Source organism: Capricornis sumatraensis, chromosome 8, assembly GCF_032405125.1.
Source record: "Capricornis sumatraensis isolate serow.1 chromosome 8, serow.2, whole genome shotgun sequence".
Lineage (NCBI taxonomy): Eukaryota > Metazoa > Chordata > Mammalia > Artiodactyla > Bovidae > Capricornis > Capricornis sumatraensis.
The window spans coordinates 13,393,624-13,454,562 of NC_091076.1; the positions used below are offsets into that span (position 1 = coordinate 13,393,624).

A 60,939-nucleotide genomic window follows, 5' to 3' on the forward strand; every position below is an offset into this window, starting at 1 on the left:
GACCCAGGATGGAACTCACATCTCCCGCATTGCAGGCAGGCTTTTTACCATCTGACCCACGAGGGAATCTATGAGGGACTCTTCAAAGAAAGAATAAACTCAGCTCAATAGTCAACAGTGATTATCAGCCAATAAGATCCACTCTCTCAAGAATTTCAAAAAGAAATCTGAGAGTATCCATTGAAAGGAAAGGTGTAACAAGAAAAAAGAATCGAATGAGGCCAAAAGTATTGCTGTTCCTGGCACTGCCAGGTCTTAATTCAACATCAAATAAGATTTTCAATTTGGTCAGAAGATTTCCTTGGTCTAAGAAGCTCTCATCCTGGGGCACCTCTTTTACAAAGCGGCAATTTTGGACGCTGCTAAGAAGCAGACAGGGAACCACTTCACCTCCAGGTCAGCTTGTCGAGTACAAGCTGCCTAGACAAGACAGCACTAGAAGCAGGGCCTTGCTTCATGGGGCAGCAGCCCAGTGATTGTGGGCGAGTTAGGATGTATTGTCTAAGGTTGCCTGTTATTTTTTAAGCACTATCCACACAGAACGGACTAAATGTAACCTAGGACCTTGGCAGAGGTCAGAGAGCAAATTGCCAACCTCTGTTGGATCATCGAAAAAGCAGGAGACTTCCAGAAAAACAATTACTTCTGCTTCATTGACTACGTTAAAGCCTTTGACAGTGTAGGTCACAGCAAACTGTGGATAATTCTTAAAGAGATGGGAATACCAGACCACCTTACCTGCCTCCTGAGAAACCTGTGCACATGTCAAGAAGCAACAGTTAGAACCAGACAAGGAACAACAGACTGGTTCCAAATTGAGAAACGAGTATGTCAAGGCTGTATATTGTCACCCTGCTTATTTAACTCATAAGCAGAGCACATCATGCGAAATGCTGGACTGAATGAAGCACAAGCTGGAATCAAGATTGCCAAGAGAAGCATTGATAACCTCAGATATGCAGATGACACCGCCCTTATGGCAGAAAGTGAAGAGGAACTAAAGAGCCTCTTGATGAAAGCGAAAGAGGAGAATGAAAAAGCTGGCTTAAAACTCAACATTCAAAAAACCAAGATCTAGAGAAAGCGAATGGGGAAACAATAGGGAAACTATGGAAACAGTTAAAGACTTTATTTTCTTGGGCTCCAGAATCACTGCATATGGTGACTGCAGCCATGAAATTAAAAGATGCTTTCTCCTTAGAAGAAAAGCTTTGACAAACCTACACAGCATATTAAATAGAAGAGACATTGCTTTGCTGACAAAGGTCCACCTAGTCAACGCTATGATTTTTTCCAGGAGTCATGTAAGGATGTGAGAATTGGACTATAAAGAAAGCTGAGCACCAAAGAATTGATGCTTTTGGACTGTGGTATTGGAGAAGACTCTTGAGGGTCCCCTGGACAGCAAGGAGATCAAATAACTCAATCCTAAAGGAAATCAACCCTGACTATTCATTGGAAGGACTGATGCTGAAGCTGAAGCTCTAATACTTTGGCCACCTGATGAGAAGAACTGACTCCTTAGAAAAGCCCCTGACGCTGGGCAAGACTGACTGCAGGAGAAGGGGGCGACAGACGATGAGACAGTTGAATGGCATCACCGACTCGATGGACATGAGTCTGAGTGAGCTCCGGGATTTGATGATGGACAGGGAGGTCTGGTGTGCTTCAGTCCATGGGGTCGCAAAGAGTGGGACACGACCGAGCGACTGAAATGAGCAAATGAGGGCCTTGGGAAACAGGTTCCTTTTCAGGAAGCTACTCAGTTGTTTTGAGGAGCCAGCCAGTCAGTTCCAGTTTGACAGCCACTGCTGTTTGCTTGGGGACACTTAGGACACTGATCACTTCAGTCCTGGCGTGGGGGTTCCCAAGTCTGAGCTCAGACCGTCGAGGGAGTCCCCTTGGTGCTGGAATTCCATTCGTTTCCCTTCGGGTCTCCTTTGGGCCACTTTGAGCCTCACTCTGAAGGTCAGGCACTGTTTGCGAAAAAAAGGAAAAAAAAAAGATCATCTCTCTCCTGTCACAGAATCCGCGGACACCTGCGCAGGCGCACTCGCCCAGGGCCCGCCAATGGGCGGTGTCCCTCCTGGGGGCGGGGCAATGGCCTGTGGGGGCGGGGCCAGGCTCCCCTCTCACGGGAGGGTTCTCGTGGGCCCTCCCGTGGGTGTGGTCCCCCGGGTGGCGGCGAGTGTTCCCGGGGGTGCTGGGGGCCGGGGGGCGGGGGGGTACGCTATCATGGTGACTCAGAGGCCTGCGGCGCGCCTGCGGGAACAGTGACGTGGGACTCGGCTCCCAGCGCCCGGACGTTGAAGGGGTCACTTCCGGCGGGAGGAGGCGGGTCTCGTCGATTCCGGAAATGTGGGCTTAGGCTGCGATTTAACCCCCCGACGGCTGTGGCGGCTGCGGAGGCGGCTTGGGGTACGTGAGTCGGACCTGGGGAGGGGCGAGGATGGGAATGGGGGCGGCGCTGGCCGTCGCTCCCGGCGCGTCCCCGGGCGTGCCCACTTCACCTGGCAAAGGCTGGTGATTGGGCGCGAGGGACGCGTGACTCCCGCCGGGACCGGCGCTCCTGCCCGGTGCAGTGGGACCGCGGGACGGAGGCAGTGCCCGAGTTCCCCAACCAGGTCCGGTGTCCAGGCCCGCTTCACCCGTCACTGTCCGCTTTTCACCCTCCACCCCGTCCTTGAGCGTCTTGCCGGTCACACTTCTGGTGACATTAGAACCAGGTTGCCCATCGTACAGGTGGGGACAGAGGTATAAGAGTGCAGTGACTTGCCAGCGGCAGGCTGGCAAGAGTGGAGTCCAAATGACGCTCTCGTCTGTAACCCTTTGGGTTGTGCCCTTTCTCCAGGGCAGTGAGGATCCACCTTTGCAGCTTGGATCTGTTCGTATCCTGTATTCTTGTCCCAGCATCACTGACCAATCCCTAGTTCTGGGCCGGCAGGGTACAAAGCTCATTGGTGCTTGTGTATCTCCAAGGTGTGCCTGTTTCGTTCTGGGTTTCAGAAGGGTGGATGAGTGGGTGTGTGTTTGACTCTGCACCTCAGGGTTTCAGCAAGTCAGTCTTTCTTAGCTGCCCGGTATCTGGGTCACTCACCCTGAGAAGGTCCACCCTTAACTATGGAAACTTCACAGACTTCGGCAGTGTCCTAGTAATACTGTTTGTGACTGAGGCTTTTCCCACCCTCTTCATTGGCTGCCTGCCTCTTAACTCAGGAGTCCCATCTCCTACTGGTGCACCCAAGATGCTTCCACTTGACTGTCAGGTCTCTGACTGTTGTTGGTCCTAGAGCTGCAGATGGTGGTGACAGAGGGACATGGGAAGGAAAGACTGTCTATGGTTGTTGTCCAAAGCTGTGACCCTGCGCAGGCCTGAACTCTGGTTCTGGATGGGAGTGAGGACTTGGAGTGAAGTTCTGGACCCTGGAGTGAGAGAGTTAGCATTCTTGGCAGTCATAGTGCCTAGAAAAGCTTTTCCCCCTAGATCATACCAGAAATCTGGCTTGATGCCTTTGTAGTTTCCATTAGATTGAAATTTTTCTTAGTAGATTTCATTTGGACGGCTTCTATGGCTTTTTTGTTTTATTTCAAGGTCGCAATAGCTCTGATTTCTTACCTTGCTGCCATGTGCTTTTGACAGTGTTCTAGGGGCTTTGTGAACATATAAGGATTTTGGAAACAGTTCAAGGTAGGTGGTGAGCCTATTTTGCCGATGAAGTAAGGGAGACCTAAAGATGTTAGGTAGAGTGCTGCAGCCAGTAAGTGGCCACATTGGGAGTTTTAACCCGTGAGCCTTATTTCCAAGCTAATATATTTGCTGGTGGTCATGTATCGATGTGAGAGTTGGACTGTGAAGAAGGCTGAGCACCGAAGAATTGATGCTTTTGAACTGTGGTGTTGGAGAAGACTCTTGAGAGTCCCTTGGACTGCAAGGAGATCCAACCAGTCCATTCTGAAGGAGATCAACCCTGGGATTTCTTTGGAAGGAATGATGCTAAAGCTGAAACTCCAGTACTTTGGCCACCTCATGCGAAGAGTTGACTCATGGAAAAAGACTTTGATGCTGGGAGGGATTGGGGGCAGGGGACGACAGAGGGTGAGATGCCTGGATAGCATCACTGACTCGATGGACGCAAGTCTGAGTGAACTCCGGGAGTTGGTGATGGACAGGGAGGCCTGGCGTGCTGCAGTTCACGGGGTCACAGAGAGTCGGACACGACTGAGCGACTGAACTGAACTGATGCATCTGTAATGCGTGTCAAAGATATGGAGCCCCACCTCCAGATATTCTTGCTTAGGTTCTCTACGGCATGTGCTGTTCTGTGCTTAATCGCTCAGTCACGTTCGGCTTTTTGCAATCCCATGTACTGTAGCTCACTAGGCTTCTCTGTCTATAGAGATTCTCCAGGCAAGAATAATGGAGTGGATTGCCATGCCCTCCTCCAGGGGATTTTTCCGACCCAGGGATCAAACCCAGGTCTCCTGTATTGCAGGTGGATTCTTTACCAACTGAGCCACCAGGGAAGCCCAGAAGGACATAGGAATTTGTATTTTTAACACTTGAACTCGGTGATTCTTACTGTAAGGCAAGTTTGGAAGCACTGCCCTATAAAAAAGGAGTTTGTAGATTTGTTGAGCTTGGAAGTGAAATTTTTTCTAAGGGTTCTTGTTGTCTTTTTGCTTATTGGTATGTAATTTGCTAATCTGCTGTGAAAAGGGCATCAGAGTAACCAGCTGTATGAATCATCTCTTGGACACTGTTGTCCAGTCCTGGTAGGGTTTTTCCAGACTGACCTAATCAGGTCAGCAAAGACCTTGTTTTAATCTGATTGGATCTCTGTCCGGAAATTGTTTAGTTTCTCCTTAGAGTTTGGGGTTTTCAGAAGGCTCTAGTTTATTTCTGCATATTTGCCCCGTGACAGAGAGATCTCTGTAAAGGCAAGAGTGTCTCTGAGGTTTGGGGACTATAAAGGAGGTTTACTTAGCAGGTGTTTGCTCCACTACATTTCTCTTCCTTTTCACTGGTTTATGTGAAAGGCTTGAGCAAACACCAAACAGCTTGACTGCTGTGATTTAGCTGTGGCTTACAAGTGCAGTCCTTGGAGTTTATGACCCAGGTCAGATATGCCTAGCACTGAAGACATGTAAGTCTTGCTAATTTATCTGCTCCTTCATGGGAGGAATTACAAGTAGTAAAAGAGGAAAGTGCATTATGCTATTACTTTGTTTTTCTTCCGTCTAGTGAACATTGATTTCTAAGTTAATTTTGTTGTAAACAGAGGATGTAGTTTGTATGATTTGAATTGTTATAATTCACTGTTCCATATAAACATTTAGGAGTGTTAGGCTCTTTCGATGAATTGACCTCCTTTATCATGAAATGACCCTTTTAGTCCCTGGTAATATTCTTTGTTCTGAAATCTACTTTGTGTTGTATTAATATAGGCAATCCAACTTAAAAACAATTAGTGCTAATGGATTGATATCAGAATATTTGAAGAACTTCTACAGCTCAACAATGAAAAAACAACCAGGTTAAATTTGACAAAGGTCTTGAATAGACATTTCTCCAAGGATGATATACCAATGGCCAATAAGCACATGAAGATACTCAATATCACTAGTCATTAGGGAAATGCAAATCAAATGACAAAGAGCTACCACTTCGCACTCATTCGAATAACAATTGTTAAAAGAAAACCATCTGAAGTATTGGCAAGTGTTAGTGGCTCAGTCGTGTCCGACTCTTTGCAACTCCATGGACTGTAGCCTGCCAGGCTCCTCCATCCATGTAATTTTCCAGGCAAGAATATTGGAGTGAGTTGCCATTTCCTTCTCCGGGGGATCTTCCGACCCAGGGATTGAACCTGGGTCTCCTGCATTACAGGCAGACTCTTTACCATCTGAGCCACCAGGGAAGCCCAGTGGCTCAGATGGATCCCTTTCTTGTATTGCTGGTGGAAATGTGTAAAGTGTACAGCTGCTGTGGAAAACAGTATGGCAGTTCCTCAAAAAATTAAAAATAGAATTACCATGTGATCTAGCAATTCCAATTCTGAGTATATACCCTAAAGAAATGTAAACAGATGCAGGTATCTGTACACCAGTGTTTCTGGCAGCATTGTTCACAATAACCAAAATGTGGAAGCAACCCAAGTGTCCACAGACAGATGAATGGGTAAACTGAATGTGATACCTGCACACAACAGAATATCATTCAGCTTTAAGAATGAAGGAAAGTTTTGACAGCATGGATGAGAGTTGAAGCAATAATGCTAAGTGAAACAAGTCAGTCGCTAAAGGGTAAATGATCCTCCTAACAATGCAGAAGATTCCGGTTCAACCCTGGGTCAGGAAGATCCCCTGGAAAAGGAAATGTCAACCCACTCCAGTATTCTTGCCTGGGAGATCCCATAGACAGACGAGTCTGGCGAACTACAGTCCATGGGGTTGCAAAGAGATAGTCATGACTTAGTGACTGAGCAACAACCTCTTGTATAAGGTACCTGGAGTAGTAAATTCTTAGAATCAGAAAGAAAAACGATGGTTGTCAAGGGCACAGGAAAGGGAGGAATGGGAGTTAATGTTTAAGAAGTACAGGTTTCAGTCTGAGATAATGGAAAAATTCTGGAGGAAGATGGTGGTGAAATACAACAGTGTGATGTATTTAATGTTACAAAACTGTACACATTAAATGTTTTACATGGAAAATGTTATGTATATTTTACCACAAATAAATGGATAGGTATTTTAAAAATTAGTGTTTGTGTGGCGTATCTCTTTACATCCTTTTGCTTTTGAATTGTTTGTGTCTTTACGTTTAAAGTGAATTTCTTGTAGGCAGCATATAGATGAGTTTTGCATTTTGTAAATTCAGCCTTATAATTTCTGCCTTTTAATTGGGATATTTAGGCCATTTACATTTAATGTGATTATTACTGTAGTTAAGTTTAACTCTCAAAGTCTTTGTACTGCACCATCTTGCTTCAGATCGTGCATTTTAATTTAACCTGAGCATGTCAACTGGGATGTTTTCTATACAGTTCCCTCTGACAGGTGTGCTCTGAGTCCAGGATGAAGTGTGAGTCTACCCATCTGGAGGACATCATGTCAGAGTCTCCTCAGTGGGGTGCAGTCAGTCACCTGAGGGACAGGCCTTAAGTGTGAGCCACATGGAATGCTGGGTGCTGGGGCCTGGCTGATTCTCTTCTAACTGTGTAGTGCTGTCCATGGGGAATCTGCTGGCATCTGGGGCCCAAGGGTACAACTCTGTGCCAGGTTTACCTCTGATGGGTTAACTCTGGTTGGCTTTAACTCTATCATCTTGCTGTTTGTTTTCAATCTGTCCTATGTTTTTTCTTCTTATATCCCCCCCTTTTTTTCTTGAGTAATTTGGGATCGAGCAGTTTTTTTTCAATTCAATTTTATTGCCTTTGTCAGTTTATTAGGTTTTTTTTTTTTAACGTAATTGCTTTAAGATTCACGATAACTTGTCATAGTCTGTAAGCAAGTGATCTTGTATTACGTGTAGTATAAAAACCTTACCATAATATATTCTCATTTCCTCCCTCCTGGCCTTTATACTGTTGTTACACATGTCACTAAGTCAATTATATTTTTCACAGCATTTTATGATGTGGTTCTGGTGTCTTTTGGCTTGCATTGTTTCCTATGTGTAATCTGCTGTCTTTATTTTATGAAGTTCATCTGTTCATATCTCTCTTTTTTCCTTCTGGCCACTTTTATGACTAATTTTAAATGATTGAATTATTATGTGCCTTGGTTAGTTTTGGGCTTTCCTTGTGGCTCAGCTGGTAAAGAGTCCATCTGCAATGTGGGAGACCTGGGTTTGATCTCTGGGTTCAGAAGATCCCCTGGAGAAGGGAAAGGCTACCCACTCCAGTATTCTGGCCTGGAGAATTTCACGGACTGTTTAGTCCATGAGGTCACAAAGAATTGGACATGACTGAGTGACTTTCACTTTTTGGGTAGTTTTCATATTTCTTGTGCTTGAGTTAATGGAGTTTTTGTATCTGTCAGTTTAAAGCTTTCATCACATTTGGAAATTTTTAAACTAGTCATTCTTTAGGGATTTTCTCTGTTCTCTTCTCTCTCCCCTTTTTGGAAAATACAGTCACATGCATTTTAGTATTCTTAAAGTTGTTCCACAGCTGTCTGATGCTCAGTTTACTTTTTCCCCAGTCTGTGTGTGTGTGTGTGTGTGCGCGCATGTGTGTGTGTGTGGTTGGTTTTGCAAAGTGTCTGTTTCTTCAAGTTTATTGATCTCTTCTTCTGTAGTGTCTAATCTGGTATTTTTTCTGTATGGTATGGTTTTTATATCAGACATTCGTAGTTTCCATTTCTAGAAGTTTGATTTGGGTCTTTTATTTTTTTGTCACTGCTTTACATGCTTAATCTTCTTTTGCATTTTGAGTATATGGAAGATGGTTATAGGAACCATTTTAATGTCCTGTGTGCTAGTTACATTATCTATATTTTTGAATCTGTTTCTACTGATTGGTTTTCCCCTCATTATGGATTATATTTTCTTCTTGGTATATGTGACCTTGGTGCAGGCAGGCAGGCAGACATGAATGAGACATATGCTGGGCCCTTGGGAATCTCCCAGTCTTGCTGGAGAGTCATGCTGAGTTCTACATAGTAATTGCTGCATGGTGTGTTGGGCATCCCTGGTAGCTCAGTAAAAAATCCACCTGCAGTGTGGGAGATCTGGGTTCAGTCCCTGGGTTGAGAAGATCCCCTTGCGAAGGGAATGGCTACCCAGTCGAGTATTCTTGCCTGGAGAATTCCATGGATAGAGGAGCCTGGAAGGCTACAGTCCATGAGCTTGCAAAGAGTTGGACACCTGAGTGACTAATACTTTCACTTCACTTCATATAAAGAGCACCATGGGAGGGCAGGATGATGTCTTTGGGAAAAGAGCAAGGAATACTTCCGAGATAGCTGACAATAAAGGATCACCAGGCATTTTCAAGCTGGAGAAGGTATAGGGAGGAAATTCCAGGCTAGGTGGACAGAATGGTAAGAGCAAAGACAGAGCGGCAAACCTTGGGGTTCCTACAGGACAGGGTCCCCATGTTATTGATCTTTTTAGATGCGGAATATTTGCCAGGATATTGAAAGCTTTTAGTTTGTTCTGGGAATAGGTAGAACAGAGAGTCAGGTGGAGTCCACAGCCCATGGAGGCGTGGAGGGAGATGTAGCTGGAAGAGGAGGCTCAGGCTCTGCTGGTGCAGGGCCTTGAATGCCAAGCTGAAGAGCACAAGATTTTGAGCATGATACCAAACACTGGGTGTTTTAAAAACCAGTTTTCAGCAGCCCTGATTGACTGTGTTCTCTGGATTTTCCTGTGGGATGTGGAAGAGTACTGGAGGAGGCTGAGTCTGCTAAAACCAGGCGGGAAGCTGCCAGAGACCCTGGCTCCTGTGGACATTCTGTACTAGGAGGGAGAGAAGTCTAGAGCTCACTGTGGTGCTGATACAGCTCTGCCCCGTCTCACCTATGTGGTGATGGCCTCTGTAGATTGCTGCCTGAGTCATGAGTAGAGTTGAGGAGGCTCAGGCCTCATTTCTCTTTTTCCGTGACTACACTGTTGCCCCCTCCCAAAACACCTACCTGCATCTGCTGGACCCAGAAATTTGTAGGGTCAGACATGGCTGGCAGAGGTAAGGTCTGGAGCTGGCCTCACTCTATACCAGCCTAGGATGGCCCCAGGTCAGCCTGGAGAGCGAGGCTCCTCATCTTGGAGTAAAACAGACACACTAGCATGACCCTGTACAGATTCCTATTATTTGCCGAGTGTGTCTTTGGCTTAACCTTCATCTTGATCCTTGGGATGGTTGAACCTGTTTGCTCAGCCTGCTCTGCAGATGAGAAAGTGTGGGGTGGGGTGGAGGACTGCCAGCCGCAGTGCGAGATCCTCTCTGAGTCATCTCAGCATTTGGGATGGAATAAAAAGAAATGAAAGTTCGATGTGAAGTAGCTTAGGATGTTTTTATTTTCACATCAGAGCCACAGGGCAGATAAGCGGGAGTCTTCTCTTAAGTGGTTGGGCTGTGTTTTACTGTCAGGAAGTTTCCAGAATGGACTACTTGTTAGATGACCTGTTTTTTTTTTGGCTATCGTATTGACTGAAGCTGAATGCTATTGATCTGAGTTCCATCCGGCCATCTGAGTTCTGTCATTCTGTTGACTGATGTGGTCTCTGGAGGAATCTGAGGTTTTCTCTCCTTAGTGTCCATGTGAGAAGGGCTTGAGTTACAAACATCAGAATGGGCTGAGTGTGGGAACTCAGACATGGTAATAAGAATCATGATCCTTTATTGAACCTGGCCTGAGAACAGGGCGTTAGTTTTCCCTGGGACCAGCTCATTTGTCCTTGTAAAACTCCTGTGTTACAGATGAGATGGAGGTCTAGGGGGATGAAGTAAGCTGTCTCTGCCCCTCCTTACTGCTTCTCCCAAAGACCACTCCAGCTTTCCCATGTGCTCTGTGAGAACCATGTACCATTTACTGTGCAGAGCCCACCCTCCCTCACTGCCTCTGCCCTGCAGGTGAGGCATCCCAGCTGGAGGACGGGGGATAAGGCAGGTGGTGGAGGGGACCGTAGGGATCAACAGGAGTGAGGGGTCAGAGCTGGGGTTTTCCAACTGCCTTCCTGGAAGGTGCCTTGGGGACCCCCGTGATGTCAATGGGAAGACTGAGCTGGGAGAGTGGGGCTCTTCCCTTACCCCTTCGCCCAGAGCATGGCCTCTGTGATGTGTCCTGAGTGCTGGGGGGTTGATAAAGTTTTGGAAAACATCAGGAGTGGGCTCAGGAGGCACATGGGGAAAGAGGATGGAGGTGCAGGTCCTGACAGCATGTCAGGCTATGCTTAGACTCCTCCCAGCCAAGGTGTTGTGGAGATAAACAGAAGAGGGAAGGGGAAAGCAAACAGGTGGTGAGCTTCAGGGAAGGCTGGATGGAGTTAGAAGCAGTGTTTAAAAAACATTAATCCTTAGGTGCCTGGCAGTTTGGAGGTAGGAAGTCCCATTTTGGAATTTGTGGAAGGGTAGCGATGGATGCACCTGAAAGACATTTGAACAGTGCCTAGATCAGGCCTGGTGGTGGACCTCAGAGGTGAAGGCACTGGCCTGGAGGGCAGAAGTGAGGATGGAAGGCTGCTGGAAGTGCAGGTCAAGAGGGGAATCGAGTTTGGGGAGGAAAAGGGTGATAAGGGCGCCTTCCTGCACTTGGCACAGTAAATGGCTCATCATCCCTCGGTCTTCTCACTTGGAACCTGTCTCTTGGGAAAGAGGAATCAGATGGAGTTATTCAGGGACCTGAGGAGCATCCAGTCATGTAAATATTAATGTACTGATGATAATGATCTCCAAAAGCCTTATCCTGAGAGACCATACATCCCCCATAGATGTATGAGTCCCCTAATGTGTGTGGACGTTTGTTCAGATTGGTCTGGAGTCTGTTTCAGAAAGCCATATCCTTTGCTGCCTTCTGGAACCTGTTCTTTCAGAGTTCTCCCACATGGGCCTAGCTGGGAGCCTAGCAGGGTTGTCAGGCAGCACTTTACAACAATTCAGTTCAGTTCAGTTCAGTCGCTCAGTCGTGTCCAACTCTTTGCGACCCCATGAATTGCAGCACGCCAGGCCTCCCTGTCCATCACCAACTCCCAGAGTTCATTCAAACTCACGTCCATCGAGTCAGTGATGCCATCCAGCCATCTCACCCTCTGTCATCCCCTTTTCCTCCTGCCCCCAATCCCTCCCAGCATAAAAGTCTTTTCCAATGAGTCAACTCTTCGCATGAGGTGGGCAAAGTACTGGAGTTTCAGCTTTAGCATCATTCCCTCCAAAGAACACCCAGGATGGATCTCCTTTAGAATGGACTGGTTGGATCTCCTTATAGTCCAAGGGACTTTCAAGAGTCTTCTCCAAAACCACAGTTTAAAAGCATCAATTCTTCTGCGCTCAGCTTTCTTCACAGTCCAACTCTCACATCCATACATGACCACTGGAAAAACCATAGCCTTGACTAAACGGACCTTTGTTGGCAAAGTAATGTCTCTGCTTTTCAATATGCTATCTAGGTTGGTCATAACTTTTCTTCCAAGGAGTAAGTGTCTTTTAATTTCATGGCTGCAATCACCATCTGCAGTGATTTTGGAGCCCCAAAAAATAAAGTCTGACACTGTTTCCACTGTTTCCCCTTCTTTTGCAAAAGTGTGAGAGTGCATGAGTTAATGCTACCTAGCACTGGCTTGGTGGTTTTCCTAGCACCTCCAGAAGTTTTCGTGTTTATTTCTTGCTAAACTCTTATAACCACCCCATGAAGTTGGTAGAGTTACTCCCGTGTTCCCAGTAAGAAACAGAATTAGAAGGCTGAATAATTTGCCCAAGGTCACATAACTAGTAAAAGGTCAAGTTGTTGTGTTAGTTGCTCAGCATGTCTGAGTCGTTGCAACCCCACGCCCTGTATCCTGCCAGGCTCTTCTACCAGTCCATGGAATTCTCCACACAAGAATGCTGGAGCAGGTAGCCATTCCAGTCTTCTCCAGAGTATCTTCCCAACCCAGGGATCAAACCTGGGTCTCCTGCCTTGCAGGTAGATTCTTTACTGTCTAAAGCCCAGTAAAAGGTCAACCTGGGATTTAAATCCAGAATATTGGACTCTCAAGCCTTGAACTCTTTCCACTGCCTTTCACACTGTTTTAACTATTTAGCACTGAGAAGTATGGAGGGATCTCCGAACCCAATCCCAACTCCAGAAATTCCTTAGAAAGAAAGGAAACAAAAGAAGTCTTCCTTCTGGAAGACCTCTGGTACATAACCACCTTTTCAGATTGTCACGGCAGGTCAGTTCGACAGTGTTTTGGGGCAAGTGAGAAGTGCATGATGGGTGGTTTGCTTTTGTCAAGTCCTGTGGGAAGTTAGGTGACCGAATGTCTGCCTACTTGATTTAACAGTTGAAATCATCCTGGGAAAAGAAAACTTAATCAGGTCAGACCATATTTCCTCATTAAGCAGCAGGCTTAGAAAGGTTTCTAAGGCAGCCACAGGTGTTTTTGTCACAAGGGGAGAAATGGGGCCATTTTCAAATAACACGCAGAGATTGAACTATGCAGGTTGCCTTGGTAACAGCTTCTTGTGCTGCCCTAGGGAGATGTGAAAAAGTGACAAGAAAAGCCAAGGCTTTTACAACTCTCCTTGCAGTGTGATTTCAGGCTTGAAGTAGTTGTCAAGGAAAGGTTGGCTGGTAAGGGTGAGGAGGGGAGTAATCAGAGCCAGTGCTTTAGCTCCTGGTGGAGCCAGGAAAACAGAAGCTCTGGCTCAGTCAGAGTTATGGGTTATGGTTCAGAAATAGCAATTATTTCCTTAACTCAGTATTGAACCCTGGAGAGTCAGGAGTCACCTCAAATCATCGGATTGTCCCGTAGGAGGCAGAATAATTAATATCTATTCTGGACTCATGGCTGCTTGCTCATGCCAGGCACACATGCAGCCCCCAAGGTGGGATTATCATCATGCTGCCCATTTTACAGATGAGGAAACTGAGGTTAAGGGACGTGTTTGAGGTCACATAGCTAAGGAGCTGAGGAGCCAAAGCCCAAACCTAGGACCTCAGTCCCCAGATTCTGTTTCTGTTCTGCACCCAGCAGGAAGAGACCTAGCACTAATTGTTTATGCAGAAGCAAGCGGTGAGGGGCACCGCCAGCCATCTCTAGGGCTGCACACCTTACTCTGATCTGAGCACCCTCCTGCTTAGAAAATGCTGAGTTGTGCTTTCAGATTTAACTCCCCGTCCCCCACCCTCTCCTCCGCCCAGCGAGTTTATCCTTGCACAGGATCTGATATCAGTTGAAAGTATTTGTTGTTGAGCTGAACAGTCCCAAGATAGGTCCTCGCTGAACGGGAGCCATCAACACCTTGCTGTTTTCCCGCTTGAGGTCAGATCTGGAGGGCTGCCCCGAGCTGAGGCTTGGCAGGAGTCCCACCAGGACATTCTGCAGCCACCGTCTCGGGAAGTAGTGACCAAGGGCAGCACTCTGGCCTCCATCCACCGGGGGTTGTGTAGTCACTTCGGGGCCTCATTATCTTCCACTCGATCGTGTTTCCCGTGTTCAAGGTACGTGAGCTCGATTTCATTAAGATAGAGAGTAGTGGAAAGAAGATGAGGGCAAGACTGCAAGCACCAGAACCAGCGGCCGGAGAGCTCGTGACCCCTCCCCATGCTGTGAGGTTTGGCACGGCCAGGGTCGCACCTGGGGACTGCCTCCTTGTCTCTGGCTGGAGCTGCTCCAGCTTGGTCAGCCCCTACACCAAGGCAGAAGCTGGGCTCCAGGACACCTGAGAAGTGTCTGTCTCCTCACCCCTCTCACACATGCCTTCTTTCTGGGGACTCTGTCCTCCCCGCACGTATTTCTCATGGAGGGTACGGTGTTGATGTCAGGTGGCAAACCACAGCACACCCCGCAATCGTTACTACTTTGAACTGGTTACTGAAATGTAAAAATGGGGAGACGTCACAGAGTGTGGGTTTCTAGCCTCCCTTGGAGACCAAGCAGGTCTGGTCATGCTGGGCCCGCCCTCCAGGAGGTGCCCGAGCTGGGATGGAGCTTTCAGGGGAGACGGTCTTTGACACACCTGCCTGGCTTGTGTAAGCATCTGGGTTTGTGAGCTATGTGGGGGTGAAAGCTCAGAGGAGAAAAAAGAAAGACAGGAAGGAAGGAAAGGAAAGGAAAAGAGGAAGTTTCTCTCTCAGTTAGTGAGCAATCGGTGATACATTGTCTCTTCTCGGTGAAGGGGACACAGATCAGCCCCTGTTCCTTTCCCACCTCGGTCCGTCTGACCTCTACCTCGGTCCCAGTCTGATCTCCTAAGGATGGGAGGTAGCGCCCCCCACAGAGCTGTCGTCTCTGTGCCTCTGGACGCTCTGTGAGTGGCTCCCATGGCGGCCTTGCTGACGCCTGCCCCTGACCCTCTGACTCCTGTTCCAACACCAGTCTCCTCTATAGGGAGGCCTCCTGGGCTGCCAGAGCCCCCATCCCTCAGAGCTGACCCCCTACCAACTCCTCACTCCACTCTCACCTGTGTTCACTCTGCTTCCTGGTGAAATGTTTCTTTTTAAAAAACCGAACTGAGTTGCTAGAGAGCATCAGTTTTAACGTAAGTCTGTGTCTGGTTCATAATCAGAAGTCAGTAAACATTTATTCCCCTCCCTCTGCTCCCACTTACCCTTCCTGCTTTCATCTGGAGCCCTGCTCTGTCCTTGCCTTGTAGTAACTGTTCCTTAAATGTTCATTCAGTGAAGCAGGAATAAATGAATGAAGGCTGAAGATAGAAGAAGCCCCGCCCTCATCGCCCTGTGTCCCGTGTGACTTGCCCACCAGCCAACTCCCTGCCGCTGGCTGTTTTTCTTAGCATTCCCTGCACTGCAGCCTCTGCCGGGCCCTGGGGATACACTGGCTGATGAGAACTCTCCTTGCCATCAAGGGGCTTGCCTCTCCTCACCTTGACTCTTCTCTCTTGGCGCCTCCCATGGGCAGTCCGCAGGCACTGCCCAAGAAGTGCCCCGCCTCCTTCTGGGCACCGTGGTAAGTGGGAGGGGGTCCAGTTTAGGGCCACAGTGCCGAGGGGTGAGGTCACTGGAGTTGTTAGGCCTCCAGAAGCAAAAGCATATGGACTATGTATCCCCAAGAGCTTCTCCGTAACCCTTCCCCGACCCCATTCTCTACCTGATGCCTTCCCTGGGTTGTGGCCACTTTGAGAAGCACTGGTCTGGATTCCTCTGCCACTTTGGATGATCTGGAAGCAGAACACTGACTTTGGGGGTACTTGCTTTGTGGGCCTGGGCAGAATACTGTCTGTTCTCCACCCCCATCCCCAACCTCTTCTACAAATTATGAGAAACGCTTGTTACTCTCAGCCTCTGTGGGTGTCTTGGGATCAGGCAGTGTCTGTGGACTTCTGAAGCAAAAGCATCAGAAATTAACTTGCAGGGGTGGGCGATGCCTCAGTAAATCTTGTAAGATGGAACTTGCCCACTCCTCAGGTCAGCGGACATCTTTGTGAGCCACCTCTACCCAGGAGGCAGGGACCGGGGAGGGCCAAGGTGATCGGCGGCTTGCCTGGGCTTGTAATCTCTGCAGCTCAGATAATGTTATAGCTAAACACTACCCTCATCTCTCCCCTATGTCATTTGTGAAGTCAGAATACCAGGATAGGACGGGACTCTGGCCTGCGGTAACAGTTTGTAGGAACTTGGGCAATACAGCCGTTTTCGGGACCTTGCGCAGTACCCTGTTTGTCTCTGGCTTTCATCTCTGAAATAGGGGTAATCATGCCCTGAGTTCACTTTACTTACTAGACAGTTTATAGAAATTAATGGGAGAGTTTGCAAAGGGCTTTGATTTCAGAAGAAGGGAGCCATGGAACCATTAGGGTCCCTTTGACAAGGAAGGAAAATTGAGTGGGACACATTTGGCCGTGGGATCCTGAGCAGACCTCTTCCAGAGGAGATGGGGACCTACGGCTCTTACATGGGCCACCAGTGCCTTGTGGGGCAGTGTGAGCAGAGACAACTGGGTGGGCAGAGCTTTGTGCAAGGAGCAGCCAGCCAGGTCAGGGCTTCTAGGTCTGGCGTCCCCTCTGTTGTCTCCAAAGGGCTTCCCTGGTGGCTCATTCTGTAAAGAATCCACCTGCAGTACAGGAGACCCAGGTTCGATCCCTGGATCGGGAAGATACCCTAAAGGAGGAAATGGCTACCCACTCCAGTATTCTTGCCTGGAGAATTCCATGGACAGAGAAGCCTGATGGGCTACAGTGCATCAGGTAGCAAAGTTACATGCCATTCTACCTCAGTTTCACCACCTGTGAAATGGGCATGATAGAATTGAGAGGGATGTTGAGTTAGAAACCAGAGAAGGTGGATTAAGAAGAAAAGCACTGTAGTCCACATCCCACTGTGGCCAAGTACATTTCACCTGAAAACTTGCTACATGAAAGAGATCTACTTCTGGTACTATCAAGAACATCAGAATTGCAGGCTGACCTCGAGGGTTCATTCTCATGACCTGCATGAAATGGAGCTGTTTCATACCTGAAGTTCTTGAGGCATTTCAAACATGCATGCTTTGAAGTCTACCATGAAAGGGAATCGACACAAGAGAGGCTTTGTATGACCATGGGACTGAGATGGTCTTTCTCCTGTCTTTGAGAGTAGCCATTTCCCTATCCTGAATATTCTTTGGAAGGACTGTTGCTGAAACTCCACCTGATGTGAAGAACTGACTCATAGGAAAAGACCCTGATATGCTGGGAAGGATTGAAGGCAAAAGGAGAAGGCGATGGCAGAGGCCGAGATGGTTGAATAGCATCACTGACTCAGTGGACTTGAATTTGAGCAAACTCCGGGAGGTAGTGGAAGACAGAGGAGCCTGGCATGCTGCGGTCCATGGGGTCGAAGGGTCGGACACGACTTAGCAACTGAACAATAGCAACAACAGCAAATCTTTCCCAGTCAGGGAATGGCAGAGAGTCATCACAAGAGGGTGGATGAATGCCAGGTTGAGCACATACCAGCATCTTCCACACACAGAATGGAATCCTTTTCTCCAGCCAGGGAGCCTGATCCAGGGAAAGACGGTTTAATTAGGAGAGCTGTATGTTTCAATTCCTTGCCCACTTTGACGGTGAGTTCTCACTGCCTAAAAGACATGTGATTGTCCAGGTCACCAGTTAGATAGATGTGTCAGGGGTTTTGCCACAGGAGTTTAAAGCCATCAAACAGAGCGAAGTGCGGGACTTCAGACAGCAGAGGAAGGTCCTCGTTTGGATGGCGGTTGGAGGGGGAGGCGACTCCGGGGGGGCCCTGTGTAGTGGCAGAGGCGGACCCCTGGGGTGCTCACTTGCTTTTTTTTTCCTAAATCGGCCACCATTGTTTGGGTTTGTTTTTTTTTCTTTTTAGTTTTATATGTTTTTTATTTAAAAAAAATTTAATTGGAGGATAATTGCTTTACAGTATTGTGTTGATTTCTGCCATACATCAACATGAATCAGCCATAGATATTCATACACCAAGATGAATAACCCCTCCCTCTTGAACCTCCCTCCTATTTCCCACCTGACCCCATCCCATCCCTCTAGGTCATCACAGACCACCTGATTTGAGCTCCCTGCATCATACAGCAAATTCCCACTGGCTGTTTTACATGTGGTAATTTGTATGTTTTCATGCTTCTCTCTCAGTTCGTCCCACCCTCTCCTTCCCTCCGCTGTATCCACAAATCTGTTCTCTATGTCTGCATCTCCATTGCTACCCTGCTAGTAGGTTCCATCTTTCTAGATTTCATATATATCCATTAATATATGATACTGGTTTTTCTGGCTTACTTCACTCTGTAACATGCTCTAGGTTCATCCACCTCATTAGTGTTAGGTAAAAGACAACCAGGTACACCAAAAAATGTTTAAGGGGCTTTAATGATGAAGCGCTCCCGGGCGGGGTTCCCGGACCCAAAAGGGGCAGGTCGAAGAAATCCGCGTGCCCTGACCGCGTTGGAAGTTTGTTTATATATGCACGTTGCGAGGGATGGCTGGGCTAGCGGATGGGGGTTTGAATAGGCTGCTGGTTCGTGGCGTCGCGAGCTGATAGGTTTCTCTATGCGGCTGGGGCAGGGCGGCTTTAGCTGGCGGAGTGTGCTGTCATTGGTCCCTGGCATCTGGGAGGATCCTCCGTTAGGGACTTTCTCGCCGGCAGGAGGGAGAGGAGGGGCAGCCCATCGTGGCCCCCGGGGTCCGACCTTACAATTAGGACTGACTCAAATGTGTTCTTTTATATGACTGAGTAATATTCTATTATATATATGTACCATAATTTCTTTATCCATCCATCTGTCAGTGGCTCTCTAGGTTGCTTGCATGTCCTAGCTGTTGTAAATAGCGCTGCAACAAACATCGGGGTACATATGTCTCTTTCCGTTACGGTTTTCTCAGGGTATATGCCCAGTTTGAGAAGCCTGGTAAGCTGCAGTCCATGGGGTCACTAAGAGTCGGGCACGACTGAGCGACTTCACTTTCACTTTTCACTTTCATGCACTGGAGAAGGCAATGGCAACCCACTCCAGTGTTCTTGCCTGAAGAATCCCAGGGACAGAGGAGCCTGGTGGGCTGCCGTCTCTGGGGTCACACAGAGTCGGACACGACTGAAGCGACTTAGCAGCAGCAGCAGCATGGGCTTCCAGGTGGCGCTAGTATAAAGAACCTGCCTGCCAATGCAGGAGACAGAACAGACGCGAGTTCTATTCCTGGGTTGGGAAGATTCCCCTGGAGGAGGAGATGGCTGCTGTATTCTCGCGTAGAGAATCCCATGGACAGAGGAGCCTGGTAGACTACACTCCATAGGGTCACAAAGAGTCCAATATCACTGAAGTGACTTAGCACAGCACAGCATGGTAATTCTATTCCTAGGATTTTTTTTTCTTTATTTAACACAGGAAAGTCTCCTTTCTTGCTCAATATCTGCAGTGACTTATTACCAAACTTTGACAACAAGTTACATGCTTGCTGCTGTCCCTCTTCCTAGCGGAAGCAGCAGCCTCATACAGGTTTTAGCAACATCAGGCCCCCTTTGTGTGACCCTGGACTTTCAAGCCCAGGGGGGAGACTTGGCCACTTTGCTGTCACAGACTCACCCACAATCACCCACGTACACTACAGATTCACAAAGGATGGACGTGCACAGCTGATGCACAGAGGCGTCCGTACTACCCTTTGGGCAGCCCCAGTAGACAAAGAGATGAGAATGTTGTAAAATAACTTAAAAGTTTTAGAAAGATTTTGTGTTAGTGACTTTCCTCTAATCAAAACATTTCCCTTTCAGGGAGAAGGGTAGCGGAGGGAAAGTGGCTGGTGAAGGCCAGCCCATCAGGGAAGCCAGGCCTCTCAGGGGGCTGCAGGGGAGGTCCAGTATCAGCACCTCTTGCTCGTGATGAGCCCCCAGGACCCCCTCAGCCCCCCAGCCCCCAATACCCGGCCTGCATGCAGGGTGACTCTCCCGGCCTGCTTGAAGCCTGGCGGCATGATGGGTGTCCCCGTCGTATGGATCTGCCTGCAGAGGCCGCAGCAGTGGGGCTGTCTTCTCCAGACCGTACACCCACGTTCTGCTGATTGGTCTGGACACTGCAGTGGCCTCACTCGGTGATGCTCGATGTCACGGGGCTGCACACCCAGAGTTAAATCCCGGAGGGAAAGAGCCCTGTTCTCACACGCCAGAGCCCCTTCCATGCCTGCATGAGCCAGGCCATCAGCGCCCGGAGGGCAGTGCGTGTGGAGGCCTGGTAGACCCTCGGCAGAAACAGCGCAGGGAGATAGAGCCCCCTGAAAACGTCCTTAAAATCAGTCGTTTATGCTAAGTGAAGGAAGTTAAGGCAGGCAAAGCCAGATGCTCTGTGATTTCACTTGTATGTAGAATCTAAAAAACAAATGAACAAGCATAGCCTAACAGAAACAGAGTCACAGATACGGAGAACAAACAGAGGCAGGGGTGCAGCGGGGTGAGGGAGAACCAAGACGTGCAAACTTGCAGCTGCAAAATAAGTGAGCCACACGGGTCAGGTGTACAGGGTGGGGAGTACAGTCAATAACTAACACCTTTGTAGGGCGACTGAGCGTAACCAGACTTGTCCTGGTGGTCATTTTGAAATGTATGGAAGCAAATCACTGTGTTGTATACTAGGAACTAACAAGGTTGTAGGTCAGTCACACTTCAAAACAAACAAACATACAAATAAACTCATAGAAAAAGCGATCAGGGTTATGGTTACTAGAGATGGGGGTGGGGAGTAGGGGAGGGGAATTGGAGAAGGACCATCAAAAGGTACAAACTTCCATTATAGGGTAGATAATCGATAGGGATGATAAAGAGATCATGATAAATATAACAGTTTATAAATTTTACTTATAAAAATGCAATTTATAGAGACAACGTAAGTGTAATTAACACCATATGTTACATTTGAAAGTCGTTAAGAAGGAAAGTCCTGAGAGTTCTCAGCACACACACAGAAGTTTTTTCCTATTTCTTTAATTTTGTTACCTGTAGGAAATGATGGATGTTCCCTAAAATTATGGTCATCATCTCATGATGTGAGTCAACTCATTATGTTCTACACCTTAAACTTACACAGTGCTATATGTGAGTTATAGCTCAGTAAAACTGGAAAGAAGGGAAGGAAGGAAGGGAGGAAGAAACAAAGAATGAATGAATCGTGGAGATGCTGAAGTTCTGGGTCTAGGGAGCTTGGGACTCTGGCTTTCAGCAGGGACCCCCGGCGAAGCCGTTGCAGATGGTGAGAAGAGTCCTGGACTGGTTCTGGCACTGCCCCCTCCGGACCTGGTGACCCTGGACACCTCTCTGAGCCTCGTCTCTGAGGTTGGATAATAGTGAGACTCACTGTGTAATGAGGTTATGGGCGTCCTGGTGACAACAAAGACTTACGTAGTGCTACAGTGTGCCAGGCACTGCTGTTTCACAGCTGGAGAAACTGGGCACAGCGAGATTAAATAACACACCTAGTAAGTGGCAGAAATGGACTTCAAACCTAGGCAGTCTGGCTCCTGAGTTTATGCACCTAACATCTAAGGCCATTGGTTCCCAAAGTGTGTTCCAGGGGATCTCTGAGAACCCTGTCAGGCTGTCCATGAGGTCAGTGGTTTTTGTAACCTAGGGCATTATTTTCCTTTTTTCTTTCTTTCTTGAATGAGTACACAGGGAAGTTTTCAGAGGGTTCACGACACAACATCCTTCTGACGTCAAGTGTGTTTATGCTTTTGTGTTCTTGTGTTTTAAGAATCCCTCACTTTTAATTTTGATATTTATCAATAGCTAAGATCCACGTAAATAAGAACTCTTTGAGGTCTCCATAGTGTTAGGAGTGACAGGTGTCCTGAGACCAAAAAGTGTGCCATCAGCTCTTGAGGCTGTGCCGCCTTGAATGTGGTCTCACCGTGCCTGGCTGGGGCCACCTCCCTTGGTAAGTGGTCGGGGGAGAGTAGGGGCCCATCCCAGGGAGCAGGTGCATGGTGAGCGTGTCTGGACCTGCTGGGGCCCCCTCGGGTGGCACTGTGGAAACTGCACTGTTTGTCTGCAGCCAGCCAGCTGCCTACACTGCAGCGTCCATCCTCAGTCTGGGGGTGTCTGTGTGCCCAGCCCTAACTTTGGAAAGGAGCAGACACCCTCGTGTGGCAGGTCCCTCCCCTGGTGGGTGGAGCCAGGCCAGCTGCCACTGAGGCCCAGCAAGTCTGGGCTATGTTGGAGGCTTTAGTAACCAATAAGTAACTTCTGCAGCATTGGAGCCTTCTGTCAGCATTTGTTTTAGGCCAGGCCTCACACTGAGCCAACACTTTGCCTGTGTTGACCTTTGCACTGACCCATTTTACAGACAAAGAACCCGAGGCCAAGGGTGAGTTCACTGAGCCACTTCCCACAGTGGCAAGTGGCAGGGACTGGGACTCGGACGAGGTCAGTGTGACGGAGCCCAGGCCCCTGACATTCCAGGTCTGCAGAATGTTGCTCCATTCCCCTTGTTCATCTCGCTCGTGGCACACTCACTGGCTTTGCAGAGTAATAAGTGCGGGGTGGGGGAGGCCTCCCCAGTGGTCTTCCCTAGTGGCTCAGTGGTAAGGAATCCACCTGCCAAAGCCGGAGACATGGGAGATGTGGGTTCAATCCCTGGGTCAGGAACATCCCCTAGAGAAAGAAATGGCAACCAACTCCAGTATTCTTCCCTGGGAAATCCCATGGACAGAAGAACCTGGCAGACTGCAGTGCATGGGGTCACGAAAGAATCGGACACAACTTAGTGACTAAACAACAACAAGGGGGGCCTCCCCAGTTCTGCTTCTTCCCCAGACCCTTACTGTCTACCTTTAGACCAAGCTTGTCGGAAGTCTCAGAGTGAGGTGTAGACAGAGTGCAGAATTCTGACTCTGCCCCTTGTAACCTTTCTGATCCCCACCCACCAGTGAGACAGTTGCCCCCACCTCGCAGGAGCAGGAGAGGTGGTGCGTTGTAAAACTCGCACCACAGTGCCCAGTCCCTAGTGGCCTCCATTGCACACGACCAGCAGTGAGCCGTTGTCTTTCTCAGAATCTGGCCTCGGACCAGTTGCATCCGCATCTCCGGGAGATTTCTCGGCCCCACTCTGGCCTACGATGCAGGGCTCTGAGGGTGCAGGTGTGGCTCCTGCGTTCACAGCGAGCGTCCCCCCCGGGGGTTCAGGTGCTCAGCAAAGCTTGGCATCCTTGTCATGGAGGTTGGGGGCAACATTCAGCCCTCAGTAGGTAACAGAAAGTGGGGGTGGCCCTATAGAGGTCTGTCGGTCAGATGACCATTTAATTGGTTATCTAAACCAGGACACTTCGGAGCATGAATGGGGGGCACCTTTAATAGCTACACTGGAGCATGAAGGCTGAACCTGGGCCTTCCTGGCAGAGGTGTCACACGGTCTCCGTTGATGGGTTTCTCCTTTGTCTTTCTGCTGCCCTGGAGATGCCTTCCCCTCCTAGTCCAGATGAGGAAGCAAGCCTGGAGGTCACCTCTAGACACACAGACCCCGTAACCCTGGGCCTGGACTCCGCAGCACCCCCTCAGCCCAGTCATCATTCCCGCCGAGCCATAGTGCAGAGGGGCGATGGGGGACTCCGGGTTTCTGTAGCATCGGGATCCTAGGAAAACTGTCAGAGCCTTTGTAGTGAAAAATCCAGGCTATAAAACACGTGTCTGAAAATGATGAGAACAGACAATGCTGTCAGCAGAAGGGAAGTGAGCCCTGAGTGTGTGCTTCCTCTTCTCCCTGGAGCTCCGTCCTCCTGGGGCCTGGCTGTGACCTCGTGTCATACAGTCATCGATCCACATCCCCCTGGGCAGAGTGACGGGGAGAGGGCTGCGAAAACCAGCTCTTCCATCGAAGCAGGCGTCCTGTTCGGGTCGGTCGATTTCCTTTCCTTCTGGTCCCCGCAGGGGCCAGTTTGGTGGCGATTTCTGGTTCTTGTCTGATGAGGACATGCATGTGACAGTTCGTTTTTGTGGCACATGAGGGTTCGTTTTGTGGCACGTGGAGCTGCAGAGAATGCTTGTGGCAAACCCAAGGTGGTTGGTGTGCTAAACATGACAGGCAGGGAGGCGCCCGAAGCCAGCAAGACATTTCTGTTCAGACAGAAATAGATACCTCCTAGGGTGTGTGCTGGCATCAGGGCTTGCAGGCGGCCTTGGGCCAAGTTTAGTCTCCGTCCCTGGCTGTCCACCTCCCTCCTCCTGCCTTTCCTGTCTGCTTCTTGGGGAGCTTCATCTAACACCTCCAGGAATCGTGGTTTTGCCTCTGGCTGTCTGGTTCCTCTGCATATCCTGCGGTTCATGGGGTGAAGGAGCAGCTTCTTGGTCTCCCTGGGAACAGGATGGGCAGGGTAGCCAGACTGTGCCCTCCCTGGACCTCCCTGTGGACTGGCAGCATTGCTCGGAAACTCCAGTTGGTCTTTAACAGATGATGAACATGAGCTCGGGCGTCCCTTCCACCTGAGCCGCCCCTTTCTCACTTCAATGTCCTTCTGTGATCCCAGGAAAGATGGAAACGCTAAAAGACAAGACCCTGGAGGAGCTGAAGGAGATGCAGAACAACCCGGAGGCCATCGACCGACTGGCCCAGGACTCCCCGGAGGTAGGGGAGGCTGTCATGGGGGCAGAGATGGCGGATGGGACTGGGGCCCTCCTCAGGGATGCTGGCTTGTTGGGAGTTTGGGCCAGGTCTCTTTCCCTTTTCTGTGGCCTTCACCCTGATTTAGGCCCAGCCAGAGGAGCCGCTGGGTCTCAGTCCGGTTCCTGGGCCCTCTGGGAGTTCTGGGGAGGGAGGAAGGGCAGAGCCAGGGAGTCCAGGGCCCCCAGCCAACTCTGGCTGCCGGTGTCTTCAGGGACCCTCATGCCCCTGGAGCCCCTACCCTGTTGCTCCAGCCTGGGTTTGGAGGCATTTCTAAAAGCACTGGGTCTGTCGTGTGGCCGCCTTTCACCTACAACCTTGTTTGGCCTGCATCTCTAGGAGAGCCGTTCTGGGACTGGGATTAGGCTCATCTCCTGTTTAATCCCTTTCAATCATAACAGACACCTAATCACCTACAGCTCCTAGTCACCATCCTCACGGGAATAAGCCACCTTCTGAAAGTACAGAGCTTTACGTTTTATAAAGGGCACTCCCTGCCCTTCCCATCACCTTGACCCTGTGACTCCCATGCAAGGTCAAAGAGGTCAGTTGACCAGATGCGGCTGCAGAGCTGGCCGTGGCTGCAGAGCTGGCTGTGCCCCCGGCCACGCCTCGAGTGGCCGCAGCCTGCACGCCGCCGCCTCCTGCCCCTGATGGTCGGGAGACACGGGCAGGTTTCAGCGAGGTCATTGATCGGCCTTTGGCCTGTGCTTCTGTCTTTGCTGATGAACCGTGCCGTTTGTCTCTTCTGTATATTCACAGTGTCTGACCCCAGAAAAGGGAAGCCTAGCCCTCACTTCTCCTGCCTCTGCCTCTGCAGACCTCTTCCCTCTGCTTTAGGGGCTCTGCAGCCAGACCTGGTCCTGGCTGTGCTCCGGCTGCCTCACTGCCCCTCTCCCTGCAAGAGCAGCCTTCGCCAGGGCTGGAGGGCACGGGGTGCGGGGCAGGGTGTGAGGGGAGCCCCTGGGCCCAGATGTGGTGCGTCCTACCACCCAGAGCGAGGCTGGTCTTGGTTAAACTCCAAGGCTGCCTCCTAGAGAGAGTGAGGCTGTGAGCTCAGCCAGGGCCCACCTCCAAGCTAACTCGATGCCAGCCTTCATCCCGTCTTCACATGTTAAACACCAAGTGCTTTTCCAGTCTGCCGCGAGCACAGTGTGACGGGAACGCCAAGGCCTGTTCTCAAGGGCACAGAACTTCGTAGAAACAGGCCAAATTACATAATTAGAATTCATTGACCTCCAAGCTGGGCAGGCCCATGGGAGGTGTGGCGAAGCACAGAATCATGGAAAATGTCAGCAGAAACAACCTCGTAGGCAAAAGGCAAGTTGAGTTTGTGACATGCAGCTGTGCCCGTCTAATTGATTTGAATTCTCAGAAGGGAAGAACGGTCATGGGATCGCGGGGAAGTGAAGAATGAGATCTGTAGACGCATGAGACCCCGTGGACAGGGTTCTTCCCGTGGGCTGTGAGACGTGAACGTCGCTGTGGGATTCGAGGAGGAATGGGAGCTCACTGAGTTTGGGCTGTGGACATTGCTTGGAGAAAAGAACGGGGGACCGCTCTCCCTGTGGAACTGTGTGTGTTCTGGGGTCTTCTGGGTGGGGTGCTTGAACTGTCTTATTGACCTCTTATAATGAGGGTCAAGGGCTTCATTATGAACTCCTGATGGAGAAAGATTTTGGGGGAGGCTCTGGGGAGAGGGGCCAGAAACAGGTAGGACCAGGTTTAGGGGAAAGTGTCCGGCATAGATTTACTGGCTAAAACCCAGGGAAAAGGCAGTGGTAATATAAAGAGGACACGTCCACTGGGGATCTGGGACCCCTTAAGGGGCAGCTGAGCAGGGTACTTCAGGCACCGCTCTGGGTCTGCCACATAAGAGAAGGAAAGGTTTCACGGCTGATGAAAATGCGATTGGAACCCCACAGTGCAGGCATCCTGAGTCAGAGACCTTGCTGAGCCGCTCCAGAGGGTGTTTGTGACAGCCAGGTGAGGGGGCAGACCTGGGAAGCCGTTGGCAGGCCCCACAATTTCTGGTAGCCTGGAGCTCGAAGGGCAGGCTCCCAGCCCACCCCAGAGCACAGGGCTCCAGACCCTCTGAAGCTCCCTCCTCTAGGACGCCCATGGCTTCCTGCATCTGCTCAGGGTCAAACCAGTCAAGCGGGGCTCGCCACCTGCGCACCATGGTGGAGAAGCTGCTCAGTGGTTCCTGGTGGAAGCCGGTCTTGCCGAGCTGCGCCCTGAGCCCAGCTGGGGGCCGCTGGTGCCCCTGGTGACATGCTGGCGTGTACTCCCCGCTCCCGCAGGGGTATGGGTCTGTTTCTCCACCCTCCTTTCCCTGATAAATGGATGGGGCTTCAGGTCAAAGCGGGTCTGGGAAGGGTTTCTGAGGCTGCCGCCTCACGGGCTGGCGACCAGGAAGGACCTCGCTGAGGGGAAGAGCGCCACTCAGCCTGGGGACGTGGTCTCAGCCAGACTTGTGCAGGGGCTCACCTGAGGACTCCCCTCCAGTTCTCCAGGGGGCCCACTGTGAGCTCATCTGCATAGCTTCTCTGCAGGACACAGGGCAGGTCTATCTGGAATCAGGTCTCAGGCTGGCCCTGGCTTTCTTACTCCTCAGACTAACTTTATTTGGGGGCCTCCTTGTGTGTCCAGCCTGTGTTCTGGCCTTACGTTAGTGCACCTCAGAGGAGGTCTCTTACCTCTGAATCCTGGGGATGAGTGGTTCTTTTTGTCCCTTCCTTCCTAGAAAGCCTCTGACTCTCCCTGCCCCCTCCCTGGAGCTCCACACAGCCCACGGCAGGCTCCTCCAGCTCATCACATGTCCCTCAGTGCCAGCTCCCCACGTGGCTCTGCCACAGAGGCTGTTGGGTTAAGGTCTCGTGAGGCATCTGGGTCAGAGTGCTTTGCTCAGAGTTTGAACCCAGGTCCATCTGACTCTGGGCTTCCCAGGGGGCACTAGTGGTAAAGAATCCGCCTGCCAATACAGGAGACTTAAGAGACATAGGTTCAATCCCTGGGTTGGGAACATCCCCTAGAGAAAGGCATGGCAACCCACTCCAGTATTCTGGCCTGGACAATCCCATGGACAGAGGAGCCTGGCCAGCTACAGTCCACAGTGTCACAGAGTGGGATGCGACTGAAGCGACTCAGTATGCACTTAACATGCCGTCTGACTCTAACTGGGAGCTGAGTGTTGCCTGGCTTCCCCTCAGTAAGCAACAGGTCCCAGGAACCCCTGGCCCAGCCTGCCAAGAGCTGAGTGGCAGGTCTCATGGTCAGGTGTCTTGCCCTGTAGGTCCAGGATCTGCAGCTGGAGCGGGAAATGGCGCTGGCCACCAACCGCAGCCTGGCCGAACAGAACCTGGAGTTCCAGGGTCCACTGGAGATCAGCCGCTCGAACCTCTCAGACAAGTACCAGGAGCTCCGGAAGCTGGTGGAACGGTGCCAGGAGCAGAAGGCAAAGCTGGGTAGGTGACCAACCCTGGGAATGTGCACCAGGGATGCCTCTCTTCACTCAGGGTCCCTGTTCCCCATGGGGCTAGGGGAGCTGCTGGAATCTCCTGGAAAAACAGATTCCCTCTCCCTCCCCAGGACAGGAAGGGGCCAGCCGTTACTGCAGGTTACTACATCCCCAGCCTGGCTAAGTGCTCTAGGGTAGGTCTAAGGGTAGGTCCTGTCATTGTTCTCATCGGAGATGAGAGGAGTGAGGCTCAGAGAGACGCGGGGGCTTGGCCAGGGCTCCGCGGCTACATAGAGGTGGAGTGGGGATTTGAATCTGGAGAGCCTGGTCTGGGCTTTCTGTGTCCCAGCCTGCCATCTGAGGAGGTGAGGGGCGTCTGGTCTTCAAGGTGGAGGACTTGATGCTCAGACAGAGGAAGTAACCCCCTGGGCAGATTAGGCTGGGTGGGCAGAGCCGGAGGCCTCTTGCTTTCCCGGCCAGCATGGGGAGCCAGGGAGCCAGGGTCTGTTCACTGAGCTCCTGTCAGCTCAGGAAGCTGACCAGAGGGAACCGACAGAAGGGAGTTCTGCTGAGACCCCAGGGCAGAGGCAGGGCCCCTGGCACATAGGACTCTCCGGACCCTTGCTGAAACCTCGGCCTCTATCACAGCATCAAGAGGCACTTTTGAAATGTCAACCTTTCTGCCCTCCCTTCCAGAGAAGTTCTCCTCAGCACTGCAGCTAGGAACCTTGTTGGACCTTCTGCAGATCGAAAGCATGAAGATTGAAGAAGAGTCCGAGGTGAGACAGCTGTTGACACCCGGTCTTCCTTGCAGAGTCGGCCCCTGGAGCAGATGAACACTGACCGGGTGAACACTGGCTCCAAGGTCACTAGCACAGCCCACCCAGGGGCTATGGGGCCTGGCAGCGCCTTCCACCCAGAGCTGGTCTGCGCACAGAGAGTGAAGTGAGGCCAGAGGGCAGCAGAAGAGACCAGGCAGCTCCAGGAGAGGGGAGAAGCCAGGGGTCCCGCTCCTCGGGAGCAGGAGCTCTTGTCCTGAGTACCCACATCTGCAGGGAGCAGGACCCAGGCTCTAGTAGATGGCAGAGGTGAATGGTCCCTCCACCTGTAGTCCCCATGGAGGCCCTTTTGGATGCAGGGAACAGGAACCCAGTCTCACTAGTTGAAGTGGAAATGGACGATGGATGGCACAGCTGTGGGGCAGCTGCAGGCCTGGGGGTGGGGGAGGGCAGTAAACAGGTACCCTGGAGGGCTGAAGCCAGCCCACCAACCCCTCCCCTCTCCTGGCAGCTCTCTCTTGCTTCCCTCTGGGCCCATCTTCACTCTCTATAGGCAGACTGGCTCTCTCACATCTCTCTGCCCTCTGCCAGGCCCCTCAGCCCCTGGCTGGGCTGGGTTGTGCTAGTGGCCAGGGAACCAGTGTTCATCTGGTCAGTCGACACCCAATTTAGCATCTGGCATGAGCCTGGCATGATGCCGGGGTGGGGAACAGCGGTGGCCATGACAAGTGGCCCCCACCCTCCGGGAGCTGACATCTTGGTGGGGGAGACAGGGTAAATTAAACACGTGCTTGTGTAATAATAGATCACCAGTGAGAAGAGCCGTAGAGAGAAATTCCCAAAGCGGAGGACAAAGAAGGCAGCTCCCGCCTGGCTGGGGTGGGGGTGGGGCTGCAGCTGACCTCTGACCCAGAGGTATTCAGGTGGCCTCCATCCTGGCAGACCCGATGCCACTGGAGCTTGTGTCTTCCAGGCCATGGCTGAGAAGTTCCTGGAGGGCGAGGTGCCCCTGGACACGTTCCTGGAGAATTTCTCCTCCATGAGAACACTGTCCCATCTGCGCCGGGTTCGCGTGGAGAAGCTCCAGGACGTGATGAGAAAGCCCAGGGCCTCCCTGGAGCCGGCCGGGGACACCCCTCCTCCACGCCCGCCCCCCCCACTGCGCCCTGGCCCGCAGGCGACGCCCCCGCCAGCTGAAGACACTCAGCCAGCACCACCGCCGCAGCCCTCAGTGGTCCCTCCCTACCCTTTGCCCTACAGCCCCTCTCCAGGCATGTCCGTGGGCCCCACCGCCCACGGAGCGCTCCCGCCGGCCCCTTTCCCCGTGGTGCCCCAGCCCTCCTTTTCCTACAGTGGGCCTTTGGGGCCCCCATACCCCGCAGCCCAGCCGGGAGCCAGGGCCCCTTCAGGCTACTCCTGGTCCCCGCAGAGGAGCACGCCGCCCCGGCTGGGCTATCCCGTGGCCCCCACTGGTGCCTCTGGACCCGGGTACCCCGTGGTGGGGAGCCGGGCCCCCAGTCCTGGTTATCCTCAGCAGCCCCCCTACCTCTCAACAGGAGGAAAACCTCCGTACCCCACACAGCCCCAGCCCTCAGGCCCCCTCCAGCCCCCCTACCCCCCCGGGCCCGCTCCTCCCTATGGGTTCCCCCCACCTCAGGGTCCCACCTGGCCTGGCTATTAGGCACAGTCCTGACCCTCGGCCCTTCCCTACTCCCACCTGTACCACAGCCTTCAGCCCACCCCTTGCTGAGATTCGAGGCTAAATTAAGTGGAGTTGGCTCCACATGGACTTGGGTCACCCAGGAGCCTGAGGGGACCCAGCTGGGAGTGCACAGGTCTGGAAAGGCTGACCAGGCACTGTGACTGGCTTGGCCACACCAGGCGGTCCCCGGGCCTGTGGGCCTCCCAGGGGAAGGGAGCACCTGTCTTCCGTGGCGGGCGATAGCTTTCCTGGTGCTCACCAGGCAGGGAGTTCAGTCCTCCCCATGGGCGCCCGCGCCTGTGGACATCTCGTGACTGCACAGACTCAGGGATGCCTGAACCCAGTGCGGAGTTATCTCAGCGAGGGGCTGGCCGGCCCCTGCTCACTCACTCCCTCTTCTCTGGGATTTAGCAAGTGCAACCACGGTGCCCATTCCAAGAGAGGCAGCTCTCTGTGTCTCTTGGTGCATTCAAGGATGGCCCATCGCACGCTCCATGGCAGAGTTGGATCGGGGGAGAGAACAGAGGTAGGCAAAACAATGAGTGATTTTCACGTCGATGTCAGGTCAGCTCGTCCTGTGTGCTGCTGTTTGAACAACAGCAGCAGTGCCCGTGCAGGGAGCAGGCCGAGGACCATAGAGGCGGGTCCTAGACCTTGCTGGCTCTGGTTGGAGAATCCAGGGACTGCCTTGGACCCTCTGGCTGCAGGAGAGTGGGCAGTTCTTGTCCAGGAGACTGTGGTCACATCAGGGGCTCATTTAGGAGCAGAAGGCTGGGTTGCCTCCCCGGCCACCTCCCTGTCTGGATCTCCGGGCTTCTGGTTGACTTCTGTGGCTCAACCCCATCCTGTCCACTCCTTTAGTGCCTTGAATCTCATCCACGGCCGCCCCCTCCCTTCCTTTGACTCTCTCCTGTAACTCTTCATGACCCCCTAAAGCCCGCCTAAGACAGACATCAAAAGATGCCCTAACAGTTATTTCTCCTGTGGTGCTTTGTAAAACACCATCTCTATGTCGGAGTCATTTCTTTGCATCTCTCTTATCTTCAGAATGTAAAGGGCAGGGACAATGACTCTGAGCCACACACAGGCCCCACCACGCTGGGGGCTTTCAGCACCCAGTTCAGTAATAAAAATGACAATAGACCAAAGGGGGTTGTGATGAATGAAGCATTACCTTGGTGGTTACCAGATGTGAACCAGGTCTCAAGGGCAGACTCTGGAGCTGCTATCTGTTAGGAAGTCATATGTGCCTTGAATTGTCCATTACCCTAGTACCCAGCACCTGGTGGGCCTGGGGTGCTGGGGGCCAAAGAGGAAACTCGACCCTCTGGTGCCTGCCCCTCCCGCCCCGCCCTGCCCGGCCTGCGTGCCATCAGTGGGTGCGTGCGATGAGATGCTCAGTCAGCCCTGTCGGTCCCTGACCAGTCGTGCTTGCTTCTCATAAGTTATTTATACAGAGAAATCACTAATGGACTCTACTGGTTCGAGTACTTCTGTACTGGATGAGCGATTGCTGGTATGTTTGTATAATTAATTGCCATAATAAACTTTGATGAGTTACGGCTCTTCTGTCCATGAAGCTACAGTGAATTTGAGAAGTGGCTGCCTGTGTGGGACATGGATTTTGTCAACTGAAAGGAAAACGTAAGACTTGTGGATTTCAGTTTTACTTGGAGATCTTACGGCAGGTTATAGCCTGAGGAACAAACCCTCAGTACCTCTGAAAAGATGCTCCAAAGAGGTAGGGGGAGAAGCCAGTGTATATATTTTGACTAGGGAATAGGTGCTAGCAAGCACCTCTAGGTGTCACCCTACGGTTGTTCTCCGTTGTGCTCTTTCATGTGTCTCCGTTTCTCCCTTTAGCAGTCTAAAACCACTGTGGGCATGCAGATCCCTGGATGGCCAGTCTTCATGTGAGGGTCCCTGTACTAGGTAGTTCTTAAAAGTAACAAGTGGATTTCCCTGCGGGGCTGCTGGATATCATGAGGATTCGCCTTTCACCAGTTCTTTTCATTTCTCAGTTGCCTGAGAAAATCATGAATAGCTGGTGAGAGCTGTGTCCCTTATCTTTGGAGCTTAAAGGCCTTGTATGGTATCTTCACTTTTGTCCTGACAAACCCCATTAAACTGCCAATTTTGTGAAAGAAGTCAGGCCAACTGCCTACCTAATCACCCTGTCCAAACCTCAGTGTCTCTCAACTGGACAATTTTCTCAGTATCTTTCAGCTGAGCCCTTTCTTTGTATCTTTCAACTGAGAAATCAGGTACCTTTTTATCTACTACCAAATTGAACTCAGGATTGTCAGACAAGATGAGAGCTCTGAGGCTCAGGAGAGAGTCACCCAGTATTCTGGACTAGTGAGAAGGCAGACAGGCTCAAGGGGCCCTTGTTGGTACCAGGGCTCCTGATCCTTGGAGAATATCAGGTGAAGGAGACAAGTCTGCTGTGGGTCGCTTTGTGGTCACCCAAACTGTCAACTGAAAGAAAAATGCACAGTTTAAGAGCTGTGGGTTTGTTTTATTGAGGGACCTTACTATAGGACTGTTACTCAGGAAACAGCCTCTCAGTAGCTCAGAGAAGCCAGTATAGAAACAGCTTTGGCTTGGGAATGTATGCAGTCAGGCACATATCTTGGTTAAAAAGAAAAAATGTGACTGTTAGTTGTGATGATCAGATAGCTCAGTTAATAATTTTAGTGTTTTCTACGCACAAAAACTGAAAGTGAAAGTCGCTCAGTCGTGTCCGACTTTTTGCAACCTCATGGACTGTACCGTCCATGGAATTCTCCAGGCCAGAATACTGAGGTGGGTGTAGCCTTTCCCTTCTCCAGGAGATCTTTCCAACTCAGGGATCAAACCCAGGTCTCCTGCATTGCAGGGAGATTCTTTTTTAATTTATTTATTTTAATTGGAAGCTAGTTACTTTACAATATTGTAGTGGTTTTGTCATACATTGACATGAATAAGCCATGGGTGTACATGTTCCCCATCCTGAACCCCCCTCCCACCTCCCTCCCCATTCCAATCCCTCTGGGTCATCCCAGTGCACCAGCCCTGAGCACCCTGTCTCATGCATTGAACCTGGACTGGCGATCTGTTTCACATATGATAATATACATGTTTCAATGCTATTCTCTCAAATCATCCCACCCTCGCCTTCTCCCACAGAGTCCAAAAGACTGTTCTATACATCTGTGTCTCTTTTGCTGTCTCACATATAGGGTTATCATTACCATCTTTGTAAATTCCATATATATGTGTTAGTATATGGTATTGGGGTTTTTCTTTCTGGCTTCACTCTGTATAATAGGCTCCAGTTTCATCCACCTCATTAGAACTGATTCAAATGTATTCTTTTTAATGGCTGAGTAATATTCCATTGTGTATATGTACCACAGCTTTCTTATCCATTCGTCTGCTGATGGACATCTTGCAGGGGGATTCTTTACCAGCTGAGCCACCAGGGAAGCCCAAGAATACTGGAGTGGGTAGCCTTTCCCTTCTCCAGCAGAATCTTCCTGACCCAGGAATCAAACTGCAGGCAGATTCTTTACCAACTGAGCTAAGGTGCAAGATGGGTTCATTAATAATTTTTCTGGGACTTCCCTGGTGGCCCAGTGGTTAACAGTCTGCCTGCCAATGCTGGGGACACAGGTTAGATCCCCGGTCCAGGAATTAAGATCCCACATGCCTCAGGGCAACTAAGCCCACTTACCGCAACTACCGAGTCCTCACACGCTGGAGTCGGAGCTACACAAGAGAGGCCACTGCAGTGAGAAGCATGGATACTGCAACTAAAGAGGAGCCCCCACTCGCCAGAAACAGAGAAAGCCTGCACCAGCGATGAAGAGCCCGTGTGCCACAACGAAGACCCAGTGCGGCCAAAAATGAATGGACAAACAAAGCTATGATTTGAAAAGAAAAGATCCTCAGCCTGTTTTTCCAAAGTATGGAGTACTGTATCCTGTTTTTCATCCTGAATGCCTTTCAGGGCGCACTGGCTAATGACTTAATCCGCGTAGAACTGGGCAGTGTTCTTTGTTTTGCTATTTCTTCCACAGCCTTCAGGGTCATGCTCTGCTGAAAGGCCTGTTTGATTCACGTTCACAGAGCCCCATCTTTCTGCATATCGTCGCCTCTATTCCTTCACCCCCGGGGGCGGGGCTTGGCTTTTACATTATTTCCCTTTCCGGCTTTTGCTCTCTGGCTTTCTTTCCATCTGAAGCATTTTCAGATGGAACCGGCTCGCTTGCGGTGACCTGTGTGCAGAGCTTGGGCGGTGCAAGGCCACAGATGCCCACTAGGTGGCGCGCGAGTCTCATCGGCGCCCAGGAGGGGCCCCATTACTGCCACCTGCTGGGCTGACCAGGACAGTCAGCCTGTCCGCCTGTCCAGGATCTCCAGAGGGGTCCGAGTCTTCGCATTCCATTTCTAAACGGAGACCGAGGGGCAGCAGGCTGCTAAACTGGCTGTGGAGCCAAGCTGTCTTCTGCCACCACCCAGCCTGCCTCCCTCTCCAGCTCCCCCTGAGCTCAGCCTGGTCATCGTGAGCCCTGGAAAGGCATCTTCTGCCTTTCAGCCGGAAGAGCAGCTTTGGTGGAGTCAGGAGACCAGGCTTCTGATGGACCCTTGAATCATCCCTTCTGCTTTTCTTTCCTTGCAAGGTGTCCTCATCAGTACAGGCTGCCTGTGGGTGATGCCCAGAGATGCTGAGAATCACCAGTCTTGAGTACTCAATAGGGCCTCACCTTGTATTAACCTTGGCTGTGCATTATCTCATGGGCACCTCTCAGCAGCCCTTTGGCCCCCAAGTTTAAACAGAGGGAGGAGACTGCAGGGTGGGTGGTTCAGTGACCAAGTCACTCACCTGGGGGCGTCAGGATGAGACTTGCACCCAGCTCTGATCTGGCTGCTGAGATACCTTTGTGATTGCAGAAGTCATCAGGCCTCCTCGAGACACCACAGTCCTGAGAAAAGCTTGGGGAACCTAAGCTGCGAATCCGCATATGCTCCGGTCAGAGCGTTACGGTCCTTTCGCCCCTCCCGAACTCTGACCTTGCCTTGAAAGTGTGTTGGGGGCTGGGGATGTCAGAGCACCAAGGAGAGCTAGGAGACCCCTGAGCTGTGTAGGAAGCTGAGACTCTCACAGGGTGGTGGGAGGCACAATCAAGTCAGAGCTTTGGGTTGCTCCCAAAGTGGTAGCCAGGAGCACCCAGGGACTGGAGAGAGGAAGCACCACTTTCTAAGTGGCTTGATGGAGAGTGAGGCTGGTCACTTGGGGCTGGCTGCCCCCGCTGCTCTTCACTCTGGCTCTCAGGCCCTCCCCCCACGTCCACCCCCGCCCTGCATCCGCCACATGAAATCACTGGGTGTCCTCTGCCAGACCGCAGTGGGCCTCTCACTGTGTGTGGGCTGCTCGGGGCCAGAACCTAAGTGTCAAGTTCAGAGCCTCACAGAGATTCCTCGCTCGGTGAGAAGGACGCTTAGCTCTGTTAGCTGCCACGAGGCCATCTGAAATGTCCCTTTAGGGTAGTCCCATTCAGCACTCCCAGACCCTAGAGGCATGACAGGTTTGGAGCTAGGTTTGGTTCTTGGTTGTCAGAGTGAGCTTTTTTATAGGGTCCCCAGAGTCATGGCAGCCCACTCCAGTACTCTTGCCTGGAAATTCCCATGGACTGGGCTGCAGTCTATGGGGTCCCGAAGAGTCGGACACGACTGAGCAACTTCCTTTTCACTTTTCACTTTCATGCATTGGAGAAGGAAATAGCAACCCACTCCAGTGTTCTTGCCTGGAGCATCCCAGGGACGGGGGAGCCTGGTGGGCTGCCGTCTATGGGGTCACACAGAATCGGACACGACTGAAGTGACTTAGCAGTAGCAGTAGCAGTGTCCTGGACATAACATGAGGAGAATGTGCTAGGAGAATGAGGAGAATCTGGTTGCCCATGAGAGTCAGGTGGATGACATGCTTCAGGGGAGTGGGCCGGGTAGGGGGGTTACACAGGTGGATGCCACCCTCTGGCTGACGTAGAGGGGTGAAGGATAGGGAGTGGGGCTGCAGTGTGGACCCAGGGTGGGCCCAGGTCACAGCGGAGCATCCTCCAAGTCTGAGGGAGATCCCGTGAGCTTCTCATCACAGGAGCAGCACTGACCAGCAGCCCGTGGGCTGTGTCTGCCCACTACGGCTGGAAGCGGACAGAGGCACCTCCGAGGTTCGGATAGCTCTCACTCAGTTGCTTAACCAAATGTTCCTTCTGGAGATGTATCACCCGACCCCCTTTCTGCTCAAAGGCAGTTTTTTTGGGGGGGAAGTGTGTTTTTAAAGTAGGCCGAGATAGCTATGAGGCCACCGAATGGTGGCCAAGCTATAGATGCAAGAGCTTTTGCTCAGAAAAGGGGCTGATAAGAGACATTTGGTGCCCCAAGCCCTTTGCACCCCAGTTCCCTTTGGAGGATCCTCCCTCTGAGGAGGGTCTCCAGGACAGGAGTCTGCCGGGTGACTCCTAGCCCCCAGGTGACTGGGTGTCCCTGTTTCTGGATTCCCGGCATGGTCGGAGTAGGGCCATGCCCTGGGCTCTCCCATGATGGAATCCTCAGTAAGGGGCGGGTGGGAGGTCTGGTTGGAGGGTGTTGGTGGGGACGGGGCTGGCCTGGCTCTCTGGCATGCTCGTGCCCCTCCAGCTCCCTCATTATGTGAGCACACCCCTCACCCCTGCCATGTCCTTCTAGAAATTTCCTTTTGCTCTTCCAGAGTTGGCTTTTGTGAATTGGACCATTGATATCTGTTGCTCCCAGTGGACACGGCCAAATCACGTGGAAAAAGGCCCCAGCCCCCAAATCTCTTCTCAGGTCACTGTCTGATTCCCAGGGGGCAATGAGACCTGAGCCAGCCTCTCCCTTCACCAGATCCTTAAGTTCCAAGTCAGATATTCTCCTCTGGTGCATCGTTAAGAAAACCTGGGCACTGCAAGGTCAAATATGTCTAGGCTCTCTGGGCCCACATAGTCAAAGCTATGGTTTTTCCAATAGTCATGTTCAGATGTGAGAGCTGGATCATTAAGAAGGCTGAGCACCGAAGAATTGATGCTTTCAAATTATGCTGCTGGAGAAGACTCTTGAGAGTCCCTTGGACTTCAAGGATATCAAACCAGTCATATCCTAAAGGAAATCAACCCTGAATATTCATTGGAAGGACTGATGCTGAAGCTGAAGCTCCAGTACTTTGGCCACCTGATGCAAAGAGCCGACTCACTGAAAAGACCCTGATGCTGGGGAAAATTGAAGGCAGGAGGAGAAGGGACTACAGGGGATGAGATGGTTGGAAGGCATCATCGACTCAATGGACATGAGTTTCAGCAAGCTCTGGGAGATAGTGAAGGACAGGGAAGCCTGGTGTGCTGCAGTCCGTGGGGTCACAAAGAGTTGGCCACAACTGAGCAGCTGAACAACAAAGGCTGTCTGCAGGGTAGAGGGGACCATTTCAGTTAAGGGAATTATTCAGCCCAAGGAAATGCTCAGTTCTGGTCTCTGACTCTCAGGTTAGGTTACCTAATTGGCAGAAACTAGTTTGCACTTTTAATAGCTGTGTGAACCCAAACCCCACATTGGCTAGAATTTACTAGGTGCCCGCTCTATGGAGGCCCCTGAGGTGGCACTGGTGCCCTTCAGGCTTGACAGCCAGTGTCCCTGCTCTCTGTCAAGCGAGGGCCCAGATGGAGGCTGGTGATGAGGCTATGGGTGCTTGCTGGCAGCTGCTGTGCCGTGCTGAGTGGTCCTATGTCAGGAACAAAGCCCTCCAACCACGAGGCTGCAGAGCCCCCTGCCCCCAGTAGGTGCCCCTTCCCACTGGCACCCCCAGAGGGATCCACAGAGGTAGATTGAACAGGCTGAGCAGCCTTTTCCAGGAAGCAGAAAAAAGCATTATTTACAAAAAACATATTAAAAATACATGAGAGAAATCAGCCCTCCCTCCCACCGCCCACCGCCAGGTGCAGGCTTCCTGTGGTTCCTCATGGGGTCAGAGTCTGAAGAGAGAGACGACGTCCACAGACGAGGGAGGGGGCTGCCCGGGTATGGACCCCGTGTGTCTCTGCTTGGGAAGGCTGCTTGCTTCTGGGCTCTGCCCTTTCACAGCTTCCACCCATGGAGGGGCCAGCTGAGGCATGCTGGGGTCTTCCCGGGGGCTGGTGAAGATGTGAGGAGATGTCAGAGTGGACCTGCCTCTGCAGGGCAGTGGGATGTGTTGGGAAGTCCCGCCCGTGGTCCTGCCATGCAGGAAGTGGGACGTGGCATCCAAGCGGTGACTGCAGAGGATTCTCGGGATAAAAAGTCTGGCTCTTAATATTTGTTCCCAGGTCACAGATCTGTGGGGTGAGAAGGAAGTGCGTTGGTGGAGGACACCTCATGCTCTGGGGATGGTTCAAGGAGTCGGGGGACAGGCCCAGAACCCCCAACCCAATATCAGGGACAGTGGCTTTGCCCTCCTTCTGGGGTAAATCAATCAGGACATTTTCAGAGGTGCTTTTTTAAAACCTCAGGTATATATGATTTACAATATTATATTTGCTTCAGGTGTACAACATCGTGATTCAGCAAGTTTATAGATTTTAAGGAAATCAACCCTGAATAGTCACTGGAAGGACTGGATGCTGAAGCTGAAGCTCCAATACTTTGGCCACCTGATGCAAAAAGCCAACTCATTGGAAAAGATCCTCATGCTGGGAAAGATTGAAGGCAGGAGGAGAAGGGGGCAACAGAGGATGAGATGGTTGGATGGCATCACCAACTCAACGGACAGGAGTTTGAGCAAGCTCCGTGAGTTAGTTGGTGATGGACAGGGAAGCCTGGCGTGCTGTAGCCCATGGGATCACAAAGAGTCGGACACAACTTAGCGACTAAACAGCAACATGATTATTATAAAATATTGGCTCTCTTCCTTGCGCTGTACAGTACATCCTTGCAGCTTATTTCTTTTATGGACAGTAGTTTGTACTTCTTAACATTCCTCTACCCTCAGGGGCTCTTATATGTGGTCTTCCCAGATGGAGTTTAAGGTTCATGACCCCGCTGGCTCAGATGGTCAAATCAGCTCCCACCACCTAAATTGCTGACGCTTATTCATTTCCTTTACAATAGCCCCGGTGCTCAGCGCCCGCCTGGATAGGCAGGGTGAGCAGACCCGGGGGACTTGCGCTTATCCCCAGGGCTCTGCCAGGGGCCAGGCTCACCTCTTATAGCCTCTGAGCCCCGTGTAGCTCGTAGTCACTGTCGGAGGAGTTATCAGGGTGGGTGGAGATACGGTGCAGGGCCCCTTCCAGAGCTGTGGAAAGAAAGGAGGCTGTGTGAGCAGGCTTATCCCTTCAGGACACACAAAGACAGCCCCTCAGAGCCGAGTGCCTTTCAGCTTTTGGAAGATCACAGAGGCTTCCTGAGCTGGTGGCTCAACAGCCCCGCAAGCGTTGTGATCAAATCGGCCAGTGTCCACTAATGATGCTGAGCGCCAGGCTCCCTGCGGCTTAATTGTCAGTGCCAGTCGGGGAGCATTCGTACAGGGCCCTGCAGGCCGCTGGTGGATGGCTCTGTTCTGCCTCGAAGAATCTGAGGGGCCTCATTTATTGAGAAACAGGTCCTTTGGGTCACAGCGGAACTGGTGTTTAATGACATCGCGGCACGTTCTTCTCTCCAGCTGAGGGGCCAGTTAAGGCTGTATCCCTTCCGTCACCTGCCGTGACCAGCCGTCAAAGGGGCAGTTTGATCCTCCACCGTGCTCAGTCTCCTTCTCCCTCTGGGCAACCACGTGGCCCTCTGCTCGGCCCTGGCGTCATTCCTAGGAGTGCCAGCCAGTGCTTACCTGGATAAGCTGAGATCTGGGAGTTCCTGGGAGGCTGACTGTATTCGTTCTCCACGTGGGCGGCCGTGGCGTTCTCAGCCTGGGACCGGACAGTCACCGTGTGGTTGCGATGGAAAGACACTGAGCAGATTCGGGAGACGGTGTCGTTAGATGTGTCGTTCTGTTTTCCACCTCCCCAGCTGGGGCCCAGAACTCCAGTTTCCTGTTCCCATTGTGTAACGCGGGGATAGGGAAGGGGGCAAGGACCCCCAGAAATCCCTCAGCACATACTTGTTTTCCCTTCCTTCCTGGGGATGCTTATTCTAGCAGGGCTCAGACTTTCATTTTTATTATTTTTTTACAAAATTTTTGGCCACACCCCATGGTGTGTGGGACTTTAGTTCCCCAACCAGGGATGGAACACACGTCGGAAGGCGGAGTCTTAACCACTGGACCAACTGGGATGTCCCAGGGCTCAGACTTTCAGAGCAGCTTTGGGTTGGCCGGCAAGCTGATTGGTGGGCAGGCCTTCAGTCGGTCAGCCCTCAATCACTGATCAAGCAGGGAACTGGGACATGACTGATAGGGCAAATATGGTCCCTGCCCTCCTGGAGCTGAGGGTCTTTATCTTGTAAGAAAGACTTGACCACACAGTTGAAGGATTTGGCCCTCGACGTGTGAAAGGGGAGGATGTGGGGTGGAGACAGGAGGAAGGCTGTGGTTCTACCCGCAAAAGTGCTCTGACTGTGGCCAGAAAGACAAGGGGGACCGGGGTGGGGGTTGGGCTGGCTGCATCCTAACGTCCTAAAACTGGCCTTGTAAAGTCTGCCCGTGATAAAGACACTCCATGAAATATCTAGCTTGGGCCACCCTTCTTTACATATGCCCGTTCTGGAAAGATGAACCACGCAAAAATGCCCGCGAAGGTTCTCTGACAGGTCCTGAAGTAAAGAACTGTGTCTAGCTTTGCTTAATTCACTGATTCCCAAGTCCCTCTGATCATGGCTTCCTCTTTTCTGAGTACCACCTGCTAGCGCCCGCGGCCACAGGAACACCTTAGATGAGCACAGTGGAGTCGGAGGCCACAGGCAGCCGCTGGCTCCATCCACGGTCAGCAGTGACCCATGACGCTGCTCCACCGGCTTCCTTCCTGAGCCCCGAGGATGCTGACCCCAGCCCAGGGAGGAGCCTGCCTCTGGGGGATACTTACTGTTCTGGTTCATTCCCGTTGGGCCAATCCACTGGCGCTGCTTCTTCTGACGGACTGGGTGATAGAGAGGTGGCAAAAGGCACATCAGGATGGGGGTGGGGGGAGTTGAGGGGGGCAGTAAGGGAGGGGGACAGGGAAGGAGGGAGGAGGCAGCAGGTGCGTGCCGAGAGGCTGATTTTCCAGGAGAAATAGCACAAGGTGAGTAGAACAAGAATTCAGGCCTGGGAGGGCCGCCAGGACCCAGCCAACTCTGCCCACCTCTGGGCTTTCTCCCACCCGCCTCTCTAATCTCACAGCCTCATCTCCGAACGCCAAGATGACACCTACTGCATTAACCAGGTCTGCCCTCGCCCATTCGTTGGATGGGGAAACATACAGAGCTCAGACAGGAAGTGGCTCCATCAGCTGCAAAGTGGTGGAGCCAACCAGGGACACCTGTCTTCTGAGGTCAGACCCTCTGGACCCATCACAGTCTAAAGGATACCCACACCCTCCCTTGGGCCTGGAGTGGGGCCCCTCTTTGGGCCCCAGATGTGGGTGAATCAGTGATTTTCCTGCTTGTTGCTTGGAGCAGAGAAGGGCCAGTGGGCAGGAGAGGGAGGGGCAGGGCTGGGCAGTGAAGCAGAGGTGAGCCCAGCCAGCTCTCCGGAGGCAGGGACCCTCCCCTGCGGGGCTGACGTGCAGCCTTCCCCGGCAGGGGCTTCAGAGGGAGGCGGCTCAGGGCGCTGTCACCTACATTTCTTCACGACCTTCTTGTAAGCCAGGGGGCCACACACGACCAGCAGCACCGCCAGAAGCACGAGGGCCAGGATAATGCTCATCACGGCGCCCACGCCCAGGCCCGCTCGGCTGGAGTTCTGGCCTGCAGGAGGCAGACGGAGGTCAGTCCTGGCCCGGAGCAGGCAGCGGGTGGGGCATCAAAACTGTCCATTCGAGGGAAGCTCCTGGCTGGTTGGCTGGCGTCCCCTAGGAACTGGCCAGCATGTGTGGGAGGCAGTTTTCTATCTGTCTGTCCATCCATCTCTGAAATCCTCATTTAGCCACCATTTACTATCTCACAATTGATCATCCGGCTCTCATTTACCACTTCTGCTATCAGCTTTCCACCGTTTTCCAGTCACTTATGCGTGATCACCTTGCCTTCATCTACCAATAGCCGCCCACCCATCCATTTCTCTCTCTTACCTATTAGTCCGTTACCGTTAATACAGCAAAGACATACCCCTTCCCTTGCTTTCCTAATTCCCATCTGAAAGAGCAGAAGACGGAGTAAGAGTGCTATATTCACTGCTGCTGCTGCTGCTAAGTCGCTTCAGTCGGGTCCGACTCTGTGCGACCCCAGAGATGGCAGCCCATCAGGCTCCCCCGTCCCTGGGATTCTCCAGGCAAGAACTAGCCTCCTGACAATTATGGCCAGTCTCCTCCTGATGGTTCCTGCTCATTGCTGTCTGAGCATGCTGTCCCCCCTCCCCCTATTCGTCATCGCTCCATCCTGTCCTAGGGCTCTCTCTCTTCAGTCCCTGGAATGTTCTTCAGAAATAATGCTCATTGACTGAGTCTTAGAACAAAAATCCAGAACCACCCTCTACCCACCACGGACCATGGCCAACTCACATGTGACAAACACCCTCTTGCAGTACGACTTTTTCTCCTCAAGCTTGTGGCACTGGGACAGTATCCCGGGGGGACAGTAGAAGCCCCCCAAGGTCTTCTCGCTGGGGTCCAGCCCCTGGTAGACGCTGACGTTGCCGCACTGCTGCTCCCGGCACACCTCCTCCCACCGTGCCGTGCCCTTGGCCCAGGAGCTGTCACATAGCGTGTCCCACTGCTGGCCCTTCCCACTGCGCACTTCCACGGAGCCTTCGCACATGTCGCTGCCCCCAACCAGGCGGCTCTGCACCTTGGGCTGGAAATCTGGGGGGAAAGCAATGGGAGGTGAGTTGGTGGGCTCGGCCGGAGCTCCCTGGGCCCCAAGCCTGCGTGCCAGGCCACTGGGACCCTGTGACACGGCTAAGTGTGGGCCCTAGCAGGGCCCAGGTCTCAGGGGGCTTGGGTACCATGTGGGAGTGCCTTCCTTTCTGCCTTTCCCTTCTTCTGGCATCCTCTCTGGCATTTTCTCCATCAAGTTCTGTCCCTGGCACCTCTGGGCAGCTGCAACAGCTTGGGCACTTTCAGCGAAAAGGCCAGCATGGGGGCAGTGCCCGTCGGCAGCCCCCAGCTGCTGTCGTCCCCCACCCAGGGGTCAGTAAGAGAAGTGAGAAGTGAGAAATACGCTCCACCTGAGTCTGCTTCCCTTTTTGAAATATCCTCTCATTCTCTTGCTGCTCCCTGGGAGGTTGGAGGGCTTTTCAGAGAGGGGAAACTGAGGCCTGGGATGAGAAATACCATCTGCTTTGAGTCCTGGAGATTCACCGCTGGGAACCATACCCAGGAATCCTGCTGCCCAGGCCTTGAGCCTGGAGGGACTGGCTCTCATAAAAGGGCCTGGTGCAACAGAGAATCATCGATTTCTGCTTGTCCGCTTGGCCTGGGGGCCCATGTGTGTTCAGGTCAGAGCACTTTGTGATCTTACCAGCTGTGGCCAGTTGCTATAGCAACAGCCATCTTCAAAGCTCTAGCAAATCTTCTACTCAGAAAAAAAAAAATCAAAGGCAAGCCTTCTGGGTATGGCTTTGCAGGTTGTAGCCTGCAAGAGGGCTCAGAGCAGAGTGGTGGGTGAGCCTGGGAGCCAGTGAAGTGTTTTTTCCTCCTCAGGCTGAGAGATCCTTGGAGACTACTTCTGTCTGGAGGGGGTAGCATTTTACTAATTCACACCATGAATCCAGTGTTTTGAGGATATTCCTGCTTGCAGGATGGGCCCAGTGTTCCAGAGCAATGCTTCCCAGGTTAGTGCACATGAACCCCTGAGACTTTGCTGAAATGCAAGTCTTGATTAGTAGATGGAAGGTGGGGCCTGGGAGTCTGCATTTCTAACCAGCAGATGAAGCTGCTAGTCGAGGACCACATTTGGAGTGTATGCGTGCGTGTGTGCGCACATACGTGCTCAGTTGCTCAGCTGTATCCGACTCTTTGAGACTCTATAGAGGGTATTCTGCCAGGCTCCTCTGTCCATGGGATTTCCTAGGCAAGAATACTGGAGTGGGTTGCCATTTCCTCCTTCGGGGGATCTTTCCAAACCAGGGATCGAACTCACGTATCCTGCATTGGCAGGCAGATTCTTTCCCACTGAGCTACCTGGAAAGCTGTCCACACTTGGAGTAGCTGAGGCTTATACTACAGACTCTGGAGTGATGCTACCTGAATGGAAACCCCAGCTAGTGTTCTGTGATACTGAGTAAGAAATTCAGCCTCTCAGAACCTCAACTTTCCCATCTGTACAGTAGGGATAACAATAGCACCCATCTCCTAAGCCTGTTGTGAAAAGGATGGAATGCCCTGAATGGTCCCCAGTGTGATACAAGTGCTCAGTAAGTGTGACTTCTTAAAGTCCGGACTTTACTAGAACATTTGTGATAGGAGCTACTACCTGCTGAGGTTTGCTGTGCTTACCCCTAATTTGACCTTTGGTCCTTTATCCTGTTTCTCTACTGATCCTGGTTTTGGGATCCCCCAGCCCGGCCTCTGGGCCCCTTCCTCAGCCACACCGGCATCGTTAGTTTCTTCAGAGTGGCGGTGTATGACTCAGCAGCCTCTGTAGGAAGCCCCTGGGGGCTCCGCTCTGCCCTCTCCCTACCTCCTATGAGTTACCTTTGCTCCAGCCTCATCTGTCTCTCAGGCGCGCAAACTCCCCTCCTGCAAGGCTGGTCTTCTCCAAGGGCTCCATCCTCCTTGGGCCCTTGAGCCACGATCCATCAAAACCACCAGAAGACCCTGCCTCCTCCCGAAAGTCCTGCTCCTCCCCAAGTGGCAGCCGAGCCAGCAGCACATTTGGGCCTGTTCTGCGTTACTTTGTGGAGATGCCCAGGGCATCGGGTGTGCCACCTCTCCACCCCACGACCGCCCTACCTCTCAGAGGCCAGCTCTCCGTTTCCCTTGCGTTCTCCATAGTACTAGTGCCCTGCGCTGCATGCTGGGGTTTCAGGAACCTGCGGTAAGTCACATGACCACTTCGGGACACCCATGGGTCTCAGTCTGCTCCCCACTCACCAGAACAGATGAGGCCAAGAGCTTGGCCACCCGCCCGGGGCTGCACTTTTCGGAAACACTGCTCCAGGGAGTTGCATCTTGGGTTCTGAATCTCCCAGCGGATTGGCAAGGGCCTTTGGCCTCCTGGCTTTGGTGTCTGGGCTTCCTCGGTCTCTGGCAGGGGCTTCAGGAAGGAGCCACACTGGAGGGCTGCACAGATGAGTTGCCCCAGGTCCTTGATCTCATCCTGGGGCTTGATGCCGATGGTGCCACCCAGGCCACCGCTGTAGAACTCCACCAAGCCAGCACACCGCAGGCCCCCGGGCTCTGCCACCAGCTGAAACCTGGGAGGTGCTAGGGGAGAGAAGGGAGGGGGCAAGGACCTGAGCGCTGATGACCAGCACCCAGGCCTTCCTTGTTCTTTGGTTCTAACAAACAGAGGAGCAAGTGACTGGGCAATGATCCTAGGAGTTGGTGAGGTCCCAAATATTGCATGGAACATGCTCTACAATTTTTCATGCTTACTTGAGACTCAAACGCAAACATCCTGTGTTTTTATTTGCTAAAATCCAGCACCCTACCCCCAGAGCCCTCAGAATCCTTTTACCTGTGGGCTCCGGAGTGGTTGTGGGCGGGGAGGTCGTGGGAGGAGCTGTTGTCCTCGGTGGCTCTGCAAAAAAGATGCTCTGATTAGGGAGAGGCCAGGGCCCCTGGAAGAGGAGGGGGTGTAGGGAGAGCTGGGAGCCACTGGCAGTATTAAGAAAGAACTGGAAGTCATGATATAAGTACCACAGGCCCCATTAAACCCACTTGACCCATACGTTGTATCTAAGCCTCCTGCGAGTGCCAGCCCATTTTACAGTTGGGAAAATAGAGGTTAAGAGTAGACAATGAAGTAAGCCATTGGCAGAACCAGTTCATCTACCTTTTCCATCCCCAGACAGGGGCCAGCACCCTCTCTGCTCTCCCCTTCCAGTTCCCCACCAGTGCATGTTTCTGAGAGGGTGGTTGTAAGTTAGTGACCCCTTCCACCTGCTTGCTCAGGCTCCAGGTCACAGGCATGGGCAGGGAGGCTGCCTGGGCCTAGGGAACCTACTGGGCCGGCTAGTCACCCACCTGAGCAGATCAGGGCCAGAGGGCCCACCTGGTGTCCCCTGTTGAGGCTGCAGTTGGAGAAGGACCCCAGCTGTCCATGGCAGATCATCAGCTTCTGGGATGGCCTGTCTTTGAAGTGATCCAAGGGAAACAGTAACAAAGGGTTCCGGCACTGCAGCTCCTGGCACAGTTTCAAGAACTGCTTGGGAGCTATATGGTGGGACAAAAACTGCCTGGGCGCCACCTGGTAGAGTGGAGGCAGGCCCCAGCTCTGGCTGTGCACCGCGTACCACTCTGTCCCGTTGCTGACCTCCAGACGGCCCTGACACGGTGAGCCAGAGCCGCTCAGTCTCACGGCGAGCCCTAGGAGTCAAAGAGATGGCAAGTGGGAGGTCAGGCTGGACAGGGTCCTCCACGGGGGCCGCTCCCTGTACCCTCCCCACCTGGGACCCCAAGTCAGCCAGGCTCCCTCTACCCACGGGATCCTCCCACCAGCTTTGCTGCTCCTGTGAGTTTCATCCTCAGGGTCCCTTCGGGGACTTTCCAGAAACTCATGCTGGTGCTGCTCTGGTTCCAGGTGGTCCCTTAAAAACCAGGTCCATGAGGACGGGGCTCGAGACCCCAGGGAAACTTGAAGCAGTGAACGAGGAGTTCTCAGCACCCACTGCCCAGCAGAATCGCTCCCCGCCCCCTGCCTTGAAATTCTCGTTCGATAGACCCCAGATAGGGCCCGGTGCCTGATTTTTTTCTCTCTATCCAACTTTTAAAATCAGTTTTATTGAGGCATGATCTATCTACAGGGACATGCATGCATTTCAAGGGCACTTGTTCAATGAAATTTGACAAATGTATCCACACCTGCAGCCCTCACTGTGCTCGGAGAACACAAAGAACTTTCCCATCACCCAGAAGTTCCCTTGTGCCCCTTCACAGCTGATTTCCCTGAATCCAGCCTCAGGCCTCCAGTGATCTGCTTTCTGTCACTAGAGATGAGTTCTGCCTGCTCTCAAATGTGATATAAGTAGAATTGTGTGGCAGGTCCCATCTGGCTAGCATTTGGAGTTAGCATGTCATTGCAGGCTTCCAGGTCCCAGTTCAAGGCCTGCCAAGGACCCCGCAGCCCCTTCTGACTGCCTGGTAGCTTCAGGAGACCCTCTTGCTACATTTATCTCCAAATACATTCAGCCTGATATTATCTCAGGACGTGTAAAAAAAAAGAGGTCTATGGTGAAGGTAGCCTGGGGACTGCTGGATTTGAAAATGCTTAACAGAGTTCCTTATTGCAGGACTCCTCAGACCCTTCACCAGGCCATTGTCCGCTGTCAGGCTCTAAGGTGGGATGTAGTGGTGGGCCTCTTAGGTGGGCCTAAGGTGGGCCTATGCTTTGTCCACTGAGTTCCATGGAACTCTGTTTGGGAAACACTCACCTCTAGGATTAAAGTCCAAGACATTTAACACACATCACAATCTGGGGCAGCCTCTGCTGCAAATGTCTCTGGCCAGGGAGCATCTGGCAGGACTGGGTAGGAAATAGGACTTTGCAAGATGCATTTATGGGCCAGTATACTTTCTGTACCCGATGAGTGGACTGTAATAATAGTTAGCATGAGAACTAGCATTTGCATGGTACTTTATGGCTGTCTAGGGCAGCTCTCTGCAAATGGGCCTCTTTAGGGTGCGTGAGTGTGTGTGTGCGTGCCTGAACGCGTCTGCATGCGTGTGTGTGTTGGGGGGGTACTCTCTCTCTCTCCCTGTAAGGTGAGATTCACTCTGATGAAAAGATGGGAGGTCCCCCTACAGCCTGATGGAGTCGCAGCCCTGCTCCATGCCCCCCTCTTCGCGTGGCTCTTCCTTACCTCGCTCCTCCACCTTGAGCCCTCCGAGGCAGGAAGTGACTGCGGAAAGGAGAGAGGAGGGTCAGGAAGTGAGGTCTCTCCCCTGCTCCCGTCTACCCACCTCACCTCTGCCCGCAGCCTGATCAATGGCCTATTCTGCCCCATGCCGCCGTCATGGGGTTCAGGGACCGGGGTTTTCACACTGCAGGTTGTAACCCTTAGGTGGGTCACGAAATCAATGTTGCGTGTTGCAGGCATCAATTTTCTTTCTTACTTTAAAACTTGACTTTTTCAATGAACATGTGAAATTGATTTTCTTTTAGTGCACAGTTCTAGGACTATAAACACACACACGGATCTGCATGATCACTGTCACCGTCAAGGTGTACAGTTCTGCGCAGCCCTCAAACACTTCCTCATGCTAGTCCTCTGTAGTAATATGCAGCATGGCAACCATCAGCTTTTTTAAAATTCTGTAGCAATGCAACCGTCAACTTAAAGTATATTTTTCAAACTTTTGACAGCACCCCATCTTAGTTCCCTAACCAGGGATCGAACCCATGCCTCCTGCATTGGAAGGTGGAGTCTTAACCACTGGACCCACCAGAGAAGTCCCTACAACCCTCAGCTTTTTAAAAAATGAAATGGACGAGAATTGAGAATGTCAGAATGCATCATGTTTTGTGAAGATAAGGCTCAGTTTTTGTGTGCTGGGTGTCAACATAAAAATATCCTGAATGTCACTTTCAATCAAAAAAAAAAAAAAAATCAAACATCTTAGTTCTAGAGAGCTGAGAAACTAGCCAGCATGGGAACCTAGGACATTTTGCTACTTTCTAGAACTCCCAAGCCAGGATAGAAATGAAAAAATTTCTCTTCAACAGCTCCTAGTTTAGGAGGAGGAAATCTGAGCTCAAAGAGGCAGTGGGACTTGCCCAAGATCAAGCAGTCAGTTGGTAAAGGAGCCCAATGAACACGTCGTTTGGGGAGAACTGATCTACCCCTTGGCAGGCTCCTGCCTGGGCCCCTTCAATAGGAATGTGGGCCCCTAGGAAGTCCCACTTCCTCCCCGCCTCGTCTAGAAGGAGCAAGTGGTCCTCCACTTGTGGAGCAAGTGGTCAAAGCAGGTAATCATCACCCTCTTGGCAGAGCAGCTCATGGCTGACTCAAATGTAGCTGGGAGAGGTCTGATGTGGGTGGGTATGAGTGGGGTGGCACACCTGTGCGGCCTCCAAGCCCACACTCCAATTTACTGCTGGGCTTCATCAGTCATGGAACAAGCGGTTTGGTTTCTGTCTGCCCCCAGGGCTCACTTCTCAACTGGGAACTGGGGACACTATTGGGCCAGGGTGAGTACTTTATATAGCAAAGGGCTGTGTTTAAGTTGCTTTTGAGAGATTGTTGCTGGCTGTAAAAAAGCCTAGTTTTGCCTGAGTGTTCTGAAGCTGATGGTAGAATTTTAAAGGAAGTCACGCTCCACCAGCCTGGCCCTCTCTCCCAACCAAGATTCCTTGTAATGACTTGGCAGCCTGTGGTAAGTTTCATCCATCCTGGCAAGAGCCCACCATAGTTGTCCTGAGAGTCCTGGGCCTCAGAAGGGGAAGGTATTTCTAATGCAGAAACTGTGTCAGGCCCAGAGCTCTGCCCTCGGCTGGGAGAGGGTTGACCAGCTGTCGATCATCCAATCTGCTGCAATGGGCAGGATGGCCTCAGGAGGACATGGTGAAGACATTTGGCTCACTTGGTGATGAGGAGGCAGGAGGCCCTTTGTTCTGCCCTCACCTTTCACCCCTGACCTCTTACCTCTCTCAGTGCCAATTCCCAGTGGGAATGGGGCTGTCTACTTTTAGGGAGTCATTTCTTTGGCTAAACCCTGAGGGTTGAGGCAGCTTGAAGTGGTGCTAATGAGAAGAGGGGACCTAAAGATCCACCCTTTGGTGCTCCATGCTGCAGGAAAGTTTCTCAGGCACTGGGGCTCTTCGCTGGGTCTGAGTAAGAGTTCTGCCACATCCTTGGCCCCTCTGAGCCTCAGTTTCCTTGTCTGTGACACGGGAACGAGAAAGGGACCAGTTTTATAGCAATGTTATGAGGATGAGCTGAAACAATCTATGTAAAAGCCTTGGCCCAGGGCCTTCCTGGCCAGCATTCTCCATCCGGCATTCCGTGCTCAGAGCTGGTGTTGCCGGTTGTGGAGCTGCCTGGGCCTGTGGCACAGGTGGGTGGACTGCAGGCCTGCTTGGGAGTTTTCCCACGGGGAGAGGTCTGGGTCTGGATGCTTGGAGAGCTGGATCACAGGGCTTGCTGCCCCCTTTCTCACCTGAGAACTTCATATTCCCAAAGTCACCACAGCCAACCTTTGTTGCTGCTGCTGCTAAGTCGCTTCAGTCGTGTCCAACTCTGTGCGACCCCATAGACGTAAGCACACCAGGCTCCCCTGTCCCTGGGATTCTCTAGGCAAGAATACTGGAGTGGGTTGCCATTTCCTTCTCCAATGCATGAAAGTGAAAAGTGAAAGTGAAGTTGTTCAGTCGTGTCCGACTCTTAGCGACCCCATGAACTGCAGCCTACCAGGCTCCTCTGTCCGTGGGATTTTCCAGGCAAGGATACTGTGTGGGGTGCCATTGCCTTCTCCATTGTTAAAAGCAACTACCCATTATTGAACACCTACTGTATACTCAGCCCTAGGGAGGGTAGTTCCTTACAGATATGGTTGTTTATCTTCCAGATGGCCCCACAATGTGAGCTGAATACATGTTCGATATAGACGTCTGTTCAGGGTGAAACCACTAGGGCCTGGATTCGAATCACAAGTCTGCCTTCCAAACCCATCTCTCTGCCTTCTGCCACCTATCTGTGCCTCCAAAGGGCCGAGTCCTCAGAACGGACAAATGAGCAGAAATGAGCATGACTTAGACCCTGACTCTGGTGCTGGAGCCTCCAGACCCCAAAGCCCCTGAGGGCAGGGACTGGGCCTGACCACGCTTGCTGATCTCACATGGAACAGCCAGAGAAGACTGCACAACCTGAGAACCAAGGACAATTCTAAAAAAGAAAAGGCCCGGTGGAGACAAGGCATCTATGTGAACCAGGGCTTCACCTTCCTTCTGTGAGCCTGACTGGCCTCAGGTGAGCAGCATTTCTTGTCACCGTCACTGTGACCATCATTGTCACCACCACCCCCTCAAAACACAGTCACTGTCACCATCAACATAATCACCACCCATGTTGCCATCACCACCACCTCTACCATCACCATAAACACTTCCATAGTACATACTTTCTCCCAGACATTTTCATACGTGAACTCTCTCAAACCTCACCGCAGCTCTGAGAAGCTGGCACTATTATTTTGACCTTCTCATTTTATAGATGAGGGCACAGAGAGATTAAATAACCTGTTAAGCAACTGATGAGCACTGGGGCCAGGCCTCCAAGCCAGGCCACCTGGCACAGTGTCTGTGCTTTTGACCACTGGGCTGAGCTGCCTCCCTTCCCTTCAGTGGAAGCCTGTGTTGGCCTGCTTTGTGTTTCACTGATTCCTGCGTATTCCTGGCATGCAAACCTGATGAAAAGGAGTGAATTTGAAATCCCCTTCAGCCAGCGAAACATCCTATGGGAAGACTTTCCCTGAACTTGCTGTGTGATCTTGGCAAATCACTCAACCTCTCTGGGCTTGGTCTCTTCGTTTGTAAAGTGAAGACCTTAGATTCCACCCTCCCTCACCTTCCTTTCAGTTCATACTTCCAGGATCCATAATCTCTGGTTCCTGATGTATCTCAGCCACAGGCAGGCAGGCGTGGGCAGGTGAGATGCACGACTGACTGGGAGGCTTCCTGGGTGCTGCTTCTTCCTGTCTGTCCAGGGATCTGCCAGCTTTTGATTTGTCCACGACTTATTTTTATTCTTTTAGCTGCTTCTCACAGGGGCTGGACCAGCATCCTGCTTCCCTGAACCCTGCAGGCCCTCTCCCTGACTACACCTTAGTTAGCCCAGAGGTCTGGGCTAAGGATGCAACCAGAGGTCCAAGGCTTTGCTGCTGCAGAACCTGCCAACAGAAGCCTGGGGACCCTACAGACCATGAGGGACGCTAGTCATGAAAGTATTGCGCCATTCCCCAATCCACCATCTACCACCACAATCTGAGCAGCCAGGACCAGGGCCCTTCTTTCCCATGCCAACCTCTCCTCGGAGCCCCCACTATTTCAGGCTTAGATTGGCTGAGCCAGAGAAAGCTCGGGGCTGAAAAAGCCAGAGAGGCAATAGGAAGGCTTTTTCATGCTCCCCGAGCTCCTCTCCTCATCTCTGCCTTTGCAGAGATTGAGCTGTTTAGATCCTGCTGCCCTAAGGAGGTCTCAGGTGGGGAGTAAATGAATTTTTGAAAGCAACTCTGAGATATTTACGCACTCATCCCCTCCCTTGCCTCTCCTCTTGCACCCTTCCCCTCCCCGCCACCCCCCCACACACACCATTCTGGATGGTTCTCTCTTCGGTTCCCTCTACTGCAACACTTTGAGCCGCATCAAGCCACAGATGAGTTTTATTTGCTCAGCAGAGTGTTAAAAAATTGGGGAGGCGAGCCCGTTATTTTTAAAAGTTTCTTTTTGTTTTCTTTTTCCTCTTCTTATTTATTTTTCAGCCTCATACATAGCATGCAGGATCTTAGTTCCCTGACCAGGAATCAAACTTGTGTCCCCTGCAGCGGAAGCACAATCTTAACCCCTGGACCACCAGGGAAGCCCCTTGCTCCTCTTTTTTATAAAAAATCCCAAGATCGAGATATTTTTGAAAAATAAGTTTTCTGTGGCTCAGGCGATAAAGAACCTGCCTGTAATGCAGGAGACCCGGGTTCAATCCCTGTATCGGGAAGATCCCCTGGAGAAGGGAATGGCTACTCCATTATTCTTGCCTGTGGTCACTCCAGTATTCTTGCCTGGAGAATTCCACGGACAGAGGGGCCTGATGGGCTACAGTCCACGGGGTCGCAGAGTCAGACACTACTGACTGACTAACTCTGCTTCTGGTCATGCGGGGCTGCGCTGCCGTGAGCCCTAGGGCAGTCAGTTAAGTTCTACGCAGGTTTGCCAGCGTCCTTGGGGCACCCTACTGTCCCCCTGCATCTGGAGAGCCTCAGCGGCAAACATATGATGGTTTCTGCAGCGAAACATGAATTTTCACACCAAGTGGGATGCGTGAAGATTATAAATAGTCTCCTATTCGTTCAGGCCAGGATTTGCAGTGTATGCATTTGCTGGAAATTTACAAATCCTTTTTGGAATCGCAGATGCAAGCTGGTGGGCCTGTATTATTGCTCCCACTTTACAGCAGAGCCTGAACTCGCCTCAGGAGGCTGGCTTCAGAGACTGTACCCTTTATGCCGGCCTCAGACCCACTCGTGGGCCCTCCTGGACCCGCAAGCACCTCTGATCACAGTCCCTATGTACTGAGAAATGGAGGCAAGAGCGAGGCCCGCCCTGGGGAGCCCTGCCTTGAAGGGGTCCAGTGGGCACGGGGATCCCAGGGAGGTGCTGGGACTTCACTGATGATAAAAACGGGGACAGCCACCTCTTACCCCATGTAGACCCGCGGACAAGGATTTTACATGGGAGACCCCATTTCTTCCCTACATCCTCAATCATGAGGCCTGTCATCACCCTATTTTCCAGATAAGAAAACTGACAGACCAATTTAGTGCGGTTAGGAAGTCAGATGTTCCCTTTTTTCCATTAACAGTGATTCCCTTTAATGGTGCCTAACATTCTCATCAATTTACAGCAAACACAGTAGGTCCACTGCCTTTGGGGCACTTTCTTTCTGTATTTTCCTTCCTTCGGCCTCTGATGGGAGGCTGGGTCAGGAGGCCAGGAATCCTGATTTTCTGAAACGACACTTGTCAGTGGAGCCCTGTTAGCCTGAATCTGCATCAGGGCTTCAGGGAAACAAAGATCATAAAGGGCCAAAATTCTGTTTCTCTGGTGCAGCACCAGATGAAGGGTTGGTTTTTGATTAGGAGCCTTTTTATGTGCAAAATGCTCAGAGAATCACACGAGGTTCATGCCAGGAGAAGCTGGGGGGCTGAAGCCCACAGAAGGAACAGAGGATTTGGGTTTCTAATCTCACCCACCCAGAGCCTGCGCCAAAAGGCGACAGCGAGCAGCTCCTGGGCAGAATGGCCTTCGTATCTGAACTGCGATTCCACGCTTTCCCTGGTGGCCTTGTTTGTCTAATTGAATTTGCATGAGTTTCACACTTGCCGTATGTGGTTCCACTGTCACACGGACCAGCCCTCCTTTCTTTTCAGAGCCTCACTTACTCCAAAACCTGCACAAGGGCTCATATCCACAGCCCTGTGAAGAAGGGATGGACCTCATCTCTACTTTCAGATCAAGAAACTGATGTTCAGAGAGGCTGAGCGACTAGCCCAAGGTCACACAGCCTGCTGGTGGTAGGGTCAGGACAGAAATCTCATCACCATCACTTGACAGGGCCCTATGGGGCTCTACCACTGGGAGACCCCAGAGCCTGCTGGCCCCGTGGTACTGATGGGGAAACTGAGGCCAGAGAGAAGGAGGGCTTCACCCCACAAGGGCGTCTGTGGGACCCTTGTTGCCTCTGCCGACCGTCACTAATTTCCTGTTCTGTTCCCACCACACATCTCCCAGTTGTGCCCCCAGGGAGAAGGGAGTACCAGATTCCTGTGGGAACGTGAGGGTCAAGCTCCCCAGGGGTACACAGCAACGACAGGGCAGGAGTGGTGACACGGTAGTTAGAGGAAGTAACACTGGGCCACGGCCCCCATGCTATCTGCAATTCAAAGCCAAAACGAAGTCTTTTTGACACATTTGGTGGGAAGGTATTTATGTTTTTAGTGCACAAACGTAGTTGCACTGCAGAAATGGGAATGTGTTTGATTACAGCGTGTTGCCCAGACCTCTTTGGTGTGTTGTGAGCATATACACAGCAGTACCTTCCACTGCCTGGAAAATTCTGAGTTCCCGAATGCATCCAGCCAGAGGTTCAAGATAACAGCTTGTGGACCTGGAGAGGTCCCATTTCTCTCCAGGGTGCTCAGCACCCTTTTTCCTCAGCTTGGCCCCAGGTGCCTCGAGTTTGTTGGAGAAAATGCCCCATCCTCACGGAGGCCTTCATGGCTGCCCTGCCACCAGCCTACATGTGACTGCCACCTTCCTTCCTGGGCCCGCATGGTGCAGTGGAATCACTCACTTCCCATGTGTATTTGCTCAAATGTGATCTTCTTATGAGACCCACTGCACCCTCTCTGGGTACAGCACAGCCCCCAGAGCCCCTAACCCCCAACCCCAAATCACTCCTGACCTCCTAACACCCATATAATCCTTGACTTGCTTGTCTCTTGTCTGTCTCCCCATCACACCTCCGTCTACGAAGTCAGCTCCAGCTGGACAGGAATTTTGAGTGTTCACTGCTGTGTCCCTGGCACTTAGAATAACAGGTGCTCAATAAATACTTGCTGTCTGAATGAATGAATGAACCAGATTTAAGGATAACAGTTTTCCTTTGAGATGGGTGCAGTGGTTATCCCCATTTTATAGATGAGAAGGCTGAGTCTCAGAGGCATGTTCCTGTCATTTGTAAGTGATCTCAAAGGCATCAAACCCAGTTCTGCATTGCTTCAAAGCCCCATAGGCCTTTGCACGTGTGCACGCACAACACAGGCACATATATGGGGGCACGCACACACACACATGCTCACAAGGTACCCACGTGCATGCACACAGAATAGGCATTCAGTCAGATTTGTAGGATGGCAAAGTCCCTCCATGGTCCCCTGGTTGCTGCAGGGAGACCCCTCTGAGCTGTTGGCACAGGACAGGGTGACCGGAGGGGTCAGTGGGGGCGCTGAGCTCCCAGGTCTTCTGCTCCCTGCTGGAGGTGGGGAACTCAGGGCTTCTGGGAGCCTGCTTCTTTGCACTCAGAGCCAGCAATGGCCTCCGCTCTGCACCCTGAGACTTCAGACCAGGCGGTAGGCTCACAGTGGGCATCCCCTCTCCCCACCTCCACTGTGGACATCCAGCTCCTCTAGGCCTGTCCTGCTTGTTGCCTTCACCCTCCACGTGCCCTCTGCCTGGGTCACTCCTCCCGCTTTTCCCTGCCTGACTGGATCCTTCCATCATTCGGGTCTCAGATGAGGTCATCTCCTCAGAGAGCAGCCCCTCGGGCTGGGGGCCCCGTCAAATGTGAACTTGGTCCCAGAGGCTCAGTGGTTACTGTTTCCTTCATCACGCTAATGACAAAATTTAGAAATTTGTAAAATTTCGGGTGCTCCCTCCATGAGGGGGGCTCTTGTCTGGTTCACTGCTGTATCCCCAGAGCTTTACACAGAACTGGGCACATAGTAGATGCTCAATAAATATATGGAAATGAAGAAACGAATGAATCATTAGCCAGAACAGGAAGATTGGAGGACAGAAAGCCTCATCGCTAGGCTCAAGTCTTCCCCACTGGGTCCTGCCTCACCTGGCTTCTTGTTGATTCTGATAAAAATGATAATAATAAATTCACATAATAAACAATAATCTTTATGATAAATTATATAATAAATTTATGTATTTATTATGTACACATAGGCTTCCCTGGTGGCTCTGACAGTAAAGAATCTGCCTGCAATGCAGGAGACCTGAGTTCAATCCCTGGGCTGGGAAGATTCCCCTGGAGAAGGAAATAGCAACCTACTTCAGTATTCTTGCCTGGAGAACTTATTATGTATAAATAATAAATAAGTTATGTAATTATGTTACTATATAAATTAATTAATTATTATTAATGCTTACTCAGCACTTACTATACAAGCTAATGTTCCTACTGAAATCTACATTCATTGATTCATTTAATCCTTAGAAATTGCTATAAGACAGGTGCTATTATTGTTCAAGTTTCACATAGGAGGACACTGAAACTTACAGAATGGGTCCATAGTCACCTAACTGGCAAGGGAAGAGACCAGAATTCAGACTGCTGAGTCCGTGACTTTACCACACCTTAGGGTCAGTTTCTGTAACCCTGGTGGCCAGACCTGAGTGGCGGGGTAGTGATCAGAGCTGCCTCCATGCCCCACCTTCAGCAGGTGAGCCCCCGGTAGGTTGGAGCTAAGAGTAGCTGTGGAGAAAAGCAAGCTGTTGGTATTTCCATGTACCAAAGGTCCCCAAGCCATGGGCACAACTCTCGTGGCCAGACAGGAGGCCGAAGTGTGCCCAGGGCTCTGGCGTTGGGTTGTCTCTGCTTAGAACAACTTGAAGGGTGCCTGTGCTGCCTGCTCAACCCTGGGCCTAGGTGTCCCCAACCCGTGGTGGCTGTCTGTCTGCTGGTGGCGGTTGTGTCCTGCGGCCATTTTCCTAGTCGTGGGAGTGGCTTTGGTGTGTCTTTGCTCTTGGTCAGGGCCAGGGAGGGGCTCCTGCTCCCAGAGCAGGAGCGCTGGGCTGGGATGGGCTCTGCAGCTCATCAGCTGCTCCTCCTGGACCTCAGTTTTCCACACTATAAAATGGGGGCAACGGGCCCTGCTTACTAGGTTGCTTACTAGGCTACCTGCTTACTAGGCTGTTGTGAAGCTTTCAGAAGAAAATGGCTTTCAAAGTATTTCTTAAGCTGTGACCCACTGAATAGTGAAAATGTTTATTATCCATCAGTTTCACCCACACACATACACACTGGGAACCCTGTGCTCCTGGACTTCCGGATGGTTCCTACACTCTGGTGAGGGCCCTGCCTTCCGGACTCTGGGCTCTGCTGGGCCTGATCCTGCCAGGAGCCTTGCCCCTGATGGGATTCAGGGGGAGGCCTGCAGAGAAGGATCTACCCCCACCTTCAGCTGGGAATCTAAGGCGGGGGGGGGGGGGGGTGGGGAGGGGGTTGTGTACTTAGTCGCTCAGTCGTGTCTGACTCTTTGCAACCCCATGGACTGTAGTCTGCCAAGCTCCTCTGTCCATGGGGATTCTCCAGGCAAGAGTACTGGAGTGGGTTGCCATTCCCTCCTCCAGAGGATCTCCCCAACTTAGGGATCAAACCCAGGTCTCCTACATTGCAGGCGGATTCTTTACCACCTTTACCTCCCCCTCCCCTGAGCCACCAGGGAAGGGGAGGCTTGGGACCTTGGTTTTTGGAATCTCCAGGGCCAAGGAGGCCACAGCAGCTGCTCAGGAAGGTACTGGAAAGTAACCAGGGCCCATCCCTCAGCCTCCACCCTGGGGACGGAAGGCACTTTGCGTCTCCTGCAGATCCATGGAAGAACAGTTATTAGAATATATGTGCACATGACCCATCACCACATGCCCAGGAGGAAGGCAAGCTACATGCAGAAGCCATGTTTCACCTATGAAAACACACACACGTACACACACACCTCTCGCACACATATTCACACATACACACCCTTTTCTAGGAGGGACTGAGGTGCCCTGCTAAGCAGGCTATGTCCCCTGAGTCCTTTCCTCCTAAACTGGGAAGCCTCAAGCTGCCATCTGTTCTCACCTGTTCCCGTCCTGAGTCAGTCACCTCTCTCAACTGCCACACCTTCCAAACCCTTGAGAAGTGGTCAGATCTCACCCAGTTCACCCCTCTGCATTTTATAAATAAGGAGGTAGAGGCCTGGAGAGGCTCGAGTCCTATATGAGGTCGTACAGGGCCAAACTTAGACCCCAGGGTTCAGACCACAAAGTACAATGATCTCACTTGTCTCCCGCTTGCTCAGCATCCTCCCCACTGGCCAGTGTCGCTGATGCCCCAGCAACAGGGCTCCAGTCCCGAGCTAGTGTCCCAAGACCTCAGGGATGGAAGGCTGCCTCTTCCACCATCTCCCCTCCAGCAGACAGGAGACCCCAGGCTCACCCACCTCAAACCTTATCCCCAGCCAGCTTCTCCAGAGGCCCCAGGTCATTTCCACAGTCACCCTTGGGTAAGAGTTAGGAAGTCCCTATCCAGGCACCTCGCTCCAGTACTCTTGCCTGGAAAATCCATGGACAGAGGAGCCTGGTAGGCTGCAGTCCATGGGGTCGCTAGGAGTCGGACACAACTAAGTGACTTCACTTTCACTTTTCTCTTTCATGCATTGGAGAAGGAAATGGCAACCCACTCCAGTATTCTTGCCTGGAGAATCTCAGGGACGGCGGAGCCTGGTGGGCTGCCGTCTATGGGGTCGCACAGAGTCGGACACGACTGAAGCGACTTAGCAACAGTAGCAGCAGCATCCAAGTCTGGAGTGACAGCAGACCCAGTGTGCGCTCACATCTGCCTGGGAGGTCTGACTGAGGCCCCTGGGATGGAAACAGAGTGACTAGGAACTAAGACTTATGTTTTTGACATCTGCTCAACCGCGATCCGGTCCCCACCCTGCCTTGGCCCGCTCTGTCCAGAGCATCACCAGAATTGCCCAGGAGATGGTGAGTTTCCTGTCCCTGGAGGCACCCAAGTAAAGGCTGGACACTCATGAGACAGGGGTGAGGGTGGGTAGCTGCAGAGGGAAGCCGGCACCGAATGAGAGCTGAACAACCGAATTTCTAGGCTCAGAGCCTGATCTGAGGATGGATTCCGCCTGGAAGGGGACAGTAAGGTCCCCAACCCTCCAACAGTGCAAGAGAGAAGGAGAGGTGGGGCCCTTGTGGTGGACGAAGCAGAGCCCAGAGCCGAGCTGGGACTGGGGGACAAGACAGTGATCCTGGTGGCCCCAACTCTCTGCAATACTCCAGAGGTGACATGCAGGCCTGAGTCAGACCGAGGGATCTGATGCTGGCATCTTCTCTCTTGTACCCCGAGCCCAGGTACCCCCGGCAGACACCCCAGAAGGGGTACTCACCCAGCAGCTCCAGCAGGTACAGGGCGGCCAGTGGCAGATGCTGAGACCCCATGGGCGCGGCCTCCTCCCACCTCAGCCTCCGAAGCTGGCAAGCTCGGCGCCCAAGTTGAGGGTGTCTGGCCTTGTGTCTCCCTCTCTGGGAGGAGGGGGCGGGGCGGACAGGGCTCAGGCAGGGGTGGGACAGGGGAGCAGGCAGTGCGAGGCCTGCGTCACCCGTGTTTGAAGTTGAAACTGTCAACTTCCTCCTCGGTAAAAAACCATCTGCTCCAGTTCGACTGGCGGTCCTGGTCTCTGCCAGCTTCCTGCCCAGGGTGCCC

At 52.0% G+C, this 60,939-nt stretch overlaps 2 protein-coding genes across 2 annotated transcripts; one reads left to right on the forward strand and one right to left on the reverse strand.

Moving 5' to 3' along the window:
* The first annotated feature begins 2,358 nt into the window (after positions 1-2,358).
* VPS37C (VPS37C subunit of ESCRT-I) lies at positions 2,359-32,151 on the forward strand. The gene is made up of 5 exons (XM_068978577.1): positions 2,359-2,418; positions 24,633-24,730; positions 28,062-28,233; positions 28,923-29,005; positions 29,979-32,151. Exons 2-5 carry the CDS (start codon positions 24,638-24,640, stop codon positions 30,684-30,686), a joined length of 1,056 nt encoding a protein of 351 aa, XP_068834678.1. The 5' UTR covers positions 2,359-2,418; positions 24,633-24,637; the 3' UTR covers positions 30,687-32,151.
* A 7,786-nt stretch (positions 32,152-39,937) lies between these two features.
* Positions 39,938-60,674, reverse strand: CD5 (CD5 molecule). Its single transcript, XM_068977324.1, has 12 exons — positions 60,623-60,674; positions 55,677-55,775; positions 54,579-54,590; positions 48,823-48,861; positions 46,988-47,329; positions 46,479-46,541; positions 45,893-46,225; positions 43,361-43,660; positions 42,483-42,608; positions 41,747-41,800; positions 40,558-40,677; positions 39,938-40,026 (listed from the first exon to the last, which is right to left on the reverse strand). The coding sequence occupies exons 1-12, from the start codon at positions 60,672-60,674 to the stop codon at positions 39,938-39,940; spliced, it is 1,629 nt and encodes a 542-aa protein (XP_068833425.1).
* Between the last annotated feature and the right edge of the window lie 265 nt (positions 60,675-60,939).

Excerpts from the sequence above, each read along its gene's own strand:
- VPS37C (XM_068978577.1), top strand. The coding sequence starts at position 24,638 with ATGGAAACGCTAAAAGACAAGACCCTGGAGGAGCTGAAGGAGATGCAG. Across the intron at positions 24,731-28,061 it reads TGGCCCAGGACTCCCCGGAG|GTCCAGGATCTGCAGCTGGA; the intron begins GTAGGGGAGGCT and ends CTTGCCCTGTAG. Across the intron at positions 29,006-29,978 it reads AGATTGAAGAAGAGTCCGAG|GCCATGGCTGAGAAGTTCCT; the intron begins GTGAGACAGCTG and ends TGTGTCTTCCAG.
- CD5 (XM_068977324.1), bottom strand. The coding sequence starts at position 60,674 with ATGGGGTCTCAGCATCTGCCACTGGCCGCCCTGTACCTGCTGGAGCTG. Across the intron at positions 47,330-48,822 it reads GCTCAAGGTGGAGGAGCGAG|GGCTCGCCGTGAGACTGAGC; the intron begins GTAAGGAAGAGC and ends TTTGACTCCTAG. Across the intron at positions 40,027-40,557 it reads CCAGATCTCAGCTTATCCAG|CTCTGGAAGGGGCCCTGCAC; the intron begins GTAAGCACTGGC and ends TTCTTTCCACAG.